We start from the raw sequence: 64,494 nt of genomic DNA on the forward strand, positions 1-64,494 counted from the left end.
ATTGTTCTTGAGATAATGTCAGCTTGTAAACTAATCATAGTCAGACGTTATTGTATGATTTAGCTGTATTATGTCCGACTAAAATGCAAAGAAGCTAATAGCGGCTAGTAGTTGACTAAAGTGGCAGAAGCGCCTTCATATGATAAAATTATATTGGGAAATAAGTACAATTAGGAGGTAGAATAAATAATGTACTTCAAATGTTCTCCTGCTGTAACATTAAAATGCTGCTTATTTTTTAAAGCATCAGTAATAATCTTCCAATCTTATGATGTTATAATAATATAACTCTCAGAAAGGAAACCTGCTGCCCAACAAATACTTTAATTTTAATACTTTAAATACCTTTTTCTTTTAATAACTTTGTACTTAAACTTACTTTAGACTACCTACTAAAACTTAAACTTAAACTAAAACTACACAAAGGTCTACAAAGCCACAATATGATATATATATCAAATATATTTTATAATATATATATATATATATTTTGTTTTTTAATCAAATATAAATATTATATTTTATATATTTTATAAAATATATATATATATAATAATAATTAAATAAATAATAATTCTGTATCATGTGAGGGGTCCTTAGCAGAAACAAATTGATTATGTGTCTACAACAGCCTTCAGTCAGGTGGGACGTCAGTCCTGAGTTCTGGGCTCGGACCTGCAGCCAGTGTGTCACTGAACAAATGTTTTAATGCTTTTTATTGGATTAGTCCGCTCAAAGAGCAGCCGGCTGGTCGATGATCCACTCGGACTGATGGGTAATAGCATTATCCTGCATGGGCCTGTGGATAGGCAGACAGCAGCGGACAGAGCTATCCCACCATTGATCGACTCTCCCCTCCAGGACCACTCTGGCCTCCATCCAGTCTTTCATTTGTTTATGAAATATTGATATTGGCTTTCTATCTCCTCTTGGAGATGAGGAGATTCAGCTTGATGGAAAGCACAGTGTTTAGAGATGCTGGAAAAAGGTTTTGTGAACTGAAAGTAGTTTTGTTTCTTTCGTAAGATGTAATCAGTTAATTATTTTCCAGAATTACATCATGATGGATTTTTGCTTTTTGTGCCATATTTCCTTCTTTATAAGTCTCTTTATAGACCTAAAGTCCCAGCAGAGAAAATGGAAATATCTTTACCTGCAACCTTTTTAAGTTTTCTGGTTAATAGTAAGAATCAGTGATCACTTGCTCTTGTATCTGTGTACAGAAGCTCCAAAGTGAGCGGGAACCTTTTAGCTCTAAATTAATTAACATAAACTTGAAACAGCCCAAAAAGCAATGCAGACTTTCATATTTTTGAACTCATCCCCCTGGCAAAAATACCCCCTTAAATGTAACTCTAGGAATGCTGATGAAGAAGGCCCATAGCAACATTTACAACATGACTGCCTTTAGTTCTGTATGTTGATAGCGCCCTCTGTATGCAAACCACCTCTGGTACCAGTCCCTCTCCAGATCTCACTTTTATTCAGAAAAGCTCTTTAACCTTCCCTCAAACCACAAAACAAGCTAACTGTGGCTACTGCGGCACGAGATGGATGCAGTGGATCTTGTCAATAAGCAGATGCTTTAGTCTTCCCATAATGACAGTCAGGATTGACGGGCTACCACAGCCAAAGCCTTTTATGCAGGGGAAGAGCCTCTCGGATCAATAGTTGTTACCTAGGCAAAGCCCACACAACCACTAATGAATCCAGCGGCTAACAGAACAGGCTGCCGCTGCTCTTTATGTCTACACAGGAGAAACAGCTTGGAAATACTTAACGCTTCTGGTAGTAATGTGGAAATTAGCATCCAAATCCCACCTCCACATTGGATTAAAAGATAAAAAATGAAGAGATTAGTATGAGTTTTATTTAATTAAACCGTAAATGCATCGTAGTAGGTGAACAGGCCTATTGTCACGACAGCAGCCAGTTGTGTTTGTCGTGTTGTGTGGCAACATTTCAGTGGTCTGTTCTCTCGGACTGGTTCTGTGCTGTGATTGAACACTGAGCCGTCGCTGTCTGGCACACCCATCTGTGTGTCTGCTCCGCATTTTCAGTTTTTTCAGCGTAGGATTGGTGGTTAAAGTGTGTTAGTCACCTGTCTGGGATTTCTAATTATAAAAAGGCTTTGTGCCAACAAGGTAGCAGGTGCAGTGCTGCGTGTTACAGTCCATAAATATTTGGACGGTGACGCACTTTCCTTTGTTTTGGTTTCGTACTCCAACATATTTGATTAGAAATAAACAATGATGAGTGTCTAGACCTGAGTTTTAGAATTAAGTTTGTTATTTAAGATGTTTACATCAATGTTAAACTTGTACCGCTTTTAAAAACAGTACAATACAGGAGGCCAATAACACAGTGACGCTTCCTACTCTTCACTAATATGGATGTAAACACCCTCAAATTAAAAGAATCGTTCAACCTTTTGATGACTCTGCTTTCAGAGAGTTAACTGAGAAGTTTGACTCTCCTATGTTAAAGCTGGAGTGCGTTACATTCAAGCCCCTGCCAACCGAGTTCTCACTGGTTTATATTTATATGAAGACAGCGAGCAGCGGGGAAAACTTAGCCTGGTTCCAACCAAATTAAAAAATACACCAATACTGCTAAAGCTCACCAATTAAAGAAATAGTTTTTGGACAATAATACGCTTATTTGCTTTCATGAGAGTTAGATGAAAAGGTTGATACTACTGCATGCTAAATATGAAGTTCTGGTTAGCTTAGCTTAGCATAAAGACAGGAAAAAGAGGCGAACAGAATCCACCTAGCATCACTTCTAACGCTTGTTAATTAGCACATTATATGTCATTTCTTTAATCCTTACAGAACTTGAAGTGCACAAATAACAATTGGCCGTTTAACGAGGGGTTTGAGTTGGAATATTTTTGGATGCGAAATGTCATTTTTCACTTAATGTTTTGTACAAAATGAACAAACTACATACATCATGTTAATAAAGTGAACTTTAGAGGTGCTGGAAGGCAGATTTTTGAGTTTTGGACATGGCCAGGCTATCAAAAATCAAATTTTGGCTTGATTGATTGATTGATTGGTTGATTGATTATATGCAGCAGATATTTTCCACTGCAGACACAGAAACCTCTCGGATGATTCGACACAACACACTTCCTCCTGCACTGTTCTGTATACTACAGATAGCACTTGATGGATTCTGACAGGCTGGATTTACGAGTAGCTAAAGACTCTCCAGATCCACCGAGATATGAAATGATGACCCCCCCCCCCCCCCACACACCGCTCTGCACCTACACCGGGCATCATGACTGATACCATCCTGCTAAGCCAAGCACTTTGCTGCTCGTCTGCAGGATATTAGCTCAGCTAAAGGTTATTCATAGACTATCAAACCAGAGCTGCGGTCAGGAAATGCTGACTTATGTGTAAATATCAATTAAATTAGTCGGAGTGCCTGTTGCTGAGCGTGCACTGCTTCGTTTTAATGGGCATAGACGCTAACAGTGCTGCGTAAATCACATTTGTACAAGAAAAGAGAGGAAGATATTAGATTATGCTTGTTTACACATTCATTTACAATTTGTATTTGGTCATTAATTGTCATAAAGGATAAAGATTATGGTGAACATTGATCACTGCACTGATTTTATTAAGATTATTTGGTTTGAATATGGAAGCTGATGTGGTCTAAGTAATAATACATGACATTGTTGTATTAATAAATGCTCATTTACATCATTGATCGGTACAACACAAAGGATTTAAACTTGCAGTTCATAAAAGTAGTATGTGTGTATGTAGATTTCTCTTTCCTGGGGGAAATCTTTTGATGCAAAGGGAATGAAGTGATTTTACATTTCTGGCAAAAGAAAGTCGCAGTGGTTTGAAATAAGCAAGAAATAAGTGTGTGTGTTTAGTGTGAGCAGGATATCATAATAAACTAAGAAGAATGCCTCACACATAGACAGAAAATCATAAACTCATCATTAAAAAAAAACACAGCAATTATCATTTATCACCAAACGTTACAAAAATAAAATGCACAAATGAATAATCTTGCAGGATGAAATCACTTCTTATCCATTACATAATTGTAGGCACAGCAGCGGTAAGCGGTGAGTTTTTGGGTTCGAGGCGTTTGAATGTGTTTAATACACAAGGCACATTGTTGTGTCTCCAGTGCCAAACTCCAAGCCGCTTGTTTTTCACGCCTGAAAAAGTAACCTCTGTCCCCCCCCCCCCCCCCCCCTCCTCCCCCCCCCCCCCCCTGTCGGAGTTATGTAGGCCAGCCTGCTCAGCAGAGACAAAATGGGAGCACAGCTCAGTAGATGCAGCCTCAGCAAAACCTTCTCTTTAAAGCTGTAGGTGCAGAAGCCATTTCTCATGGGACACTGGATTATTACAGTATGCAGCTGAGATAGACACTTCCCATATTATATACCGTGTTAGTGCAAAATGTCTTATCGTTATAAACAAAGTGGTTAGTAACTCATAGATTATAAACAGTTCATAACATGCAAGCAGTTCAAACAGCTACAACATAATATGAATGTACATAGAACGCCTATAATTTAAATATCTACTTTATACTAATAGTATGCCGCAACACTAATATTTTATTACAAAAGTGCATTTGTGATAAAAAATATTTGAACAAATAATCTGAAATAAAATGTTTCTGATAGGGATGCACTGATCTGACTCTCTCCTGCTGATATGTTTACCTCACTGCATGGAATCTGAGGATCATGAGGATAACTATTGTATAAACAGTGGTGGAAAGTACATTTACTCGAGTACTGTAGTGCAATGTTTCATTTACTTGGGTATTTCCATTTTATTTTACTTATAATTCTACATTTCAGAGGAAATTGTTTTACTTTTTCTCTCCTCCATTGATCTGACAGATTTAGTCACTAGTAACTCTTCATATTAAGATTTCAAATAATAAAAAAGACGACATAATAAGCTTATAAAATACAATGTATTGTTTAAGATTAAAGCAGTGGTTCACAACCTTTTTGGCTGGAAAGCAGCGTCTGTGTCAGTAAGCAGTTCCAGTCAGAACAATTATTACAAATTTCTGTAGCAAAATCTTATATTTTCCTCATTCCTGTCCCAATAAACTTGGGACCCCTCAGATTTATCTTGGGACTCTTGAAAAGGGACTACACTCTTCCATTGGGAACCACTGGACTACACTTCCTAACACAGGAGGGAAATGCTTTGTAACTGTAACACTGTAATTATGTCATATTTGCGAGTCGCAGGGTCCATTTTTAATTTGAATGATAATACTTCTGTACTTTTACTTAAGGAAGGACTTTTACTTATAATGGAGTATTTTTACATTGTTGTATTTTTACTTAAGTAAATTACATTCATTCTTAACTGTAAATGGTATCTCTGAGTTATTATGTATGCAGTTACATAAACTCATCCCAAATGAATGAATGAATGAGCTGAACAGAAAACAATGGGGCTGCCTGCTGCAATAATTCCACTTGTGTGACTAAAGGGAATAATAATTAAAACATTCAGTCTGCAGTCGGATGCAGCTGATAAAGGTGGAGTGACAGTTTTTATTGTGGAGTGGTCGATACCCGATTTCATAATAAGGTCAGTATCAGACACTGACACCCATCAAGTAGGGGTGTCTCAATGTGTCGGTATTAATGATAACTATGATATTTGAAAATAGTAATATTAATATTTTAATGATACAGCTTTGATAATATGTTGTAAACAATAACCACCCTAATCATGTAGTGAAAATCCTCACTTCTGCTGCACAATCCTAAAACGTTACACATGTGTCAGCTTTACTCTGAGTGCACACACACTGCCACATTCTTGTGTCTCTCCCAGTAGTGACAGTCCTCCGGAAAGCTCCACGCAGCTGCAGATTCCTTGTGGCGGCTGACGGCGTGGACAACAAACCCGCACAGCTGCTTCTCCAACACCTCCACCACCGCCGGGGCGTTTCCCTTCCTACCCTGGCCCTCCATCACCTGCAGGATGCAGTCCCGAGGCACCGGCTGGGGTTTGGTGCTGTACGACACCACCAGGTTGATGTTGTTCACCTGCAGCACCTCGAACCAGTTCTTTCCCGCCACGTGGTGAAAATGCTCCCCTGCTCGCCAGTTCCGGTAGGTGCTTCCTGAATGGTTGATGACACGCACTGACCAGCTGACCCAATCATACTTTTTCACCAAGAACTCAAGAAGCTGCTGAGTCGTATCTTGCAGGTTCTCTTCTTCCTTTTCTTGCAGGAGGTGCTTGGCGTCTAACTTTGCTTGTTCCGGGAAGGCAGCGACACAGGACTCGATGGTTGTCTTCATCCTGGACTCTACTTCTTCAATTTTGCTGCTCCACTCTCGGATCTTGTCGTCTTCTTCCTCTTGGCCCTGAGTTAAGGCACAGTGGCCCAGCAGAGCAATCAGACCCAAACAGAAGAGCTCCTTCATCCGGACACAGAAATCTTCCAGGAGACGACGGTTCCTCGCTACATACCTGCAAAACAGAGGAGCCATTCACATGTATGTTACATGGTGCTCCAATCCAGAAAAATACATGACAAAGACATGCACAGAAGTAGAACATGACACCTGCAATCATCACAATTACAATGAAATATAACAATGTACCTTTCGACCAACTCTATAACCGACTCTCCGAAGCTGTTTGTCCCCATCAGAGCATCATACAGCACCAACAGGTTCTTCTCTCCTCCAGTTTTGGCAAAGTGCTCCACAAAAAGTCTGGTCTTCACCTCCCTGAACTGCTGTTTTGCCTCCAAGATGTCCATATACTTCCGAAACTGGTTCCTGACGTTCTCCTCCACTGAGAAGTACTGGGAATCCAGTCTGCCCTTCTTGATCTCGCAGTCGATGTCGTCCAGTTGTGTGGAAAGCACGTCCAGCTTGTTCCTCACCGTCAGGAACTGCTCTTTGACGTAGAAGACCTCTTTGCTGTGGACGTTGTCTAAGGCCAGGCGGAGAACCGGAGCGGCGGCCTCACAGAGGGGGAAGAGCTCGCCCACAGGCGCTGGCCAACACCTCGGCCCCCTTCCCAAACATATCCATCACTGCCTCGATGGCCTCCTTCTTCTGGGCCACCGCCCTCTCCAATGAACTGGTCATAGTCTGAGACACAGAGGGACAGATATAAATAAACCTTGGGGAGGAAGAAGAATGACAAAATGGAAGTATTGTGTTTATTCATGTGTTTATGATCCAGTATGATCCAAGGACAGCTGACTATTATCATCTTATACAGTGACTATTTTTTGACATATAACAGAACCATTAATTGAGGAACAATCGGCAGATTAATCGATAACGAAAAGAATCGTTAGTTGCAGCTGTAGAAAATATTTGCAAAAAAGGACATGACAAAAAGTTAAAGTTGGTCGATCTTTTGTTCATTCAGGAGAAAATCATGAAGGTGAATAATGTCAGGCTCAAATGGAGGATTTAAAACAACATAGTGACATGGTGATTATGTTCAGAAAAACCTCTCCATCCAAAAGATTGCAGGTAATGATGTCATATAAACAAAATGGGAGGCCTGGATGAGAAAATGACACAAATGCCCTTGGGTGTGTATATGACTCAGAGCAGAGCAGAGCAGACCAAGGCCGAACCATGTTTGAAAATCCCCTTTCATCCTCTCTTGCAACCTGACAGACATAAATGGCCTCCTCTCTCTTCAGATGTTTGTCTGGGGATGGACCTCAGATGCTGCGTCACCCAACTTCTCAACGACATCGACATGAATATAGTTTATTCGTATCCGAAAATACTATTTTTGTTTGTATAATGTATTTATACTGAAGAAGGGCAAATAAGCAAACATTTGACAATCAATTGATCAAATAAGTTAATAGCGAAAAACATCCTTTAAATTAATACATTTGTAACGTGTCCAAACTCTAACTGTCATGCGCACCCAAAAACAATGCGCAACGGCAGGTTTCTTTTACGCACAAATCCCCTGAGAGCATCGGACACACCTTACAGCATATATATCTCCTCTGATGGAAGATAAGGACATTCATCACATTCCTATAATAAGAGTCTTGTTGTTCTGTACCTGAATGAAATGTCTCTGCTGCTCCTTCACGCCTGATGAGCAACAACAGCTGCAAATAAGTTTTTTTTTTCCTTCAAGTTTGAGAAAATTCCCACGGTTCTCTCGTCCACTGTGGAGCTGAGGAGGGGTCCAAAAACAGGATCCAGAGAGGAAGAAGAAATGCGCACAATATCTGCAAAGGAGGGAGAGAGAGAGAGAGAGAGAGAGAGAGAGAGAGAGAGAGAGAGAGAGAGAGAGAGAGAGAGAGAGAGAGAGAGAGAGAGAGAGATGTGAAATATGTGGTCGGTTCCATTTTCTTCTCAGTCCTCATGTCACCACGAAAGGAGGATTCAGTCTCTTTTTATCAAAACGCAGCAGAATTTAAATATGTTTTTCTGTTTATCACTTCTAATATATTCGACGGATTTTTCCTGAGAGATCTCTTGCGCACTTGTCAATGTCTCATCGTCACCTTCATGCGCTTCAGCTGCTGTTGCGTGTGAAAGGATCTAAACTTGAGGTAAGACATCGGGGAGCTATTGTTGTGTTTTGTCTTTTTAATGTTTAAATACGATAACTTGATGTAATCATCTGCATCATCTGCACAACAGCATGTTAAATCATAAATGGATGTGATCTACACACACAGCTGTGCTGTGAACTACACCAGACATGTTTGGATTCAGACTCTGTTACATTAATGGAGATGTTAATGTGCAGGGAGAGAATATATGTGAACCACACAGTGTTTATTTATAACTACATATGTGCACCACCTTTCCACTCAGCTTTGTCACAATTCAAATATATCAGTTCAAAACATGCTTTTAGAGTGAACACAAAATGTAGTATTTATTTTTTTAGTGAGATGACTTTATGGTGATCAAATTAAACCTCACATCCCATCATCTGCGCGCACACGACGCGCCCTGTGAAGCTGAACCTCGCCTCACCAAAAAAAAAAAAAAAGAAATCATTACGCAAATCGTTTTTCCTTCAAACCCCAAAGAGCTTCACGGCATGTGTGAAAATGTCTCTTCGTTACATGCGAAATACTTTTACCTATATTAGTGAAACATTGCACATTTATTTTCCTCAGGTGGAAATTAATTTTGCGAAACGAGCTCATGTCACGGAGAGAAAGATGAGCTCCATCACATGATAGACGACGTGCGTCGGTGGCTTTAAAGACACTCATCGTTCAGTCTGCAGGACAGGTACAAACCTTAAACCTCTGTCTCTCTGTAATCTGCATTTCAAACGCCTGCAATGCACAGGTTCCTGTTGCGGTTCTCCAACTCTGAGCTGTTAGTCAAACCTGTTCAGCTGGAAAATGATGCTTGAAAGCCATGCCAGAGGTATTGACCAAGTGCCCATTTTACTTCACCTCAGGTGCTACACCCTAACCCCCCCCACCCCCGCTTTTGATCCTCTAAATGAATTAAATCCATGTTTAATTGCATTCAGTTTGAGCATGCCATGTAGCAGATCTGTCTATGGAAGGACTAGGCTTCAATAGCTCGTCACTTCTGAGACGCAGATGTGATGCTTCAGTGCTGTGGGCCCTCGGGCAGTTCAGTGAAAGGTGTAATGGTGGTGAAGTACTTACGCCCTCTTGCGTTCACATCAGTAAATTGCACCTTTTCATCGCTTCTTAGATCACTGGCCTCCAAATACACTCCTTTGAGGATTATTTTTTTCCAAAAAATAACAAATAAGCTACATTTTGGGAAAATAAAATGATGTGCAAAGACCCTTAAAATATTTTTGATTTTATGATGCAGTTATAAAAAAACATACATATTTTGTATTTGAGTATATACAGTATATTTACTGTGTAAGTTTCATATAAGTGCTGGGACAATCAGAAACTAAATATATATGTTATATATATTGCTTGATTGTTTCATAATCTTATAGATTAGGATGCGTCCAACACAAACATTCTGCTGTAAATCTATGGACTTGGATTTGTTCTGATATTATTGAACACAAATATCCAGAAAATCAAAAATCAAACATCATTTTATGGTACACTATAATTATATATAATCGTTTCCCATTTGATTGAAATATTCAGCACTTTAATTTCCCTCTTCAGGGTTTCTCTATATTTTTGAGTGCTATTCAACATAAAGCTGTATTTTCTAGTGAAAAACTAACAAATTAGTAACACAACATACATTTATATGAACTTTTTCTACACACACTTGTGTTTTTGGCCCTTGCTTTGCATTTCTAAGAAGATTTTTTTGAATTTGATATAGCGAACTATACTATACAAAAGAATATGGACACCCACACATTACTCCTATATGCAATAGTTGACTTGCTGCTGGCGTTGCAGTTCATCCCAGAGGTGATGGATGGGGTTGAGGTCAGACCTCAGTGCAGTCTTAAATAATTGACTTCTCCATATCAGTATTTCTCTTTCATGTTTATTTATAGTGGTACATATACAACCAGGCATCAAAGATTCATAACAAAAAGGCAACATATTCACATATATGGCATTAAAAAAAAAAAAAAAAAAGCCTTAAGAGGTTCATATACTATTCCTCCATATCGACAGCATTTTGACTATATTCATGTCGCGTATACTGAATCTGTTGTAATATTAAGAGATATGGCGCATCGCCACAGAACCATAAACCAGTTTAAGACAGAGTTGTGTTGAAAGGATGAGAGTAGAGAGTAGACCTGTGTAAAATATGAAACAAATATAATATAGAAATGGATAGGTTGTAAAGCCATAATGACAATCAGATATTGTTTTTCACATGTTTAGAAAGAACTATCCTGATGCAGCGATCCAAACCCACCGGTACTATAGATACCGACAGTTTGCCTAAAACAAACATGGACACACATTTACAAAAAGGGCTTTAACCAGAAGTGCAAAACGTGAACTGTAGCGAACAGACTATTCAAAACATAATGCCTTACACAATATTATAAATGATTGAGATAAAACCCTTAAAAGAAAAAAACAAATACAAAAACTATTTGCACATTTAGGCACTGTTGGTCCGATAAGGGAGTATGTGAGAACAGCTGTAACGTTTACCTTTGGAGACTTAACTGTATATATATAAAAAATAAAATAAAAAGCCTCAAATAGGATATGTAATGTTTTATAGGCCGTGCAGCAAAAATAAACCCATTGATAATTTTGTCCATATATTAGAAACATACTTGGTGCACCTCCTGCACGTCAGAGAACATAAGAGTGGAAGGATTCATCCAGTGACATTATAACTCCTGTGATACCACATTTAGAAAGTGAAATATCTCAGTGTTATCAAAAACGGCAAATGTTCACTAAAAGTTAAGGAAAATAAAAGAACTTAGTGTAAAATTACATAAACTGTAGTAGTTGAAAAGCAACAAGTATGCACTGTATCATGAACGCCATGCATGAGGAACATACATTATCTGTGGCACATTTAGTCAATGATCATGTGTAGTACGTTATATTATAGGATCTTATATCTGTAGCTATTCATAGCTCTATAAACTTTGGGATATTTGTTCTTTGTTAGATTTTTTATGTTATCAATAGTAGTAATCACTTGATTCATAACTTAACTTGTCTTATACAAGTCATTTACATCCATGACAAATATAATATAGACTTGTACATTAAGAAACTCACGAGGCCCTCTGGTGGAGTTACATTGTTATGACAGCAGGACAGCTCGTTTCCTGTTCCTCTATATGTTGAGGTTTTAGCTAGGCTAGTTTTCAATTCCAATAAACTGATTCACTTGTAGGGTAATACATGTCATTTAAAAACAAAATTGTATAATGCAGGGGATGCATTACAATATCACCCACTGAATCTGAGTACATTTTATTTTAAAAGTCTGATTTATAGATGCGAGTGAGATTTTGCACAATATATAGCTTACAAAATTAAGCTTTTAGAGTAGAGTTATGATTAATTGTAATGCTCCCAGGGATGATTATGTCAAAGTGCTCTTTATGAACTGACAACACTGCAGTCTTATCCAGATTCATCGCATAACTTAAATAATATATCTGTGAATTTGAGCCAATTGTGGTGCAAACTAAATATTGTGGCATAATTTAGTACTCTTTACCTCATCCTGAATATATGCACGCGCACACACACACCAAATAGAGTTTTGAAAAAAGTGAGGCATATTGTTGCTTATCACCACTGGGCTTTCAAGCAGTGAAAGTAGATGTTTACAAAGTGTTTATACGGAGAGAACAAGCTAAGAGGAAGGAGTTACAGAGAGGATGTGGACATGAGTCCTGACTATGAACGAAGGCAGCTTCTTCTTCATTTGCACCTGCAGAGAGCCTCCTGCATCTTCTCTTGCACATGCTCCATCTTCTCGGACCACTCCTCGCTCAGGCCCTCCTCGTCATCTCCGATGACGGCGGCGTATCCCATGAGGGCGATGAGGCCGATGCAGAACAGGTAGGTGAGGCGTGTGCAGAGTTTCTCCATGGTGCGACGGTCGCCTTGCGAGTGCTTCAGGTAGACTTCCAGAATGGGTCTGCTGAAGAGCTTCGGTTTGCCCACCACGCCGTCGTAGAGCGTGTGCAGGTTCTGGTCTCCCAAGTCATTGGAATAGCTGTCTTCAAAGTCGCCCTTCTTGCGTTCGCGGTGCTCTGGGCGTGCCTCCACCATCTCCATGAACTTCCTGAACTGGTTCTTTAGGTTCTCCTCCACCCGACAATACTGGCCATCCAGCGTTTCTTTCTTGATCTGTACGAGCGTGTTGCGATTCAGCTGAGAGAGCTCGTCCAGCCCCCGGTGGACTGAGCCAAACTCACGCTTCAGAGTGCGGATGTCCTCGTCATCAACGTGGTGCAGCACCACCCGGATCAGGGAACCCGCCACGCCAAAAATGGGGTTGACCACAGCTGCTGCTGAGGAGATGGTGGCCACACACTGGAGGCACTTTGATCAGGCCCTGCTTCAGCTTCGCCTGGTCCTCAATGATGTCCTCGTCCATCATGATGTGCCGGCGGTGCAGATGTTGAGGTCACTGTGTGCAGATGTGGACGTCTGTGATGAAGATGAGAAGAAGGGAAAGATCAGTTTACTACAACCAATGGTTTTAGGATGCTGCAGCCGCATTAATCAAAATGAGACATTCTGTTGGATTACGGTAAATTTAGGATCATTTATAATGTTCTCTATGGGTTATAATTCCTAACTGATTAATTCAAATTCCTTTCAGCCTGAATTTTTCTGACTGCTTTGACAGAGTTAAGAAGTATTTCATGGCAGTTTATTCCACCAAGAGAAGAGTTGTAGCTTCTTACATCAAAGGTCTTCTCTTCAAGAACCTCGTCCTGGTGTTGTTAGTGAGAAGTGGACTCTGGTCCTGATCAGGATGATTCCTGAAACAAAAAAGACAAACAAAGACTGAGACACAAGACGCACATGATTCAAATATATCAAACACAGAAGTTGCACAGATTCCGGTTCTTTCTGAACCAGGAAGTGAATATATTTGCATCCCTTGCTGGTTGCAGTTTTCAGCAGTGAAGGAGTTAACAGCCTCTCTGCTTCTGTATGACGGAGCTTCATTCAGCACTCGAGCCTTTCAGCACCAGGCTGCTCTCTGTGTGTTTGTATGGGCCGAGCTGATAGCTCCTCAGCACCAGAGATAGCAGCATTAGCGAGCTAAATAAGGGAAGGCATGTTGAGATGCTAGCAGCAGCAGCTAATGGGTGGGACAGAGAGCTGCAGCAGTTCAGTGGTAAAACAAATATGCCACGGCCAAGCTGTTGAACTCGTTTATTACATAACCGTAGCTACTGTACAAAATATTACATGATTTCAAGTTAGTTTAGAGGCAGGATTTAGATGTTTTAAGTCAAATCTGTGAGCTGCTGAAGGCTACAGAGGGAGCAGTAAGAGCTCTGTTGACACCTGATACTTGGATTATAGGATTATACGGGGTGTTTTCCCAAAAACATAAGAATAATATGGGACAGTGACATCAGCCACAGACATAAATGTGGTTCGTGGACTCATAACAATGGCAAATGAAGAGTGTTTGTGTGAAGTGCTCTGTTATATTACACCTGCATGCTCTGGTACTACAGACACATACCACTCTGAGATTACAAAACAGTTACAAAGATTATCAAAATACAGCTGATGACCACAAGGCTGTACACATTCAAACCAACCCTGACACACACACTGCAATGAACAGGCTGGTGTGAGTTTCTGTTTTGTTTTTCTCCCCGTTTAAAATACCTGTGTCCACCAGAGGGGGCAGTAATTTACCTATAACAAGAAAAACACCCATAATATCCACCCTCTCATTTCAGCACCATCACTGTGGACTAAAAGAAGTGACGCTCAGGAGCAGGATTTAACCCTCAACATTCACTGCAAATGATGTGTTTAAATGCACAAATTCAACAACAAAAAAAGCAAATGTTTGACTTATTCAAACACTGGTGAAACCTACACTTGTAAAATATTGTAAAATGAGGTGACATCTATATAAGATTCTTCTTTAAAATCCCTTTTGCTAATTTTACACCACATCTTCTCAGTATTTGTGCTGAAAGACATCTCTGCCCATAAATATCCCTTTTTTTTAGCCGTACGATGACTGACGATAGAGGTCTTTGCTTAATATGTTGGACTAGATCGCAACAAAATGATCAACAAATTACATTCATATGTTATATTTCTATTATTGTTTCCTTGTTCTCACAGAGGATGTTCTACAACAGAAAACACTCCATGTTTCAACACAATACTGGCAAACTGCAAGAAGGGATGCAGGTAATGAAAGGGTTAATTAGTTTGTTTTACACACATTAAATTAAAACTAAATCTTAAATTTAATGGTGATATTGTGTCAAAGTACTGGATAATATTATATTAATTTGGGATGAGTTTGTGGAATTTGACAGCTTCCTGCAGCTGCATTTTAATTCATGTTCATTCATGTTAATCAGACAATTAACCCTTTGTGTAAATTAAATTATCTATAAAATGACTATTTACCACCAAATAAATGTCTTAATGAGTGAGCTTGATTATATGTATATATATGTATGCCTTTAAAAACGAAAGAAAATATAAAGACAATTGAAGATTGATGTATAATCATATTGTTTAATATATTAATAAAATATTAATCAAGTCTATAAACGAAACTTAATACAGCTCTTCGTGGGTTAACCAATCACTGAGCTGAAGCAGCATGGCCTTTACAGAAAGTCACAGCACTTCTTAGTAAGAAAGTCTTGGCCTAAAGTTGTGGCTCAGTGACTCAGCTTTAGCATTTCTATGCATTTATGCAGAAACAAGATGTAAGAAAATATAAAGTTTTAGTCTTTGTTGGGAAGAAACATTTGATTACGTGTAAACAAAACAGCTGTCTGTAATCAGGAAGTGCCAGCAGACTGCCGCTCACCTGTTTCCCTGCAGTAGGGGTGGCCATCTTGAATGTTTTCTATGATAGCAGCAATGCTAGGCTAACACATTTACACGTTATATTCTATTAACATTGTTCCTTAAGTACGTAGTTTACGTTTTTCACGACTTATTTGAAGGATTTCCTGTCACTTCTTCATGTAACATGACAGTTTGCCCTTTCTTTACAGATCACAACCGGTGTAGCAGTTGGGACACTTTTCTAAGGAAGTGTACACCCTCGGGGCTACTGCAGTTCCAACAATAACTATATTAATGACACAAAAATGAAGTATCTTCCGGAGTTCTTCTGTTTGTGAGTACTAAAACAAGTGAAACAGACACTCTTCTCACCGCTCAGGCCCAAGCAGCTGCCTCCCTGCTCAGCTATGGCTCCCCCTAGCCGTGCCTCCATGTTTCCTTGTTAATGCACACCATAATGCCCTGACCCTCCCTGATCTATCACACAGCAAATATACCAAAATACACCTGAAAACCTCACTTTCTCTGTCTAAATGTCGAGTATATAGTCTCCATCTGCCTCTCAGCCAACATTGGGCACCATTGGTCTCAGCAGAAGAGAGGATTTCTTACCTTTTGAGAGTGGCAGTGGTTATACCTCCCTCTCCAAAGTCCCAACCTCGACAGCCTCCTTCTTCTTCCCAGCAATCCCTGCAAAAAAAGGACACTTCCATGTATGTTGAATATGTAGGGGTGATCAAATTGGACTAAACTAATTCTAAATAGCCCAGAGAGCCCCTAAAACCCAGAAATGGCACTTGTGGCCCAAAATAGAAATAAGCTTCAAATTTCAATTTTAAATTAGCTTACCAATATCATTAAACAGTAAATCCCACTCCTCAAATACACCATGTCCCACCCCTATGTGTTCAACTTATTATGGTCCATCCAGTAGTCATACAGTTGATACTGAAGAGCAATTGTTAGTTAGTGCGCAGCTGAACTCTCAGGCGCTTTCTGCTGCCTTGTGTGCGTTTGCCGAGTCCCGGAGCACATTTTGGGGACTACAAATAGTCCATTGGTGGTATTTATGAGTCAAGGAGACCCTTTTCTTATGGACTGGACCAAAAAACTGGAAGGAAAATATTTTTATGCGCGTAGAATCCAACAAGGCAAAGAGGATCCAAATGGACATCTCCAAAAGTGCACAGGTGCATCCAAAGGCACCAAGAGCTTGTTAAAGGCTCCAGGAGAAAAAAATAGAAGTTTACCCGGATTAAAAGGTAATTATAATTATTATTATGTTTAAATCTTACCAATGCACTCAAAGATTGTCGAATTTAAAGTCCATTTGAGAGCAAACTGCAACGAGTAAAATGTCCCAAATGGCGCAGCTAGCTCTTTCCACCGTAAAGTAAATACTTTCACGTCTTTAAATACATTAATTACTAACATATATCTGTTTTAATACTGGCAGCACTATAGCACATCTCATAAATTGAAATTATGATCTCTCTGACCAACAGTATCAATCAAATGGACACAAACCTGAGCTACAAATGCGCCCATTCAGTGCGCCCAAGTAGCCATAGCCTGGTCCTTTATCCCGTCCTGTGTAAGCAATAGTTCAGTCCTGTAGCCCACAAATATTATAGGCTTTGTATACGAAAAACCATGCAGACAAATCCAACGTAATCTTGGGCGAGGGAATGACGGTTGAAGCTGTTTTCCCCTAAATAAACCTCTATGCAAATTCTGTTGGCAGCTGCCAGCAAAGCGTTAAATGACGGTGATGTTCCCCTTAAAGCCAAGCTGGTGTCTGTGATGTTTACGTCGTATATAACAACAGCACATTGCCACAAATATGATGGGCGTTTGCCTCCAAGCGTGTCCAGACCTGAGCCTCCAGCAGGTTAAAGACCCCGCATCCCCTCTCTCTCTCTCTCTCTCTCTGAGATACCAAGCCTCAGGCAACAGCTACACAAGAGAAGCCCTGTCCTCCCTGTTTGTAGTGGAAGAAAAAATAGAAATGATAAAGCCTTCGTTGTCTGCTCAGAAGCGACCGTCCACGTCAACGCTCAAACTGTAGTGTTGGTAAAAACAGTGTGTAGCCCATTTATTCAGAAGCCTACCAAAGCACAGCCGGACGCACGCCTGTCCTTATTGTGCATTTGCCGCAGCAGCTGTCAAACAGATCACATTTCAAACTGAAGTCACAGTGTGATGAACAGTCTACTCACAGGTCCTATATGATACTGTACTAACCACACTTGTGCAAGATCAGCTGTGCGTCGGTCGGCGGTCAAAATGCGTAATATGTAGGTTGCAGGGTGACAAACAGCTTCTGTTGCAAGACGGGTTTTTTTTTTTTTTTGCAGGAGGAGCGCTGTGTTGACGGGTTGGAAGCTCCATTGATGATGTCTGGAGGCAGTGAGTATAAACAGCACACAGACACAGAAGTATGGGTACAAACCATCAGAATATTCATCCAAGACTTCCTGTTATTTTCGTTAATACATCGAATTCATCCTTTGTGTGCTTTGGATGAACGTTTCCCTTATTGTAGGTCTATTTATTTGGATAACACACTTTATTTGAGCATGTACTGTATTGCCTAATGTGACACCAAACAAGTCTACCTCATATTGTCTGATTTCATTCTATGTGTGAATATTTTAAAATTATAATAAATAAATAAATAAATGGAAATCGTGTTTGTCTTTTTTGTGCAGAATTTCTAGAACTGAATACAAAGAAAGCTTTATTCACTCATGGGTCAGTAAGTTCATTTCTTAAATGCCAGTATATCCACAACATTACTGTCGATCAGCTGCACATTATTCCTTCTCTGTTGGCTCCAAATGTAGTACCTCCTACTATAGTATGTAATAATAAATGTTATTTTAGTATGCCATAAAAGTAGTCATAGTTTATCAGTCATATTTTAGTATGCCCTTAAAATGCCAATTCATAGTAAGTCAGAGTAAAATATGTCAAAAGAAGTCATAGCAGTGAAACATTATCAAAGTATAGTATGTAAAATAATGCTATAAAAGTCATAGTATAAAGAAAGTCATAGGAAAGTCATTTATGTCAGTCATATGCTATTTAAGTGTCAAGACATTTCACACATCATAAAAAAGGTTTGGATTACAATAGAAAGACAAAACCACAATTGTATTTAAATTATTTTTTATTATTTAACAGAACAAAAAAATACTTTTTATGTCCTGTCAGTAAAAGATTTAATTGATAATTACATATCTATTATTTACACAAATGTTGAGCTCATAATTTGACGATGACCTTGATTGTAGTTGCAAACGTTGGACTCCAGGGGCGCTGTATTGAGACAGTGGTTGTTACATGTTTTACATTACTTTACAATAGCTATATATTGCCTCAGAATAGATTTATTCAATCTTCATTTGCAGTTATCTTTTTCTACAGGCATGCAATGCAGTATACTAAAGAAAAATAATAAAACGGTGATAAATTAGAACCAAAGTGATATAAATGCAGTGTTGTTTTTATGGTTAGTTGCATAATTAAACTATGAAGAAACACAAATTACTGATTTCAAACAATTCAAAACACTAGATTCAAACGATACGGACTATATCAGAAGACCTGAGACAAATCTCAACCTCTGTACAAATCAGCCAAAAAAATCTAACTATAAAATCAACTTTTAAATATGCTGAATAGAAAACCTCACTGACAGCATTACTGTCTATCAGCTGCACAATATTCCTCCACTGTTGGTGTGGGACTCTCCTCTGTTGGGTGGTAGTGTTTCTCCAGACGGCTCCGTGTTCTGGAGCGGGTGTGGGTACTGTGTGGGCTCGATCTGGTGGCGAGCAGTTTTTCGAGCATAGTACCTCCTGGACGCGGCTCTCCACGCCTCCCTCTGCAGAGACTGAGACTCTTCAGGTAACTCAGATATCAACGTCCTCCTTTTCTTATCCTCAAAAGAGATGGGCTGTGAATACCGGGTGTCGTTAATGTAGGGGAATGGGGCGGACCGCGGGGGGGACGGGGCGGACCGCGGGGGGAAAGGGACTGGCCGTGGGGGGAAAGGAGCAGGCCTCAGGGGGAAAGGAGCAGACCGTGGGGAGAAAGGAGTAGACCGTGGGGGGTAAGGAGTAGAACGTGGGGGGAAAGGAGCAGACCGTGGGGGGAAGGGGCCGGAGTGAGTGGGGTTTGCCTGTTGGCGGGCTATTTTTCGGGCATAGTAGCGCCGGGAAGCTTCTCTCCAGGCTGCCCTCTTCTGTCTCTGAGCCTCCTCTGACAGGTCGGACGTTGGCATGCCGTTCTTCTGGTTCCTGAGTTCAAGAGGTCAGAAAGTATTACACAGATGAGTATGTATGCAGTTCACCAATCAAATTTAATTTTAGGGCTTTGTTTTCGTTTAAGTATGCGCAAATACAATAGAGATTTGTGTTTTTCAGAAGGTTAGTCTGCAGTTGTAGTAAACATCACCACTACCTGCTATAACAAATCAGATAGTTGTAAACTGATAACATATTCAAACAGCCTTTTCAACACATGCTGTTGCGCGTAAGTAAAGCAGGTCCCCAAGTGTGGTTCAACCATCAAGCCATGTATCATGTCAGATTTGTCCAAATAGAGTTGTGCAGGAATGAGTCCTAACACTCAGAAATTAGTTAGCATTGACACTTCCGGTTCTCTCGTCTCGAGGTCAATGGTTTGTTTTTTTAATTGGGTTTGTCATTCGATACCTAAAAAGGAGGTCTGTGAAAAATCTCATTTGCCATTTTTTACGGAAGCCCTGAAATCCTATATATCATCATTTCATACAGTTGAAACATTTTCACATTTGTCTACATTTAGTTAATTATCCACAGAAAACACAAGTGCAGGTATTTGGGGTGGATTTCCTCTTAAAGAGGTAGAAACCCAAATGAGGCAACTGTTGACATCAGGCATACTCCGGCTAATTTGTATGAAATAACTCACCTCAGGTCTTCTTCATAAGGATCGCAATGTCCGTCTGAATCTGCGAGAGGATCCTCCCTGAACTTTCTTCTCTCTCTGTTCTCCATTTTGTCTAAAGGGATCGAAGGCATGGACATTTTCTTAGTCATACAACCCCACTGGCAGTGACATCATACAGAGCTGGGGATTGTTTGAAAATGTTCCAAAACAATAAAACATTTTGATAGGCCACTTTGTTGTTTTTTTGTTAAACAAAATAAGCCAAAGTTCTCAAATGCAATAGTGATCAGTTTTGTCTCAGCACAAGGCAGCCACTCAAGTCTTTCCCTATTTAATAATAATTGAATACTTTAAAATGCTGATTTAAAATCAGGAAAGATTAAAGAGTAAGTAATGTGAATATTAGTAAAGTAAATATGTTGATGCCAAATCTTCGATACGTGAGTTTTGAGGTTTGATAGCCTGCCATGGTGTTACAAAACATGCCATTTGTGCAACATAGCACCAGAAAGCAAATCTTCGTAGTGGCCAAACCGTGAAATTACAACTGAGCAACTTTCTTATGAATGAACAGGGCCCTGCTCCAATACTCTATACAGTTCTCTTTATACATCCATGCATAGAACAAGCTTAAATTGAGACACAACTTTGCATAATCAGTGTAATCATGTGTAACAGGAATTAAAAGGTAGGGTACTCTACTTTTAACACTGGGGCTTGCATCGTCCTGAAATGGACTGCCTGTGTTCTCCTGATGCTCCATGAATCTCTCTTCACTCATTTCCCACTTGATTAAAACTGTGTCGATATCACACGGCTCCTCTTTGATGACAAGGCTGCTGGGAGATGTAGGCAGATTCCTGGCTGCCTCGGATACCCCTGAGGACTCGGAGCAGTGGGAGGCGCAGGACTGGTCCAGAACCATTCTGCTGGGGGATGATGGAAGAACCGACTCGTGGCTTTGGGAGGAGACGTGTGAGGGGGGTCTTGCAAAAAGGCCCACTGCGGAGAAAAACAGCCATATTGTTTGTATTTTAAAATATTATTATCTGGAGCAAAACACTTATTAAATAAGGCAGGTGAGGAGGGGTCTGATAATGCTACCACATCCAAAGACCTTTGCTATGAAGCAAAACAGTAGAGCCATATCTTACTGGGCAGGGTTGCCGTGCTTTATATCTCAACAGTCTACAACAAAAGATAAATAACATGATCATTGCAATATGGATGTTTTAGATAAACTGTGATTGTTATTGTTCTTTTCTGCATGGCACATGATATAAAGCAGTTACATTTTTATGTAAACGTTATTGTTTATGATAAGAAATTTAAGTGAAACCATTGTTGAATAAGACTAAATTAACTATATTGTCAAGGGAACAACTAATGAGGAGCCCAATAAACAAGAATTTAAAACACATGCTCTTAGATAAATGACTCCACACAGATAAATGGTTGATCTGATGGCTAACTTTTATAACCCCCAGCCAATAAATAAATATACAAATAGTCCCAGAGTAGTATCAGCATTTTAAATGGACTTCATTTTGTGGAATAAAGTGTAAAATAAAAATAACGCAGTGATGTTTACTCAAGTTATGTTTTACTTTTCTTATATTTTGTACAAAGTCAATTGTAAAACACTTAGGATTAGGTATATAAATTTGACATTTCCCAAATCCCAAAAGTCTATTTGGATTTCTGTTATCAGCAATCCAAATAGACTTTTGGAGTTTGTTCGAGGTCTGACAGTAAGGTAAACCTCTCTGATGTCATTGACCCCAAGCACCATGTTAGATAACATACTGTTGGAAACATAAAGGATTTGTTCAGGTTTGTTTTTTTATTATTTAGTTTCATACCTGTATGGTCAAGTTCTCTTTAGTACCACCTTATGTGCACCACTTACATGTGCAAGCTGAGTATGTGGCAAACCTGAGTGTTACCACTTCAATACTTGTCTACAAATGGGATTAGTAACGACAGAAGAAAACAACAACAATTTAAAAAGGAAGAACATTGATTGATTTTTACCACAAACAGCAAAAACGTCTGTGGTACCTCAACCAGTGAGGAAGTAAACTCTTCCTTCCCCTACGTCTTCTTATATTTATTAAGCTAGAGAGGGTGTTTTATTGCTTTAATATTCTATAAACTCCTGTTTACTTACAAGAGATGCTCATTTCAGACTCCTGCTGCTCTGCTGTCATCTCAGTGTGGATGCAGCTTTGTTCAAACCCGCTCTGCTCTCCCATCTGTGGCTCACCGCAGGTCTGTGATCCCACGAGGCTGTGCTCTTTACCAAAAAGTCCGCAGGTGCATCTATGTCGGCGCAGCACCTGCAGCTCGTGCTCTATCTCTGTCACCCTGTCCTCGAGCCGCAGGATCTCTTTGTCCCTGTCGGCCACCATCCTCTGGTACTCACGAGACCTGGCGCTGTTGACACCATACAGCACGTTTATTATCGAGTCTACCGCCAGCCGGATGGCGTTTTCCACAACAAGAGCTTCTTCGTCGTGCAGTTGCGGGTGCAACGTTTTGTTTTTGACCAAATTCATCTTTAAAATCAATCCAGGTTTGATGTTAGCAAAGCTATGTGGAGAGTGTCAGACTAAGCTAGCTACGAAGCTATCAGACGCTGCGGCTAACTGAGACACCGCGCACACACGGTCCCTAAAAGCAATACAGCGACATTTAAAACACAAATCCAAGGCTTTCACGTGATGTATAACAAGCGCAAACAAAACAGTCGTGTCTTTACTAACGTTGAATCTGAGATGTTTGCTTCCTGTTTCGTGCACTTCTTCGGCAAAAACGCAGTCAGTCAGTGTGGACTCTGCGGCCACAGCGCCACCTGGTGGCTCATATGACTGCTTACACTGACATTACAGGCCCTATTGTGATTGAATGACCATAAAATATTTAAAATATTGACTCATCTCACTGACTTAATTGATTGATTGTATACAATTTTAAAACAATGTACGGTAGTATGATTTGAGAAAGTGCACCATTTTTATTTGTAGATATATAATCTCTTTGATACTTTTACTATTTCCTACTACATGTACTGTAGAAAAAAAGAATAAGAAATAAACCAAATAGATGGGATTAATTGGTAACAGTAACTGCCAGTGCCAACTGGCCTCATCCAGGCAATACTTTTATCTTCATTAAAAGATGAAGGCAAAGTACAAACACAAGCAAATTAAAAATGTTCGGTTATGCATTAGCAAATGCATTTACTGTATAAAGCAGCTGTAAAAATCACGCACATTCATATTACTTTCTGCAGTCAGTATTGCAAATGCGTCAAGTGTAGTGAAGGCAGAAACAGTGTTAAGGTTTGCGACATAAAAAGAGAGATAATTAGGTACATTCAAATAAGATAAGAGATACTATTATTATCACTACTGGTACAATGAAATGTTGCCTGTAGACAATTAATGTTAAAAACAAAAGTATAACACTATAAAATTCAAATAGTTCTTAGATGTTACAGGAAATTCAAGCCATAAAAACACACAAAACCTGCTAAATAAAAAGTGCTCTCTGGAACACAACATATAGTAAGTGTGTAAGTGAGCATGCAAGCATCAAGTCTGATTATGGCCATGTCCTGCAATGCAATATACAGCCATTGTAATCAGTTCATTTCAGTTTCTCCAAACCAACGGACAGGATCATTTCTTATTTTTAGCTCTCATCCTCTTTCAGAGAATCAGATGGAACATTTAGGCTGCTTAATTTGGACAGTAAAACAGGAGCAAAGCCTTCTGCTGTTTTGTTAAGAATGCAGTAATCATTACAGTAACATGGTGGTGGACTGTCATCAGCAGGACTTTTTGGTAAACTGCCTTCTGGGCTTTGGGTCAGATCATCATAGCTGCAGCCAGAGTATGCACGGCTGAAGTTGAATACATCTTCAGGTGGAGAGGCAGCAGCAACTTCTACCTCTCCAATGCCAACCCCCCAGACAGAACAAGGGAGCTGAGTGTAAGCTGTGTCCCCTGGACAGACCATAGTTAAAGGCGGGGAGGCCTCATGTGTCCCGGGTAAAGCAACATAGGAGGTTTGACACTGAGTAAAGGTCAGTTGTGCTGTAGGGTTGTGGAAGTCTGGATTCTCCTCTGGTTCCTTTGTACTGGGTTTCGGCACAACAATCACAGCATCGGTGATCAAGATCTCCTCAGTGTTGTATGCTAACACAAATGTGCCTTTAGGTGAAAGCCATTCCTGCAAATTCAGATAAATGGAGATACATGGCTTATTCTCACTGTAGCACATGTTACACGCAACATACACACATCTTATGTTAAAATGAATTACAACTATACGTTGAATCATTTCAGCTGATTTTTTTTAGCCAGATGGCACTGTTGGTCTGTCAGTGAGTCGGTTGGTTAACCACTTTGGCCCCGACTAAAATATCTCAGCATCTATTGGATGGATTGCCATGATATTTAGTACACATATTCATGCTTCAGGATGAATCCTAAACATTCATTGACTTTTCATCCTGGTCAAAAACTTCGGTTTGTGAAGAAAAACCTGCAAAACGAATGACATGTGTTTGACATTGTGTTTAGTGCTAATTAGCACATGTTAGCATGTTAACACAATAAACTAATATAGTGAACATGGTAAATAATATAACTGCTTAGTATCGCATGTTAGCATTGTCATTGTCAGCATGGTACTGTACCATGCTGTTATTACACATTTTTTATTACATGCTGTTATTACTAGAGCATTGCGCTCCCAGACTGCAGGGTTACTTGTGGTTCCTAGAGTCTCTAAGAGTACAATGGGAGCCAGAGCCTTCAGCTATCAAGCTCCTCTCCAGTGGAACCAGCTTCTAGTTTGTGTTCGGGAGGCAGACACCCTCTCCACATTTAAGAGCAGGCAAAATACTTTCCTTTTTGATAAAGCTTATAGTTAGGGCTGGCTCAGGTTTGCCTTGCATCAGTCCCTAGTTATGCTGCTATAGGCTTAGACTGCCGGGGGACACCTCCCTGCTCTCTTCCTTCTCTTCCTCTCTCCTCCCCTCCCTCTCTTCTCCCTCTCTATCTGTATGCATTTATGTAAATGTATGTTACTAACACAGCATCCGGGGTATTATCCCCAGAGTTTCTGTCTCTCATGTGGCAGGTTGCCACTGATAAAGTTTACGTCAGGATCAGCAATCGCCTGCTGCGCCTGCTGCCCTGGTCCTGCTGGACACCGGGAAGCCTTTTTGACATTATCCTGGATTCATCCAAACTTTCTCTTTTTTCAACACAACATAATTTCTGTCAAATGTTGTATTTGTACTATGTTGTTTATCCTGTACACACGACATCTATTGCACGTCTGTCCGTCCTGGGAGTATATATTCTTGACTAAGACAGTAATTAGTTCGATAGTTCATTTCAGAAATTCTAATGTGTTTTTCTTTTGCACATTGCATCATTGTTGTCTTTGTGTATTTCTGATCATTGTTGTGCAGGGATACTTCCACTGTAGTAAAGTTGAAATGGAAACAACAGACTTCTGGACTACACTTTATAGCTAAAGTAGTAACTGTTGTTAATGTTGTCATTAAAACTGCAGAACAGCAGAGTTGACTCAGTTTCCTAAAATAAGACAATAAGACAGAATGAACGAGAGGACACTGCATTACCACCTCACCTGGAGATTGCCGCCATGTTGTTGAAATAGAGGTTGGAAGAAAGGGGCCGGCGATGGTGTGTGGGACAGAGTCTTTATCTTCATTCTGTCGTACAAATCACGAAAGAACAGATTGATCAAATCCCATTTTACGTTTAAGGCACGCCACCATTGTCCAGAGCAGATTACGTCGATTATGATGATCTTAAATCTTTCCTTTCACCAACATTTCAAAGTGCAGATGAGTTACCTTGCAGCGGGATTGTAGAATACAAACAGCATGACTCCGACAGCCAAACACACTGGGCCCAGAGATTTGAACAAGATGACTAATGTATTATCTTGATCTGATAAAGTTTTAGGAAATAAAACATAATTAGTGAGTCATACTACATAGATGACAGTAGGTATATGGCTGATGAATTATTTAGCATTATTCTACAAAGATGGTGGTAAAGATCTTTGAGTTATTCATACAATATAAAACACTTGTTCTTGATGACACCGAGACACAAATCATTCACAGGCAACAAAAGCTCACACACAGTGCAAGACCATGAATAGAAAGATTAGTACATGTACATACATCATTGGCAGTCAGTGCCGCTAAACCTTTGTACTCTAAATAAAATGCATTATTATTATTATTACTTTTACCTTCTCCTGCTTCATTTTCCCAGCATGTCGATGGACTCCATTGACTCCAAGTTCCTTCGTATTCACGATGATTAGGTTTAGATCTCACTTTGATGCAATATGTAGCACCTGGTTTAAGTTGTGACCTTGGTAACGATGAAGACCTTGTGCGTGAATTAGCATGAAGAGTCTGTGGTAAGATTGAAACAAATTATTCTTTGTTAGATCTCATAATAGCAAAACATGTCTCTAAGTATGGCTATTGATGACCGTGGGTCTTACTTTGCTCTCAGTGCTTTGAGGTGTGTGAAGTAAGAGTTCGAATTCAAGGATACTGTTGAGGTACCGATGAGCTTCATACCCACTTCTCCACGTGATGTTGACGGTCTCTGGTGTTTCTTGGACCTCAGCTTGATGCGGGGGTGTCGGCTGAACTGATCACAAACACATTTATCAAAGCATATCTACACATGAATATCTTTCAAATTCATACAGCACATTTTGCAAAGGCATAAACTAAAGTGTGTTGTTCAGTATCTCTCCCTATTAAAGGTACTGTACTTTGGAAATATCCTAATTTCTTGAAATGTTGTGTAATGTTATGAGTACAATATTATGCAGACACAAACTTCATACATGCATACATATAAGACAACAACACACATGTATATCCCTCAGACAGTTATTCATTACAGTTAACTCATACTTACTTTTCTGTGATGGTACAAAACTCCCATTTACAAGTTGACAGCCGGATTCATGACAAAGGTATATGTCATATTCATCAGAATCCTGAAGATCATCTGAGTCTGTCGTAACTTTACAGACACAGCTGTAAGTGTGATTCATCCCCACAAGTGGACAGGAGGGAATCTCAACCTCTCTAAAGATTCAAAGAACAACAACAGAGCATTATTATGTGTTTGTGTGGCACAAACATCTACACTACATGCGTCTGTAAGACGAATGTAACATTTTCATGCATTCGTATTATTCTGCAAGAAGTGTAATTACCCCCATATATCATTGATTTTCAGGCTGTAAGAACTTGTGGTGGTGTTAGAACTTCCCACAGGATCACCGGTGATGTTGAAGACACAACTAATTGTGTTCCAATATGCACTCACACATGAATATCCATCAACTACAGTATGAAAGTGGGAAGAAATAATTATTGTCATGTACATTTTGACACAATTCATGATATCAGATGCTGTCACATACACGTGTGCAACGCAGCGACATAACACATTGATTCATTCACATCTTTTACTTGTGAGTGTGAAAAGTGAGTGTTTTATTATTAAAAATGCTCTTATTCTGTCTAACTTTATACTAATTTTTATGTTTTGCTGTGAAGCACCTTGGGCTTGTATGAAAGGTGTTATACAAATAAAGTTTTATTTTTATTATTATTATTATTATTATTATTATTATTATTATTATTATTATTATTATTATTATTATTATTATTATTATATATGGTGTTCTTCTGTTGGATTTGATCTTATTTTGACCATTTGTTTTATGCTTTTATGACTATTTTATGGGTACAACCTATAATCTGTTTTACCATTTGTGGCTTTACTATTGTTGTTCTCTTGTTAAGACAAATTGCATCAGTGCGTAAGTATAATGTTACTGCTGTAGCTGGTGGACAGTTAGGTAGTTTAATCCAGTAGTTTCCAAGCACAAGTTAAATCTGAGTAAAAAGGTTAAAGGGACAGAACAAAATAAATAAATAGTGCTACCCAAAAAAGATTTCTATTAAACATTGGATGATTTTACGTCTTTGGGCCGGGAACAGTTATTTTACATGAATGTTAGAAGTTTAGAGGATAAATGTGTCTTTAGTGGAACTGCTAACAACTCACGCAGATGGAGCCTCTGGTTGAATCGTTAACAATGTATAATAGTTTATAAACGTATCCTAGTTTTAATGTAAAATAAGTCATAAGTCACCAGCAACTCCAGCTGGAAGTACGTAAGCACAGTACTTGAGTAAATGTAGTGACTTTCAATATTAGTCACACATGATAGACAGATAACATTATAATGAGATGAAATGGATTACTTGACATTTCTGTAGTTTAACATTTCCCTTAAACCTCCTACTGTGTTTATGACTGGACCAAGTTATGTGGGCGCATTTAATCACACCAAGGAGAGAATTTGATCATGTGAATACTCGCCACAAGATGAGCTATGCCAGAAGCTGCCTTAATAAAGCATTTTGCACATAATAAGTTCAGAGGAAAACATCGGTGTGTCCAGACAAGTGAGCTGTACCTCTGATGCAGCTGGTCACTGCAAGGATGTCGCAGCACCAACACAGGAACAGGAGCTGCAGACACTTCATGTCTCCATGGATGAGAGTATCACACTGTGGATATGAATACAACATTTCTTCTTATACTCTCTTTCTTGAATGTTTTATCAGTATCAGTGAAACAAACCATTTATCATTCCAGTCCAAACCAACATCCACAGGAAGGAATCTTTCAGTACATACATGTGATACAAATATATCAAGTTCCCAAATATAATATCCCTCAAGTTTACATTATTTAAAAAATGACAAGAAATTAAACAGTTGCCATGTGCTCTATGATATGTAGTGAATGGGAAAGTGCCATTACCTCAGCTGCTGTCCTGATGATGTCTCAGACAGTGAATGAGAGATGGAACAGAGGTTTACCTTATCACTGGTTGCATCACAGGAAGTCAAACCATTTTTTACGTCACAGTTTTTTTCAAACCTTTTCGGTGGTTTTTTGGACACATCAAAGTGGCAGTGAAACATGTTTTGTAGCATTGCCACCTGTGATTAATACAACTTTAAATGGGGGTCCTTTCATGTCACTATGGTTTCAAATGTTTTTGTTGTACTGGATTTTAATCATGGTTATGTTGTAATTGAAGGTTTTGATGAATCAACGTGTGATCAAGCCCAAGAGAGCCAGCCGCCCTCTTCTTATTTCCTCATTTGTTTTTTGTGTAGTGCATATGATTCATATAATTTTTTCATACTCCAAGCAACTCAGTGAGCACCAACTCCTTTTTTGGAAGCATCTGTATACACTTCTCCATTAATTTATTTTGTCACCTCCGTATACTGACAACACAGAGAGATGGAAGAACAAAATAAACATCCCAAAAATAATACTTCAGCATAAAAACCCAACTCAACATTTACACCTTAAAGAAAGAGAAAGCAGAGGAAATAAAGAAAAAGCCATGCTCTCTGCACAATAACCACTGGAGCTACATAACTGTGCAAAGAACACACTTGACAGTATAATCATATACTGTATATCACATATATACATCATCATGCAATATAGATACTGTATGTTCATGTACACATAGACATATAAGTACATACAGTACATTGAACTTGATAACTTCATTTCCTAAACTACAAACTTTCTTGCGGAGCACCTCAAGGGTTGATTCTGGGCCCTATTCCTTTCTCAATGTATGTACATGTATCCCATTGGTCAGATAATTAGTAGACAATATATAGTTAGATTTTTACACAAATGATACACAATTATATCTCCATGTCAACCATACTGATTCTTGTTGGATGTCTTTTAACTTTCTCCAGCTTAACAAGGATAAGGCTGAGATAATTACAGCTGGGATTAATGGAGCATTTGACTTCATGCTATCTTCATTAATATAACTCTATATTCTACACTCTAGTTACGTCTCGCTCGAATACTTGGGTAGACTGCTTTCCACTAATTTGACGCAACATACTGTAAATGGAATAAACTTCAAGGACATTGACACCAGACTGGTTACCAGTGGCTGCCCGAATCTGCTTCAAGACACTGGTGCTGAGTCCTAACGGGCTGTGAATGGATCTTCCTACATCCAGGCCATAGCTTTTCAGACATCCCTGTGGAGGTTGGGGGCATTGAACCTGAGTGGGCAATGTTCAAAACCTCTATTGCTGAAGCTGCGGTGATGAGCTGTGGTCTCAAGGTCTTAGGTGCCTCAAGGGGCGGTAACCCTCGAACACCGTGGTGGACCCCGGTGGTCAGGGAAGCCGACCGACTGAAGAAGGAGTCCTTCCGGGTTATGTTATCCGGGAGGACTCCGGAAACAGTTGCAGTGTACTGAAGGACTAGAAGGGCGGCAGCCTCTGCCGTGTCAGAGGCAAAGCAGCGGGTGTAGGAGAAGTTCGGAGAAGCTATGGAGAAGGACTTTCGGTCGGCACCAAGGTGCTTTTGGAAAACCATCCGGCACCTCAGGAGGGGGAAGCGAGGAACCATCCAAGCTGTGTACAGCAAGGATGGGACCCTGCTGACTTTGACTGAGAAGGTTATCGGCCGGTGGAAGGAGCACTTTGAGGAACTCCTGAATCCGACTAACACGCCGAGGCAGAGCTGGAAGCTGATGGGGGATCATCGTCAATTTCCCTGATGGAAGTCACTGAGGTAGTCAAACAACTCCATAGTGGCAAAGCCGCCGGGGTTGAGATCCGTCCAGAAATACTGAAGGCTTTGGGTGTTGAGGGGCTGTCTTGGTTGACACGCCTCATTAACATTGCGTGGAAGTCTGGGATAGTGCCTAGGGGTTGGCAGACCGGGGTGGTGGTTCCCCGATTTAAAAAGGGGGACCAAAGAGTGTGTGCCAACTACAAGGGTATCACACTTCTCAGCCTCCCTGGTAAAGTCTATTCCAAGGTACTGGAAAGGAGGGTTCGGCCGGTAGTTGAACCTCTGATTGAAGAGGAACAATGCGGATTCCGTCCTGGTCGTGGAACAACGGACCAACTCTTCACTCTCGCAAGGATCCTGGAGGGGGGCCTAGGAGTATGCCCAACCGGTCTACATGTGTTTTGTGGATCTGGAGAAGGCGTATGACCGGGTCCCCCGGGTGATACTGTGCGAGGTGCTGCGGGAGTATGGGGTGAGGGGGGTCACTTCTGAGGGCCATCCAATCCCTGTACGCCCAAAGCGAGAGTTGTGTCCGGATACTCGGCAGTAAGTCGGACTCGTTCCCAGTGAATGTTGGCCTCCGCCAGGGCTGCGCTTTATCACCAATCCTGTTTGTGATTTTCATGGATAGGATATCGAGGCGTAGTCGTGGAGGAGAGGGGTTGCAGTTCGGTGACCTGAGGATCTCATCGCTGCTCTTTGCAGATGATGTGGTCCTTATGGCATCATCAGTCTGTGACCTTCAACAGTCACTGGATCGGTTCGCAGCCGAGTGTGAAGCGGTTGGGATGAGGATCAGCACCTCAAAATCTGAGGCCATGGCTCTCAGCAGGAAACCGGTGGATTGCCTACTCCGGGTAGGGAATGAGCCTTTACCCCAAGTGAAGGAGTTCAAGTATCTCGGGGTCTTGTTCGCAAGTGAGGGGACGATGGAGCGAGAGATTGGCCGGAGAATCGGAGAAGCGGGGGCGGTACTACAGTCACTTTACCGCACCGTTGTGACGAAAAGAGAGCTGAGCCAGAAGGTCATGAAGGCTGGGTCATGACCGAAAGAATGAGATCACGGGTACAAGCATCCGAAATAGGTTTTCTCAGACGGGTGGCTGGCGTCTCCCTTAGAGATAGGGTGAGAAGCTCAGCCATCCGTGAGAGACTCGGAGTAGAGCCGCTGCTCCTTTACGTTGAAAGGAGCCAGTTGAGGTGGTTCGGGCATCTAGTAAGGATGCCACCTCGGCGCCTCCCTAGGGAGGTGTTCCAGGCACGTCCAGCTGGGAGGATACCCCGGGGAAGACCCAGGACTCGGTGGAGAGATTGTATCTCCTCACTGGCCTGGGAACGCCTCAGGATCCCCCAGTCGGAGCTGGAAGATGTGGCCCGGAGAAGGGAAGATTGGGGTTCATTACTGGAGCTGCTGCCCCCGCGACCCGATCCCGGATAAGCGGTAGACGATGGATGGATGGATGGATAAACCTGTCCAGAATTGTTTTCTTACCTCTGACAGTTAGTTAATATTTGCCTTGTCTGCATAGTCACTGTATTTACAGAGTACACTCAATGTGAATATCATTTTAATGAAAAGGTCAAACACCGGTTGTGAAAGGTATAGACAGTAACAGAAAGATTGGTGTAGGGTAAAGAAACAAACTTGTATTTCAACAACAATCAACACTCTGAGACCATAAGCTGTCAGGGAAACTCTGGACTTGGAAAGTAAATGAGCCTCACTTCCCCCTCCCATAACACCAACCATTAGGTGGTCTTTCAGTAGGAAATATCTTCTTACACTGTTAGATATTATCAGTTAGATTTTCATCAGAACCTGGGAAATGCTTAGCTTTGAAATCTTAGATATCCTAAAGTTATGTCGTATGTGGCCTAGAATCGGAAAAATAAGCAACATGGGCTCAGAAAAGCAAAATATATTAGCATAGCATATTCATTTTGTCATTTTTAATGTGAACTTTCCCCCAGTAGAAATACTGCACTTCCATAGTGTATGTGCAGTAACTATATACATTGTCTTCATAACATGAAACAATATATTGTCAAAGCTTTTCATTCTGGATTTCCTTCTGATGGATGTGGTCAAGGCCAGAGAAATAACAGATAATACATATTTGCTCTAAGTTTGCTCTTTTTTAACTGACTTTGCAAAAAAACAGGACGGATGGTTACAGTGGTTACTGAGAAAATACATGTGCGAGAGAAGCAGACATTATCAGACATCTTGATAAGGCAGCATGTATGCTGGTGTGACAGTATGAGAATATGAAGCTGTGCGATAAAAAGTGACAAAAAACATCCTCCAGCAGTATAAATCAAAGCGATAGGCATCTACGGAGTCTGGAGTGTTGGAAAATAATTATTCACTTTCTCAGTGCTTTATTATGATCTATTAATAAATTGATACTTGATGAATTAAATTAGCATTCAAATGATGCATTAAAAAAGAAAAAAGATCATTGTATTGGGGAATTTTAATCCCATTTCCCTTGTCTGTCTTTAAATGATCAATAAACAATTGATGGACAGATCTAAATTTTATTCTACACTGAAAAATATAATTGATATGTCTCCATACATGTCATTCTTCTCTCTCCAACCAAATCTCCCGTCTCTTTGAACTGTCATTTTAAAAGCGAAAAACACAATAACACATGTTTGAGAAAAAAAGAACCCGGACTATATACATAGCACAAAATGCAAGAACTAAAACATTTCAAGATGAACAGGATATACAGAATGATATGCTAAGCAGATACTGCCAATTTACTTCTAATCAAAGTATATCTTCTTAAAATGTCAACAATAATGTCTATCTTTTAAATACGTGTCCCACAGCAATAACAACTGTGATTGTGGCAGTACATCAGAAGCAAAGATCACTGTGTTTCGTGGAGTTCGTTCGTGGAGTTGCTGGAGTCTTCTTCGTTAGAGCTACATGTCATCCACTGCTTGACATAGTTAGAATTGGAGCTTTTGTGCTCATGAAATAAATTGGAGTCCATCTGCTCAGTTATTTTTAAGTCTGAGGCTCCAGGGCTGCCGCACTCTCCAAAACCACTGTCTATAGTATCAAAGTCCACGTGAGGATAGCCGTCTTCTGACGGCTCGTTTGAGGCGAACGAGGCGAGTGATACCCTTTCTGGTTCGTTAAGCGGGGCACGTGGCTGAAAGTTTATATTTTCCACCGATAAGTTGTTAGAAATTTGGTTTTCATGTTGTGGTAATATCCCACTTTGCCTAAAAGGTTCCTCTAAATCGTAGCCTGCGTGTTCTCTGTTGTCCTCCACAAATGAAGCATAGTTTTCTCCACCTTGGAAACTTCTGAAGCTGTTTACAGATCTCTGTGACATGACTTCCTGCTCAAACTCTTCTTCTCCAGACAGGGTGACAGTATGGATGGAGACGTGTCCGGCGGAGTGTCCAGTGCCCTGTGAACTGCCACCGTCCTGGAAGAACAGCAGAGAGTTGCTGTGAGGCTGCAGGAGGAAATCACCACCTTGTTTCATCTCGTTGTCTTCGCTGTAACTTTGTTTCTCGTTGTTCCATTGAAGGACTTCGTGCTGCTTCTCACTTATTATCTGAGCATGTGAGTTGATCCTTACGTAATCGCATTCGCTGAATACAGGCTTCACCCACTCCTGCAACAGATAAAAAATTAAGAAGAACATTAATTTGGAATATTGGGCTGAATAAATGTCAACACTGGCCAATACATGTTTATAGGAATAGTTGCTTGTTTGCTTTGTGGCAGAGAGTTCGATGAGACGATAGAAACCACTCTCATATCTGTGCAGAAAATATGAAGCTGGAGCCAGCATTAACTTAGCATAAAGACAGGACACAGGGAGGAACTGTTATCCTCGCTCTATGGCTGATCAAGCATTAGTTATAGCACGCAACTCACACGTGGTAAAACCACAACTTGTAATTTTTACACTTTGGTTTAAGTGTAGATTACCAAGTCAGATAGAATGTGGTGATTAGTGAGATTCAGAGGTGCAGAGAGGCCGATTTTCTTTAGCCTTCGGACAGGCTAGCTGTTTCCCCCTGCTTTAGTCTTGAAATTATCCCTACAGACACGGTTTAACGTATGTAAAGCTTCTCTGCTATGATTATTATTTAGTTTAACATGGGCTTCCACTCGTAAAAAGTCAAATAAAAATCAGAAAAGGTTCTGAAAGTGCATCGACTCTTTCTCCCTCATTGAGAAATGCTGTAATATCTAGTGGGATTCTTTGGTTGATATGGAAGGAAGCTCCAGGATCCTACATCCAAAAACTCTAACCCTAACACTCTACCACGTTTGCAGTAAAAAATGAACTATGCTAATGAAAACTCTTACTCTCTGTACTAAAAAGTCAGCTCTGCGTTTCAGGTTTCTTTGCCGGTGTTGTGATAAGATTGTTTCCCTGTCGAGTTGTGTCAATGTTTGCCTTTTAGACAGCGATTGGCTGTTTCAAATGTGTATGGCACCTAAACAATTTTTATGTTTTGCGTTCAATTAAGAAGTAATACTGTACGTATAAATGTGTTTTTGAATTTGATGGGTTTCAATGAGACTTGTCTTTACATCAACATATGAATTGTACTGAAATGTAAACCTTCTGCAACCACATATAGCCTCCATTCAGCAAGGTGATGGCCAGATAAGCATCAATCAGTTTTCTTATGCAAAGGCCACCACATCCTGAGGTACAGAGCTCATCAGCATGACTACAGCGTACGCAGTCTGTACCTCAAAGGTAAGAGAGCGCAGTTAAACTCGAACAAAGATTTCTAAAAGAGCTGGTTCAGTTTTGTGACGGGGATCTTGAAGATGTGATATGAAGTATAAATACAGCAGATAAAATGTATTCGAAGAACTTCACGCCTGTCACACAGCACTACACACTGCACACATTTAGTTTGCAGTGTCCTCAATGCCTTCTATAAAGTAATGTCATTAGCAATGTGTTTTATATCGCTTGCATTTTAAACAAGTAGAAACAAGTTTTATTTTCGCCTCAGGACTTCAGAAAAAGGTAAAAATAAATATATAAATATATATATACAATATATATACAATATAAATATAATGTGACTTTGTGCCACAGACAGTACCTCATTATATCATACGTTGTTCCATAAGCATACTTTGAATTATATGTTTGTGTGTTTTTATGATTGTTACCTGGCCCCAAGATGGACAAAGTATTTTGAATTTAATTTAATTATAGCACAAAATGTTCCTCATGTAGCCCAGTTAAGCACATTTAGCAAAGTAAAAACAGGAAAGCAGTGCTTAATAAAGAAGAACTGTTTCTTTTTCTCATTTGTACTTCAGTATTTGCTGCAGTAGCGCATTCTGCTGACCCATGTTTGTAACTGCACACAGATCTCAGAATCAAACAGAATTACAATATTTAACTTTGCTTGACAGAACACCCCAACAGATCATTTGATGATATTGTAATGGTGACTATAAGTATTAGTATCAGTAAAACACAACTAAACTCTAAGAGCAATCCTACATAATAGGGCAATGATGATGAAACAGGTATTTATTGTTCTTTTCCCTCAGCTAAAACGATCTGATAAGTTCAGTATAGTAGTAAGTGTACAAGTATACTTATATAAGGTCTTTAAGACCGGGAGAAGATGACCAATAAAAGCTCAATTAAATTATTAAGATAGTATGATACCAGACAAAATCTAAAGCCCACTCCTGCTGATACTGATATTATTCCGATACACTATATAACGCAGAAAAAGATGATCTAGGTTTCTTTTGTGATGTAACTGAGGGAAATGTAACTATTTTGTACATAGTCCTACAGCAATATAGTTTTCTCTCCATCAGCCTTAAAGGAAAACCGACAAAATTACCAATTACTCATTACTAACAAATGCATTTTTGCTAAAGCTGTTGTTAAAAGCGACCCCCGTTTACTTCTATTCATCAAGACTTTTCTCAGTTTTTGATTCTTTGTTCAGCGTGGAGGCATGTGAGGAATACACAGTTTTCTAAAAGACTTCTAGTACCACAGAGTAAGTAACTTATATACAAATGCTCATTTTGTGGGTTACTTTAATGTTAAATTAGCAAACATGAAGAAGTGGAGGTGTATTTCACTGAAAACAACAATCAGTCTATTCATGGGTGTCACAATAATTTACATTAGGGGAAAATATAGAAAGGTGATGGAAAAGATAATCATAAAAACATCAGTAAGCAGATAAAAAAGGTAACCCACATAATTCTCCCTCTGTGCTCCTAGCAAGTGAAAAACAGGCCTTTTCTTTTTTAACCTGACACAATGACACATCAAAGATCTGTACTAGGGGTATTTTCCACTGGGGTGGAACAGGTCGGGCTGTTTGAGACACACATCTACCCACAGACAGATAACGAAAAGCCTCTTGAAGCCCCTGCACACTGAGTCATCCACCTCATGAAGGCCCTAAATGTGAAGCCAAGGGAAAGTCCCATCAAGCGGGGTCCAGATGTCCTGAAAATCCCCTCTTGGGCAGCACCTGCTGGGTAATTTGGAAATTACACACAAAGCCCAGTTTGTTTTGCTTTCTCTTACCTTGAAGTTCCCTCCATAGTTGAGGTCGAGGGGCTTGAAAAACTCATCCGCCTTGGGGATGTGTAAAATCCGCTGGAGTTTTTTCTGCCACCACCTGAAACAAATATAAAATGATTTCAGAAAACATAACCAAAGTAAGAAAATAACACAAAATCTATAATTCAACGGTTCTGTGTCACTTTTGATTTAGTGATTTCCTTTCAGCTGAGTAGAACCAGTGATGCTGATGGCACAGAATGTCTTTATTATTACACAGTACAAAGCTGGTTCAGCCGGATCGACTGATTATCGGCCGATATTCAGCATTTTTACGATTATCAGAATAGTTTTTTCCCCTTCACCACTCTGTAGTCTCACTTATTGACCCTCCCACAGCACTTCTTTTCTTTTTTCTCTTTCTATATACATTCTGTTTATAACTGGTATGTCTGCACAGTTGCAGGTAAAGATTAGGCTACCCTTATATTATACAATTTGCTCGCATCACCTGACGCAGACCTGTCGATGTGCATTCAACCCGCGTTTCACCCATTCATATGAGTCACACTTTGTTTTGTACGTTTTGTGTTTGATTTTCATTTTTACTGGAAATGTATATCTGTTGCAAATATCGGTTATCGGCCTCCTCGATTACTAATATTTGGCATCGGCCCTACAAAACCCCACAATGGTCCATCCCTTGTTTTGAGTGTTGTATCAATATGTCAGAAACATTAGATTGCCAGTTTATTAAGCACAAATAGCTAAAATTAATGCAGTCTAAAACAATGTTGATGTTACATTTAAGGAAGCCAGTCAGTGAACATTTCTCATAAGAAAACTAAAGGATTTTGGGGTCAATCAAAGTGTCCTGAAAAGATGAATGTTAGCCTGATAGAGATCATCTCTGTGGTAAATATCTCAGTATGTATGGTGGCGTGTAATGTTTTTAAAGAAGCTGTTTTAGAGAGCTGTTGATTCATGGTCATTTTAGAGACTGCAGTCCACGGTGCTTTTGAATTGAGAGGTGTTTCTAATATTTTGTCCTCCCTCATTGATATAAAAGCAGTGGACAACATATAGGAAAACACCTCTCAGTATTACACAATACAATTCAGCAGCACCACAAAGTGCAGCCTCCAAAATGACCTTTAAGTCAAATCAATATCTCTCTTAAACACTTTAAACAAAAACTGAACATTATAACCTTCATAAAGGAAGGATTAGTTTTAGCTCAGTGTACCTCCCAAACTGTTGAGTGAATGTATTGAATATCTAAATACCACAGATGTCTGCAAAGCATATTCACACTGCCTATGCTGCTACCACAAATGAGATTACATTTTTTTTCTTGTGCCCTTACTAAGTGAGGTGTTTTCTGCTCTCTGACACTAATGCTATGCATGACTTCCTATGTCTGCTAGCCATTTCGATGCAATGGGTTTCTGCACCTACAGCGCAGCAGTGGTTTCTCTATATGTGGGAGGTGAAGCCAGGAACGTGTCGATCAACGCAGTGTGATGCTTCGCTAACCATTTACTGGAAGACCAAGTGTTGTGACCTTAAGACTAAATTTACTTTCACTTTGCTAAATTCTTTTTCTGTGCAATGAATGCAGATTCTATTATGTGTAAATTCAAATGGATGTTTTACCTTTAACACAATTTGTTTATTATCTTTCTGTAATGTTGTAGTTGGTTCAGTCCAAATATATAAATTGCTACAAGTTTCTCCAAAACCGAGGACAACATGTTTGAAAACAGATACATTTAGCTTTTGAGATTGTGTGGTTAACATTATAAAGAATTCTGTTTTTTGGAAACTATGGAAAAGTGGACCAATGAGAATTGTTAACCAAGAGAAAAGCTGTTATTAAAGTTCCTCTGGTAACTCAGCATCAACAGCACCAAGGCTCAAGGCCCAAATCCCACTGGAGCCACACATGCTTTTAAAAAGGTAATGGGGTAAAATGTTCATACTTAAAGAAAGAAAAGGTAAAAGTACTCACGTTTTTTTTGAATAACCCAGCAACACGAGAAGGACAAGAATGACAGGCATGGAGAAGTACCACCAACGTCCATTAATCCCTTTAAAGGAGACATAACGTATAAAATATGTGCTGACAGAAATGATGGACAAACTTCACACTTTCTGAAATGTCTGAATGAAGGATCGATGCAGAAACACGTATGAAGCGTAAAACACAACAAAATAACACCTGAGACTGGCCTCAACAGTCGGATCTAGCATGAGACAAATATTGATTATCTAATGGCTCCAGGCTGGAAGGCACAACGCTCCTCTACCTTCAATCTCTGCAGAAGTTGCTCTAGTCCTCCATTCTACAGTGGAACTCCACTCGCTCCATGGACCCAAATAGACATTCTTCGGAGACATTTTGGCCTGAACATCCACAGTATAGTTGACATGTGGTTTGAGCTTCTCACAGTCTAACAGAATGTACTTTACTCCCACTAAAATGGAATGAGCTGGATCCTGTAAGAAAGGAGTAAAAAACAGAACAGCTTTTGATGGAGGTCGTCAGCGGAGACAATCTATGATAATATACAGCCTCTTGTTTTAGTTTGTTTTATTTTTGCTCACATTTTACCTTTGACAAGTCTTTGCTCTCTCTTACGCGCACTCTGTATGTGAGAGTGTCTATTTTGTTGACGTGGTCCCAAGTGACGTTGTAGAATCCGGCAGTGTTTGTCACGTGAACATCGACAGGAGGCAGGGCTTTCACTGTGAAAGTCAAGCCCCAGGGGGATCAGGGGGACATAATGAAATTGAAAATGTGTGTATGCCAACAATGCTCTACACCACAAGTGACAGTTGATCATTATTTTTAGCTTTTGCCTTTATCTGATAGGTAAAGCAGGTGGGTGGGAGTTTTCTGCCAAACAGCCAGTATGATTCTTGTCATGTCTGAATTTTCTGAACTTTCCAACAAACCATAAAAATGGTTTAATGAATAGTCATTTATGAGGATAGTTTTAAAGAGGTAGCTGTATTCAACAAGATGGAAAGTGTTTTACAAGTGTCTGAAATATGGGAAATAATTCTCATGCTGGAAGTAGTAAAAGAAATGAACATTTAACTTCTTATTAACCACTTTCACACACATACTGTGATGCCACTAAACATGTCATAAGGGAGGTAATGGCTGTCTGTGACCTTTTGTGAAATTCTGTGTCATTCTCTTATCTGAAATGATGAATATGGAAATATCATATCACACCGTTAATATGAGTTTAACTTACCCACATCACTCAGTGCCCATGGATCACTGGCATACATTAATACTCGATCATCAAGCTCTTGACTGGCTGTCGTATTACACATGGTTTCAACGGCTGCAACTTCATCAAGCTGCTTCGGATACATTACGCACCAGGATTGAGGTGGTTTGACTTCACAGCTGCCATGAACATCAAGTCCTTCATCACTACAACAGAAAAACAGTGTGATATAATCAGTAACGCTTCAATTCACATCATGAATGTCTCTTTAGAGCACAAATACAAATACACTGCAGAGACAAGGTACATGACAGCTGACGACAGGATCAATCAAAATGTCACTAATATCACTAAGAGCACAATATCCAAAATGACCCAACTTGTGGATCCTATATATCAGAGGGGTAAATCAACAGCTGCCTCCCAGACTACCATTAGAATAAACGCTAGTGGTGCTACAATGAAGCCACGTACTGTAAATGCACCAACATATTTATTAGCAGCGACACTAGACAGCTCGTACCTGCACATGACTTTGATAAGGACAGAATATGTCGGCACAGATCCTGAGCAGGAACAGTTCAGTGAAACATCGAAGTCCGTCGAGCAGACGACATCGCACAAAGACGTGACTGCGGCACAAAAGAAAAGCGCGTCCAGTTATTATTGCATTTACTATATTTAACATGCAAGTTCTACAAAAGTCTAACCCTTTAAAATGATGTGTTTACCAAGGCAATCTCACTGAAGTTAAGAAACTATTTCAATTAAAACTCGGCCGAAGACGCAGCATCATTACAAACACACAACAATGTACAAATACTAAGTTCATATTGAATGAAGTAATGTGACAAAAAAATCATATCAATACCAGAAAAAGAAACTGGTTAGATTAGGCTACTTACCACCATGAATAAACAAAGTGAGGGCCCACAGCAACAATACGAACAGAGGTTTAAGAGCCATAGGGACAACCCACTGTTATCAGCCGCTGGTTACAAAGAGGGAAACACAGCTGCTGAAAGTAAATATAGACATACTCGTTAGAAACTGTTTTTGTAGTAAAGAAAATTTTAAATGAACATTAAACACTGAAAGAAAAAAATGCAGCCTTCCTGTTGGTTTTGCTGCTAAATTGGAACAAAGGTTAGCTTATCATCAACGCTCTAAAATCTGTCTACAATAATCAGAATCATTTGTATTAAATGTAATAATTAAATACATTCATAAAAGAGTCTCAATGTTTATTAGTCAGAATTAAAAGTTAATTAAACAAATAACAAATAATCTCTTAAACCAGCTAAACAACCCTAAAAACAAAAACATTTCAACAACATTTTCTGTTCAATACATTTAAAGAATCAACCATCTTACCTTATGTCAATTTAAAATCCTGCCACTTAAACTATCAACAAGGTTTAGTCAGAGTCACTAACGCACTGATGTCTGTGTGAGAACGTTTCATGGAACAATGTTCCGGTTTGTCACTGCAAAGGCATCGTCACGATTGATGGCGTGTTTAAGGATGTGGTATCAGACCCTTTGAGCTGTCTGTGTAGTGACTTTCCCACAACATCCACTCTGCTGCTAATATGAATATGCAATATTTAACCAGAAAACCAAAAAAGGCAACAGGAAACTAACATTGTCTTCTATAAAAATGATTTAGTCATCATATGTGCGTCACCTAAATAAAGAAAATACACATAATAATAAGAGTTTTAAAGCAAAGAAGCGATAAATCAATTTTCTGTTGAGGAAATTACAGAAATATAGAAATAATTGTGTTCTACTGCATTACAAAGGCACCTATTGGCGCAAAATTTACTCAAAGCACAATTAATACATGTTTCAGTACTGAGATGAATCTAAACACTGACACAAGAGATGTTTTTTGATACCTTTCAAAAGACCCCTTATAGGAGTTTTCAGTAGTTTCCACCAGTGTGTCTTATTTGAAGCTAAATGAGTCATACTCTGTGGAGCTGTGGCGCCCCTAAGAGTTTACCTTTCAAAATTAAATGAACTCTAAATGTTATTAACTCCAAGCATTTTGAGCTAGATGTACACGTTCTCCACCAGGAGTTGAAGCATAAGAATCATGATTTATGTGTATATAACATATCATCTAATCTATATTACTGGGCAATAACAGGTTGTTTTTTTTTAACAATGGGTGGGCATCTGTGGTATTCAAATCACCACGTAGGTGTGCAGACATGTCTCACTTAAAGTCATTGCAGCAGTATTAGTCAAAGCCAAATGCCATTCTATCACACAACATTATACAAAGCTTAGCCCCTGTAGTGCTTTGAACCAGGTTAGCACGACCTGAACAATAAATACTTTGTGAAGCTGTTACTGCCATTGGTCTTGAGTAAGACAATGGCCTTAAAACTAGTGTTGATCTCCAGGTGCTGCACTGCGGAGCTGCAACAATTAGCCGAATAATCAATTAGTTGATCAACAGAATTTTAGTCTGTAACTTTGTATCATTTTTCAAAAATGCCAAACATTTGACAACTCCAGCTTCACATTGAGGATGTCACCTTGAGGTCCAGATATTTTCCCCCGTTGGTTAGGAATGGGTCAAATGAAGAGGATATATTTCCCCATGAGAATGAATTAAAGTATATGAAATAGTATGAAACGACCTCAAACCCCATTGTTGTGTCCTCGGAAGGTTAATGCACAAAATGTGCTTATAATGAAATCATGCAACACAAGGACACATTTTTTCTAAATGTTACCTCCGTGTCATTCAGTGTCACTTGTGTGCAACGTCACAAGTCAAATCAATATTAAAGCACAATGGCATCACATAATGACGGACATATTGTTAGCTACAAATAAGGACATGTTTTGGTTACAGCTCCTGGAAAACAAGGAACTTATTGTTGTGTGGGTGATAATCTACCGGTACCTTTGTTCTTGAAATTCTTCAATCACACATGTCCCATTGGCAGGTCACTCTTCTTTAACCACAGGCCTGCAGACATTACTGGCATGTGAGTCCATTGTATTCACTGCGGATAGGGGATCTATGCTGCTGAATCACGATTGCCCCTCATGCATTGTCGACATTGCAGAAATGCCGTCTTTGCACTCTGCAGAGACTGATGGAGGTGTTCCTGTTTCAAGGCACACAGAGAGGATGATGTTTCAGAACAAAGAGAGAACCATGTCTTCATGTGAGGGGGAAGTAGGCCAACAGCCTTTCTGTAAAGACTGGATGTCAGCAGTGAATGATTCCACTTCTGATAAAAGAGGTGGTATTACTCTATTCAGCAGGTTCAAGCACATTACAAACCAGCAATGAAGCCTTAAACACACACTATGTAGGCTAAGTTTCTGCCACTAGGGGTCTCTCAATCAAAAACAATAACAAAAGAAGGACTTTCGTCACATGAAGTACTGTGGGATCTTGGGAGTTGTTGTCTTTAGCACCATTGCCATCATTGCAGTCAGCTCCTTATGGTTAGGATTCCTTCAGTGTTATCGTTCAGGAGGTTTTCACCGGTTCCAAATTACCCCTCTCCAAAAGAAACGGATAACTAGAATCCTATATTTGGTTAAAATATAGTTTAAATGGACCAATATCTGAATAGAGAATAGTAAAAAATGTGGCTTCAAAACCACAACGCGCTGATGCTTGTGCTTATCAAAAATGAAAATGACACTTAAGTATAGACCAGAGGGGCATCCCGTCACAAAATTTAACTTCGTTTATATTTTGCGTTAAAAAAGAAAACGTCCCCCAGGAGAATATAAGAAATGTGTTGAACCCTAATGACTGAAACACACACCTAATTTAGTAACGGGAATATACAGTAACTTACAGTTGAATCACGCAAAGTATTACTCATGTGTACTCACTGGGAAACTCCGTAATGAAGTCTTGCTCGTTTCCTTTTCACACTTCTCTCTTGATCTGAATCAGCTGCTTGTGACTCGATTGTAAATGGATCACATGAACTGTCTGAGATAGTAATACCTTCACTTTTAACAATTGTTATGGCCACTTTTACTGCATTTGAAACAGCAACCTCCTCCTGTGTAGCACTGTACTGATGTGACATCAACGGTTTGTTCTCAACTGACATTTTTAAATAACCGTTGGCTAGCTTACAGTCCGTTATTTGGCTAATAACGGCTAGCTAACTAGCTAACTGTTGGCGTAGCGCACAAACGGGATATGTTGGGAGCTATAAACATTTCTTTTTGACATTTGGCTTTCATTACCAAGAGCCAAATCAAAAGTGAAAGTAAGCCAAGTCTCACCTGCAACGTTTACTAACTAGTCCAGAGAAGTTCTAAACACACAGTGTGTGTTCATGTTAGTTCAACTAAACAATGCTTTGATAATACGTGTAATAGGCTAAGCAGTGAAATTTGAAATATCTTATGCAAAAAGCTCATAAAATACAGTGGTGGAAGAAATACTCAGATAGGCTGTTTCACTTGAGTTAAAGTAGCAATATAACAGTTTAGAAATACTATGTAACAATTCTTACATTCAAATATTTACTTGAGTAAAATTACAAAAGTATAAGCATCAAAATATACTTAAAATACAAAAAGTAAAAGTAGTCTTACTCATTATGCAAAGTGGCCCATTTCAGAATAATGTATACACTATTGTTATTATAATTATTATTGATGCATTAAATATTAGACCTATGGCAGGTGGATTATTGCAGGTGGAGCTAATGTTTTACCTTATTTTCTGCAGGTTAGCTTGTGAATTTCACATCTGCAATAATACATCATAATATATTTAGTAGTTAGTCTATTCATCTGAATCTGTAAGGTCGGTTAACTAAAGTTATCAGATAAATGCAGTGGAGTAAAAAGTAGCTACAGCATCTTCCTCTGAATTGTAGTGGAGTAGAATGATTAGGAAGCCTACCTAAAGTAACTCAAAATTGTGCAGTACTTGCGGAAATGTAGGCCTACTTAGTTACTTTCCTCTACTGATAAAATATGATTTTAAATTTGGCCAAAGTATATGCAGTAAATATCCTTAAATACTTACAGTTTAAGCGCGGATCACACAGGAAGCAGTGTTTTCCTGACTGAAACTCTTGTTGCTCAGACGAAATCGAGGAACTGATCACATACAGAGGATGTAGTTAAAAGTTAACCTTTCTCTCTGGTTACAACAAATTAACCCCTGTAGCCTGCTTAGAGTGTGAATAGAAAAAATGCAATGCAACCAAAACACATATGGTTTAAAGGCACATCTGTGCAATGGGCACTCAGAAAACCTGCACCTGCATTTAGAAATGTGTCCTTACTTATCATCGTCTAATAATAACACTGTGGAATGAACCATATTATTCACAGTTCTACTTTTAGGGGTAATTCTTCTATATTTTACTTTAGTTAAAACGAATGCAGGACTTTTACTTTTAAAGCAAAGGCATTTGTATACTTCTTTAAATTCAAACCAAAAGGTGGCACAAATGTATTGCCTTTTCTTTGTAGTGGGAATTAGTCAAGATGCTCTTGATCCAGGCAATAAACCCAACCCATTCCAGTTGTGCTGCTTGAGAAGCCACTATAACAAGAATGTGTACATGCAATAAAAAGGAAGGGAAATATTTCTCTGTATAAATGAAGAATCATATGCAGTCATAAATTCACTTCACAGTATCTCCAAAACTCATTCTTTCTGACCTTGAATAGGCTTAGGTGTGTGCCACTTTAAGGTATATATCTTTAACAACTATCACTTTGTCAATTGTTCAAATGTATTTTACAAGTGGCGACAAATGTCCTTGATTCATCACTGAAACTAATAAAAAATAAATCACAATTTTCAGATTTGAAATACTACACTTTACATCTTTTAGTTAACTGCCAGTGCACCTACATGTAGGGTTGAATATAAAAAAGGCGTTTAAAAGATTTTTTACCAGAGTTTGTCATTTACTGCATAAGGTATTCTCTTAACTCCAGTAACCACACAAGGAGTATTATTCTAAATAAATATCTGTAGTAATTATCAAAAAGTTTGCATCTTGAATTCACATAACCTTGAGATAAGATCATGTATATATATGTTTATCCTTATTTTATGGATCTTCATATGTCATCTGTATATAAAAGTGTTCTGCAATATAGAAAAAATACAGAATAACATGCAAACCTTTTAACTTTTTAAGGTTGTGTCAGGCTTCACTGCAGAGCATATCAGTGTGGACAGTAGATGACTTGCTCCACTGGAGGGCAGTATAGATAGTTTTGCTTCATGTGAAGCAGAAAACACTTCTGTATTTGGACAGCCTCATGGGTCCAGATAATGTCTGCTCGTAAACAAGTACTCTAGAGTGGAGTTACAAGTTTCTTTGTTTCTTTGCACTGTGCATCTGCACTTTTGACACTGTACCAGTGATTCAATATGTATTTATGTCTATTGATGACCTGCAGTTTTGCTGTACTTGGCACATAAAATAAGCTGTAGAACCCAATGTAGTGCAAAAATGTGCTTTCAATAACAGCACACCGAACACATGACTCATCTTTAGTGAGTAATACAAAAAGTTCTTGGCTACACTTTAGCTATTCTATTCACATATATTTCAACTGACCAACAAAGTCAAAGCTACTTTTTCTCAGTCTGAGTTTATCAAAAAATAATTGTATTAGTGTAATCTGCTATTTTTTCTTTATTATTGAGCCCCACATGTCTCTGCTGTAATGTCTTCTCCATAAAGTTAAATTCATAACATAAACCTCTTGACAAGTCCAGTTGGTGTTTGGGGATTCCCCGGCACATATCAGTCTGTGCTGTGATACCTTGAATATCAAATGTAACAAATGTAATGTAAAAATAAAAACATAAATAACTAGAAGGGCACTCAGAGAGCGCAGGCCTCTGCCAAGGCTGTTTCCATAAGTGAAAGAATAATGCGCGTATCCTCCCCCTGATGCGGATCCGCTGCAAAATGTAATGGATTCTTCCTTGACCTATGTTACACCCTTCTACCAACCGTCATGAAAATCGGGCAAGTAGGTTTTCTATAAGCCAGCTGACAAACAACCATACAAACCAACTGAACTAAAACAATAACCTTCCTTGGTGCAAGAAAATATGTTGACTACCATTTTAAAATTTCCATTGCTTTAAAATGTAAGAAATGTGACAATACATTAAGTGACACAGTAGTCCAGTGGAAGTTATACAATAATCCACAAAGTGTGGCACCTACTTGTTAGCTTCTGTAGAACAATAGAACAGAAAACACATTAATTATTAAGACTGCAAAAGCAGTTACAACATGTTTGCTGTGACCTTTTGCCAGTTTTTTGTCATATCTCAGAGGGTGTTCCCAGGGGGCACAGTGTTGTGTTGGGGGTGGGGGGGCTTTGCTCTTTTTAGTAGAGGTGGCTGAAACAGTTTTCCTCAGGTTGAGAAGGGGTTTTATCCCTCTCGAGAGCTGCAGGCTCTCGTCGAGTTGTTCTGTGAAGTGACCCGCACACTGAAGCAAAGTGGTGGAGGTGTCTTTACTGTGAGGGTGGCGAGGGCGGTGGTGCGGTCACATGTTCAGAGGTGGTGGGGATGGTGGGGGTGAAGAAGTTGTGTGTGTGTGTGTGTGTGTGTGTGTGCTGGGGGGAGGTTGTAGTGGGTAGATATGCAGTCTTGCAGCTGTGCGTGTGCTTGTCCATGTCTGAGTGAATAAGAGGAGGAAGGGGCGAGGGAGGGTGGTGGGGCGATTCAGGTTCAGAAGTGTTGAAGCATAAAATCTCTCTCTCTTTTTCTCTTTCTCTGTCTCTCTGTCTATCTCCCCCCTCTGTTGCTGGGCCAGACGCAAAGCAACAGCAATTTGTGCGATTTCACAGCTCACCGGATCCCTAAAACTCTGACAGCCTTGCGCTGAGGTGGGGGGTAATGAGGGTGGGGGGGGGGGAAGAGATGGAAAGAATGAGGAATAGCGCAGAGATGGAGGGATGGAGCGGCGGAGGCAATGAATGTAGAAGTGACAGTGGAAATTGAAGATGGACAGATTGGAGAATGAGCAGGAGAGATGGGGAGCAGATGTTTCAAAGAACAGACAGAGTCTCAACAACATCAATTAAAAATCATGTAACAGGTGATCTCAAACTAAATACCGGTCAACAGGTTATTAAACATTATTAATAAGTGTACAATGAAACTACAGATACCTATAGCAAAACATGCTACAGGTGTTAAGATAACTCTCACTGTTTAAACAGACTTAAAGGCACTCAGAGAACGCAAACCACCCAAAAGGCCGTTTCCATAAATGAAAAATAATGCATGTATCCACCTTGTGATTCTGATCTTCTCCAAAATTAAATTGGTTATACTTGGCCTGAGCTTCACCCTTCCATCAAGTAAATCGGGCCAGTAGTTTTTCCGTAATCCTGCTGACAAACAAGCATTGCAGAAACATGTAGCAAAAGGCCGCAGGTCAGATTAGAACCCCAGCCATTATGGTAAGAATTCAGCCTTAGTACATGGGCCGCCCACTCTACCAGAAAGGTTGTTTCAAAATGGCAAAGCAACAGATACTTCCAGAATTTTCTAACCATGAAAAAAAAATATATATATTTTGTTATATATTATAAAGTATTCTATTAATGGCACAATATTTATTAAAAAAAAACATTTATAAGTTAAAAACATTATTATTATTATTTTTAATGGGATGCTTTGCTCTGTGACTTCAATATAATGGTTATATATGAGAGGCTCAAACTCATGCTAAGTATAAGAGTGATAATACCACCCTGATAATCCGGAAATGTCCGTCTGCTTTGTGTTGTGGTTGTTTTTGCCTTGGTGTCATCTATTATCTCGTATGTGCAACCCTGTTTTGTTGTATGGGAACGTAATTTTTAGGAGACCAGGCTGTTAATTGGAGACAACTCAGTATGTGTTATTACTTACTTGACTAAAATAATAAAGTTACAGAAAGATTAGCTGGCAAATTAGACAATCATCTATAAGAAACAGACTGGAACTTGACAGCCTGGTGGTCAGACTGCATTGCCATTTTGTTTTTACTTTACTTTAATCCAGGGGTCTGAAACAAGTCTAAGATATTGACTTTTAAGAAACCCAATATTGGTTTACAGTCCTCATCAACAACTTTATGTGTCGTCTCTGATGTGGAAACTTCTTTTACGACCAATCTCATCTTCTTGGGAAAAACATAAAGCCTAAACCCACCATAGAAGGCACTAATACAGAAAAATAATTAGCTAAACAGGTAATCTCATGTTTGGATTATTCTCAGAAGATCTTTGAGGGTCTTTACTGATTGAATGTAATCTTGTGTTGTGCTTCCAAGAGTGATTTAATCCATTCATTATCCATCGTGCCCCTCTTAGCCTTAAATGAAGCTCCAATTGGGTGGCCATTACTTTGACCAAGACATGACTTATAGCCCTAAAAAAGGGTCACAACCTTAAAGGACCACCACCAACCTCAGAGGACCTCTTAGCAATCTCCATATAAAGTGTTTATTTCCTATTTTGATTTAGATGTGTCATTCAAAATCTCACGCTCAGTGTCGTTGCCGGTGCCTCTTGACCTTGGTTTCTTATTTGAAAACCCACTACAACCAAAGGGCGGCTGAGTAGTGACAGGCTAATTTCCATGCTAAGGTCATTCAGAAATCTGACCATGCTCGGTGTCAAATGATAGCCGATACAGGAGGGAGCCCTCTCAGGGCCAGAGGGAAGATAGAAGGACCAAGAAAGAGAAAGAAAGATGTTCTGCAGAGGAGATGAGATACCAGAGATACCAATTCAAAGAGCGGGTGAGTGCTCTTGTGATAAGAAATGTCACCTGAGTGCTTTGTTTTGGTTGTGGGGTCAAGAGAGGGTTCGAGGAGAGGAGGTATTTGAGTGTGTGTTGGTGATCGGTGGGTGTGTGGAGGGGGATCAGGACATCTGCGCAGGCTTTGAAGAGGTCAGCCACGGGACAGGAACCATTCTTAATCCCCCCAGCTGGGCCTGCGAGAGAGGATTTGGACCTGTGCTCGCTCTCAGCCCATACCCACAACAGTAGCTAATTGAGCTCCAGTGCTCTGATCGCAGCACTTCCATGCAAAGCCTGCATGCTTTCACAGGGCTTTGGAGTCTGACCAGGAAATCCCTTTTACTGTCTACCTGCTATTATCGACAATACCTGGCATGGGATTATCCACATCCTCTAACACGTTTGCATGTGTATGCCTTTTGTTAGATAGTTTGATAGATAGACTACGGTATATGCAATGGTGGAAAGTAGCTAAGTGCATTTACTCAAGTACTGTACTTATAATTTTAAGGTACTAAGATACTTGAGTAGTTTCATTTTATGGTACTTGATACTTCTGCTCCACTACATTTCAGAGGGAAATATTGTACTTTTTGATCCACTACATATATTTTAAAGCTTTAGTTACTAGTTACTTTTGTTACAACTGGATTTAAAGCTAAATCTGAGTAGGCCTACTTCTTCCACCACTGAGTGAATGCAAGAACGAAATCAGCACAGCAGATCATTAAAGGTACTAATATCAGCGCCTATGTTAAAGTAAATGCCGTCATCATCTTAAATGATAACATGACTAAGAGTTCCTTTTTTATTGGTGTGGGGGTTAGCCCTCCCGCCTATACATAAACAATGCCCTCTTTGATAACTCGTGAACCGTATCTCGTAGACACTTGTGGGAGGTGTGTGAACACATGCACCTACGTTGTCACAGCTATTGTAAAGTTGCACTTTGTGAAGCACATATATACTTTTAATTATATACCGTAAAAGGCTTTCGTCAGGTTTCTAATGCTAGTTTTTTTCATGAACATAAATTATATTTTTGACATGATAAGATGCAAAGAGGCTACTGGCCTTGAGCTCATGCTGCACTCAACATCTTTTTCGCTGATCAGTGCCCCTCCCCTTGCAAAATGACATTACCATACAGGCTGAGGGGGGTCAAGTGAAGGTTCTGGCCCTGATCAGCCAACTGGAAAACTCACAGTTTCAGAGGTCACGGATAAGCCGCCCTATTGGATGATTGGTCAGACAAATCAAATTAGCATCCCCTGGTGATCCCCTCTTAAACTGCCACCCATGAAGAATTAGATGAGGTGGCTGCACATTTAATTTGATTCATCCTTGTGGTATTTGATCTGTGGATATGTAGAGATATTAACAATTAAACATACATTGTATCTCAGATATCACCCAGGTGCAAATGCTCTGGTGTGTCCAGCTATACAGTATGTGAAGTTCTGGTGTGCTTTTACACTTTTGTCATTATGTGGAACATGAATATTTATTTGAGTGTCAGAATAAGTTTACGTAGCCACACCACGCAACAAAGCAAGAATGAAAAAAATGAATTGCGTAATAATTATGCAACCAGTCAACATCATGAGCAGCAATGTGTTCATGACAAGGTGACTAAGTCCTTCCAAAATAACATCAGAGGGAAATGTTGTGGACAAGTTTTTAGATCTGATTGTGACAACTTTCAACTAGTTCATTCACAGTTGAGAAAGATCTTAAACCAGCATCTTAAACCCGAAGGCCACCAGGACTGGAGGCATAATATAAACTTTAGAAGGCCAGATAAAGACATGCAACTTAGGTAAATTACTTTCCACGGTAATTAGTCTGTCGTTATGTGTCAGCCCTATGATAGACTAGATAACTGTCCCCCCACAATATCCTACAAATTATGTCCATATTGGACAAATACACACCTCACGGTCTACGTCCAATGCCAATGTTCAGTACCGAAGCTAGACGTAATGTGTGGTCACTCGGAAAGTAAGGGTGTGGAGGTTGGGGTGATGGATGGATTGGTAGCACATCTGACTTTCCCAAGACTGGAGTTCATGTCCCGTCAGATACGCATTTAACATTTAAAATCCACAATCTTTCCCTAACCTTAACCATTCTGTGGTTAGTCTGGCGATAGGGTTGCATCTCTTGCACCTCATTTAGATAAATGCATGCAAACAATGGGTGTAAGCACCAAGTCATAGGTAACTGATGTTGGCACTCGACCCACTATCTCTGTGTCTTCATTTTTATCCCCTTCCACAACTTTGACCTTGCACAACACCAGCATTTGGTAAGCAATGATTTATCTGCCAAATAAATGTGTTGGCTCCATTGGAATGTGTTTAAGGTGTGGGGTCACTTACTAGGTCAAAAATGGCAGCTCATAAATTGAAGCTGATGCGTGACTTTAAAAGGTAAGCGAGAGAATGGTGATATTGAGGGAAAAGGTTTCAGAATGAAAAATTAGATGATAAAAAAAAAAAAGTAAAACAATCTAGAGAAAGATATGGTGCAATTTTGAGATGCATAAAAGCAAGACACATAAGGTGCCATCATTGGACACCTTACCTTGAGTGAGATGCAGCGCTAAGATGGTATATCACTCATTTTGACAGTGTGAGGTTAGAGGGCTCATTTAAGAAGTGAAGGCCAGTGTCCCTCTCAGTGACGCGAGATCATGAAGCTTTGGTTGCTGCCTGGAAAATCTACTTACCTGCCTCTTCTTCTTGTTGGAGCTAGTGTGTGCTATCTATTGTGACATTGAGTGTCACTGAGTGGAATGATGAGTGACTGCCATCTCTGAACAGACTACTTTGCAAAAGCGTGTTTGTGGCACTTTGTTTGGAACTAAAATGCATCATTTCAGTCCAGTTCTCAATAATATGTTTCACAAAACAGGCCGGTGTTTTAGCAGAAACATTTCTCGGCTGTCACTACTGTAGATCCACTTTCTATTTGCAAAAGGCAATGTTGGAGTATCAAAATCATGAAAGGAATTCCTATATTTACCCCACTATTGATGACATTCTCTCATTCCCATAGTAAGCTACACTTAAATTCCTTTCACACATGCACTGCAACCCAGAACTTATCTAGACATTACCCCGAGGCGTATGTGAGAACGCAAATGTCCGATCAGTTAGACCAGACATTAAGCGGACTTTATCCTACAAAGTCCGATTGAGCCAATGTGTGAATGGAGCGACAGGCGTGTTAATGACGTTCCCATGCAACTGGCATGAAGCCAGAAGAATACAAACATCCAAGAGTGAAGAAGAGGGGTCATTTACACAAAGACAACTACGTAAATGTGTGACTGGAGAGACAACAAGACTTCTGTCGGAAAGGGCCAACGCCCAAATCATTGGAACGGCAAGAGACTCGGTTGTTCATGACGAAATTTCGAACTGGCTACGTGACCGTGTGGTTTTGCGACAAGTTCTGCATCTTACACGCTCTAACCAGGCGCCACCACTGCCTAAACCAAACAGAGTATTTTTAGCAGGTGAGAAGGCATCTGACACGGACAATCTCTTGTTGTGTGCTTCAAGAGTTCATATGAGAAAACGGCTTCAGTGTAATCTGGTTAGTGATACTGTTTATATGTTTATATACCTCTATAAGTGTTATTAACTCAATATGCAATATGTTTAAATGCTGGTCAGAGCCCCAATGTTATAGGATAACTTTACAGAGTTATGAGATCCTGTCTCATAGTATTGTAAACCGCTCTGCAGTGTTTTGACATTTGAGAAGCCTTAAAATTCGCAAATCTGGGTTATCTGGATCACATTTCCGATCTCGAAGCAACACAAAACCACCAACAAAGGCCCAAGTATTGTTTTAACCTCTTGATTTACCCTCAGATATCCGTTTTCCCAAATATATAATAACGGGTTAATGCTTGGTCTACATGACATGTAGCACCAAGTCACATGTTGCTGGTCCCTGTCTGCTGAGCTTTACAAAAAGGATGAGATTGCTACTTTTACAATTAAGAAGTGCAATGGGATCAATACATTATTTGATGATTCTCTGAGCTTGCATTTCACTCATTTTCAATTTTGCATGCGTTGCAAGTAACAATTACTACTAAAGCACTCCCTTCAAACACCTGCAAGAGCTGCTTTGTCAAGGTAAGCACATAACTGCATAAGATATGAGCGAACACATGAAGACAGCCTAGACACATACATTTTACTTTGTGTGTACATTTTAATTACACATACTTCCCATTAATCTACAGTTTAGGATTTTTAATTGATCAATTATTGTGACATAAAAGACAAAGCTTTTAGCGTACATGAGGCTTGTTGGCGAGAGTTCAGCCTCAGTCTGTCTGCAGTCGGCCCTTTGTTGGGTCTAATTTGCCACCTGCAGTCAGGCCACGACTGAGGTGGTTAATACCGGTGCCAGGGGTCTATTCACAGGAGATCTGAGGGAGTGCAAGTGACCAGTCCTCAGAGCAGATGTTTAGAGCCCGCCATTAGCAACGCCTCATCACTAATTAGGGAGGGGCTGTGCTAACAAGAGCCCCGGTGAAGGTTTGACTAAGGAGGGGGAACTGTAAAACAATTGTAATCATTTAAAAATAATTAGGGGAATTTATGACTGTAGTTGTACATAAATACATACATGCACTCACTTGTGCCTTATGCTAATCCAACAAAGCAATATACACGGAGGCTCTAATAAATGGAAGGAAGCCCAAGGAAAGAAAACAAAGCTAATGCATTCCTTTGTTGTCTTTGGGTTGAGTCATGGGTGCAGTGACTGGTGGGGATTTGAACTGTACACGACCCGAGGGTCAATCTCTGTGTTTGTTTGTGTTGGAATATGACTGACTTTGGTCTGATGATGCATTTGCCCTGTGGACCGTTCGCAATGAGGAAATCAAAAGCGGGAGAGCGCGAGAGAAAGAGAGGACCAGATGGGAGACTGAGATGGATTGGCCGGGCTAACAGGCAGATGTTTATGGGCCATTATTTACAAGCTCTTTAATCTGGGCTATTTCCTCGCCCTTGGCAATGGATAGGTCTGTGGGTCATGCTGCCTGAACCCCTCCACTAGTGGTCATCCATCTCCCTCTCTAAAAGACAGGGAGGGCGAGAGAGCGGGAAGTATGGGTGGGGACGGGGGGGGGCAGTTGTGAAAAATGTAAAGATTGCTCTTTTTTGATGTGTCGTTTGGATGTTTTAAAAGAAAATCTGAATATGAAACTATGGATCATGTTTTTATTCACAGGTAATCAGACAACCATTGGCAACATTTTGCCACTACAACACCTAAAACCTTTAGTTTTACACAACATAAGATGACTGCTGCAGTTCAGCTTATGTCACAATGTGATATGTCACAACAAAAGGAATAACGCTTTAAGGAAGATGAGATTCAGAAAAAGAAGCAATGAAATAAAAAAGGAAAGAGGAAGATGAGAAAAGGACAGGTGACGGGATGACAGAGAAAGTGGTATGCATGATGAAAAGAAGAAGGATATCGCAGGAGAGGAAGGAAGTGCCACAGCCCGATGAGATGTTGCTTCATTAATAAGAAGCAGTTATTTCCCTTTCATCCTTTCCCCAGTATTCAGAGCCTTTCCCTCACTGTGCATACATTCAATTAGAGGAGTCTGAGTGATGCTGCGACCGTTAGACCAACAGCGCGTCTCTACTCTATCTCCAGCAGGCAGACTTGCGCCTAATTTTCCCATCTGCTCGATGAATATTAGCCCAATTGCCATCTATATCGATTTGTGCTAAGGTTAAAAGCTTACAAGACCTTGGCTTGAATATTGGTTGCCTGGCAACTGCTCCATTCGACCCCCTTAACCCCACCTTGTTCCAGCCTACACAGACAGCTTCATGTGGGATGAGGATGACGCTGGAGGTGATGGGGGTGGGCGGGTCTGGCCTAGCCAGATAGCAGAAGCCCGGACCTTGATTTCCAGCCCCATCAGTGATTAAAAGCTCCCCCTTCTGCCTGACATTGTGACCTTAACCCCCGGACCTCCGTGCTCCAGGGTCACTTAACCTTGAACCCAATTACAAGATAAGGTTACTTAAGTGTGACCCGCACCGTGCTCCTCACTCAGTTAATAGGACAGGCTCTGGGAGAAAAGGGCCAGCGTGGCTGATACGCCTCTAGGTTAATTCGCTGGGTTGACAAAGGTCGCAGGCAGCGGCCATAAAGAACGGGATTGCACTTCGATTTCTCATGCAAAGTGAGACTCAGCAATACGATATCGCGGTGGGAGCCAAAGAGCAGAGGCAGCAGAGCTTGTGTTCTGATAAGATGGTTTCATCGCCAGGTGCCATTGCTGAGCCCATAGTTTGGTCCAACTATGCAAAAAGGTGCCTTTGCATAGAGTCACTCATTGTAATAGCTTCCCATATATCCCTATGGATAAACTACTTCAATGTTTTGCATGTGTGTGCTGTTTGAAAAGTTCATCCTCAAAATTTAAATGACATGAAGTGAATTTCTTTTTAATTCCATCAACCCCTTAACCTATACTCCACACTAACTTGTCCATTGTTTAAAATGTACCATACTTGTATTTTATTGGAATCAAGCCTTTAATTCCCTAGTTTCAAATGGGGAAGTTATTTTAATTGCACTTTATTAGAATTTTCTTATACAGAACATAACATTGGGCAATAGTTCAGAAAACACATCATGACAATATATGCATCCTAACTGAATTTATAATATCAGCAAGTCATAGCAGTCATGAAGCCCAAGGGAAAAACTAAAAAGACAAATCAACTACTTGCAGAAACAAAAAGAAAATGATGTTTTGTATTATGTGAATGTTGTTTATGAATAAGCAAATTATGCAAAAATAAAACAATGATAAAAAACTAAATCAAACCATTATCAGCTGAAAGATGATGATTACATATTGTACATTAGCTAGTATATGCATGTTGTGTTTCTCATGGGATATATCATGGTTGGGAATAAACAGTAAAGCCTCTTATACTGTGTATTATCTCTTCATATTCAAACCAATAATGCAACATATTGAGAGTCAAGGCGTCTCTGCTTAACTAAGCCAATAACGTGTGACTGGTTTGTTTTGTACTGTGTCACGTCCTGGCTGTATCATGTGGTAAACTCTTACACTGCCTCTAACCCCTTCAATCTGGCATTATCCATCTTGGATCAAAGCCAATGGGCCGGCTTAACAAGCCGGGCCACATCAGAGCAGACAGGCATGGGGGTGAAGGCTGGAGGGGTGAGCACAGCAAGCAAACATAGACTGTATATCATGGCAAAGCCCGCTGTGACATTGGCTGTGATTTGGTGAAGCCGAAACAACAACAGTTCACTTTAGTACTTACTGTAGCAGTTGCTTATTGAGTTGTTCTTCCACTGGGGAGTTTCCTCTTCAAACACAAAGCTGGTGATAAAAGTCACCCAAGAGCAACGTAGTCGAGATCATTCTGTCCAAAAAAAAGAAACAGACCAGATGACTCGTAAAAAACATCAGGAAATTGATACTTAATCTCCAAAAGCTATATCTTCAAATGAAGTTCATAAATGTATTTGATACACAGGCTAAAACATCTGGTCAATTAAAGTGATTGAACAATTTATCTTAGATATTTTAGAACTTAATCCTTAATAAAGCCGTAGCTTCATTTTGTGATTTGTTCTTAGCTAGTAGCATTTGGCCGAACTGTCAGGTCAGACAGGAAACAGCTGCTAAGAAATAATAATGCCGGTCATTGTAATTAGTTATACAGTGCATTTGCCAGACAGATTGTATAAACACAGAATACCTCAATATTTGTTAGAAACATGAAGACCGGTACTTTTCAGGGCTATTCAGGGTAAAGTCAGCCTTAGATTTATAACATTACTTCTGCTACTACTAATAATGCAATGCAATGCAAAGTGAAAAAGAATATAATTAGTGTGTTTGACAGCATGCAACTCAATGGAATTTAATGTTTCACAGCATTTGAATTTGATTTGGTTTTAATCTTGTCAGTGAGGTCAGGTCGGCCACTTTGCGTGGCACTGCCCACAAATAAGGCTCTCAAATCGAGTCCCAACACTCTCTGCACCACTTTGTTTGAGGTCAGCTGCTGAAATAGGTCATCGTTTTCCTGTAATGAGAGACAAAGGGGTTTCTGATTAAATTTTTGCAGCCATAACGGTCATCAGGCTCACGGCACACGCTAGTCAAGCAGAAAAGGACTGTATGTCCTCATCAAAATTCCAATCATAACACCAAAACAAAAGCTTTCAGGTTCATTTATATGATGTGGATAAATGACCTGAAAAAAAAAAGGATTAGAGTTGATTCAAGCCAACAAATCAAAACCTTTGGCTTTCAGTGACGAGCCTTATGTAGTGAAAAAAGGGCAAATCAGAGGAGAAACATATAAAGATATATACGCTCAATTTAAGAGGACTATTCATGCAACAGGCAGTGGAGTACTGTCTGCACTAACACCTGCACATATTTCACTTTGCTTCTTCTTGCAGATCCATATTTCCCATATATGTATATGTTTGATTATGTTTATGTAAATGAATATATACATACGTATGTATATTCAAAACATATGTATGACATGCACCATTAAATATCACATTAAAACAAATATTCATCATCACAGAAAATAAAGTTGTTTTCTTTCCGTTTTCGTTTTGATCTAAACTATGATAGTATTATGAATGTTAGAATAAAGAGTACACAACTTAAAACTTAATCAAATGTCTTGTTTTTGTAATTTGCCATCTGATTGCCTCACAGCCAGGGTCAAACAGAAGGCAAAAGATCAGCTGAGAGAAACAGAGAGGGGAAGAATTTCAGTAAAATAGAGAGCTGTATGTAAAGAAAGGGAGAGTGTGTGTGGGTGGGTGTGTGGGGGGTTGGTATTAGAGACTAAGAGCAGAGAGAGAGGGAGAATGAAGCCGCTCTATCAGTGGCCCGTTGACCGCCAGTTGAACCTCTCTATGAACTGAAAATGAACTCTAAACTTGAGGATCTTCGGTCACAGATCTCCCCGGGAGCTAAGCACTACAGGATGATGCTCACACTTACACTTACACACAGAACATGAACTGCACACACACTTTACCAACGTGTTACACACAGATAATTCCATAATCACTGTGGTCTAAACAAATCCACTTAGTACTGGTGTGAAATCTTCACATACACACACACACACACACACACACCCTCTGTTCACCTTAGCCTTTGCCCAACGTACCTTTATAGCGGGCACATGCTAATCCACAGAGCTTTGCAATCATGTAGAAAAGTAACAACCTATAGGTGTGGCATGTACACACAACGACACAAAAATACACGTACTCACGCTTTTGTGCATATAACAAAACACTGCACCAGACATGTCAGAGGTTGTGGTAGCTCTTTAACTACCCCCACTGTGGCACACCCAGAAGGGCACAGCAGAATGCACTGTGGGGTCACGGATCGGTCACCACAACACATAATGATCCTGGTTCTGTCTTGTGCTCAGCTGACAGACAGACAGAGAGAAGAAGGGGCGGGGGGGGGGGGTGATGATGGTTGAGGTTAGAGCAAAAATAAACAACAAGGGCATTTATAGTTTTTTCCAGCCTGTTAGTAAAATTCATATTGATCTTGATTGCTTTGAGACTGCGGTAGAAGATGTAACCCCATGTGTAAAGGAAGGATTAAAACATTTTGTGACGAGATCTTTCAGAGGTGCACCCTCGTCGACTCTCAGGTCAGGTTTAGGAGCGGCTCAAGATGTCAACATTAGGACAACTTACTATTATTTTCATCATTGGTTAATCTGCTGATCATTTTCTTGATTAATCGTTTGGTCTATAAAATGTCAGAAGAAGTAAAACAAAAGTTCATCCCAGTGTCTGAAGGTCCTTAAATGTCTTGTTTTGTCAGTCCAGAACCCAAAGAGTTTCAATTTAATATGATACAATACAGAGAAAAGCAGGAAAGCAGGAAAACATTTTCTCCCATGTTTGCATGAAAAACTACTTTTACCATTAAGAGGTTATCAAAACAGTTGATTATTTTTTTGTCGACCAATCTACACTGTCCTCTCAATCCTCGGTTTTTATTCTTAAATTCTACGTAAATTCTGGTGAGCTGTCATCCTAAATCTGATTGATTGCTGCTAAAATGATGCATGCGAGTTAAGACTCGTGAAAAAGATGAATGATGGGGCAGTTTATAATGAGAATAAATGTGATGGTGCCGTTGATCACAGACGATGCAGGATGTCTAATTAAAATGTAATGGGTCTGCACTAATACTACATCTGCCTTTCCACAATATACAGATGGAAGTTCTATATGTGCACCTCCCATACAGTTTATACAGTACTGTTGAAATGCATTAAAAAATAATCCGTAAACATCAATATTTTAAAAGAAAGAAATTCCCTCTAAATGTGTGCTCTCCCCCTTTTGTTTGACAGACGTCACACACGAAGCAAAAGAAATATTTCATGGTAACAGAAACATATTAAACAGCTCCTGTTGTGGGACAAAACTACCCCCTCACCTTCCTCTTTGAGCTGGAGAGTAACCTGAGTTTTACATTCAGCTGGTTGGCCAAATAAAGACTTTCCTCTAATGACTTATTCATATCCCACAGGTACAATGTGAGGTAGAGGAGTGCCAGGAGTGGAAGTCTGTATTTCTACAAATGGACCATGAAAGGAAATGGTAAGTCGGATGTCAGTGTTAAAGAATTTTAAACCTTTATCCCGAGAGCAGCTTTTCCGAGTAGGCATTCTCATTTTTATTTTACCACCATACCTCAGAGTTATACTTTTACGCACGTTCACTCCAGGGAGCTGCTCAGTACATCCACAGTCTCCGACTGCGGGCTGCTGAGCAGCTCCAGCCAGGCAGCTGGGGGTCAAGGGCATCTCGACGTGGTTGTTGAGGGGCAGACCGGCATCTAAGTTATACAAACATTTCTCAGAGTTACTCTGGAGGCAGAAATAATGTCCTTGGTTGAGTTAAACCATCAAGTGCAGAAGCAAGGTAAGTTTATTTAGAGCAACTTTCAACAGCAAATGTAAAAAGGCATAAAGACATAAATGAAACACGAGGGGATGAAGAGATATATAAATAGGGTTCAAATGGGTAAAATAAAGATAAAAATTGAAAGAAAAAAGAAGCGGAGAAATTGAATTAAGATGATTGAATTAGGAGAATCAAATGTAATGTGAAATATGAATGAAACTATTCATTCATATTTCTCACTACATTCGATTCTGTGGCAGACAGAAAAGGTTTAACCTTTGGAGCAGACCACAAGTTTACTGGGAGTTTGTTCCAGATATGTGGAGCATAGAGAGCAAGAACAGCCGTTTGTTAGTCAGTCAGTTTAATTTGTGCAAACATCTGTGTGAGTTCTCTATCGACGCAGTGATAGTGAGTTCAAAGCATCCTTTCAAATTGTAACGTGTCAGTGCTCGGTTCAGTTTCTCACTTACTAAACAATAGTCCCCGGGGACGATCTCTGTATGTCCCAAAGACATTTTCTATCGTCCCCGGGAAACGGGACGCCATTAGTCTCAAGCCCTGATCCTCGGTTCCTGCGGTAATGTAGAAAAACGAGCACCGCCACGTTTTCAGAATTTCGGCATTGACTTGGTAGCAAAGTATCGGTTCTTGTGACATCTATATTCGTTTTGTGTTATTCTAAAAGTTGTGGCTGAAATGACATTACGTTCCCCCTGGTGGCTTGAAATTAGTAGGCAAACTATTTCCTATTTATTTTAGCATCATCATTGAATATATTAGATATTATTTGGGCAGGAAACTTTATGGACTGTTGAATGGCAGTCTACATCACATGTCTTAGCTGACAAATTGCATCAGCTGATTAAAGGCTGGCCTGTCAAAGCTCAAACAAACAATGTGTGAATTCAGTTTTAAGCTGTTTGAAGCTTTTCTAAAAATAATGAAGGGATTTGGACACTGTAGCAGCACTGCAGTGAAAACAAGGCAGTCAATAACTGACTATAGAAAGTATTTAACATATTAATAAAAATATAAACACATGTCCAAATCCATCTAGTTTCAGTTTCTTAACCTAGTTAATACAAATGATATTGTTAAGAGACCACAGTGATCCACAAATAGACAAAACATTTTGAAGGTTTCATAAAGTAAAAGACAGCATTAGGAAAAGGAAAATAAATTGAAATTGAACAAAATTATATTGTTTCTAAAATACACAAGATAAAGAAAATATAAAATACAAAGTAAATCACTATAAATACTTTACAGTGTGGTTACAGCAATCAGTTGCCCCTTATTCAATAAAGGAAATAATAGTGCAGGAGAACACATGAGTAAATATGCTCCTCTGAAAAAAGAATTAAAATGCCATATTGTATATTCACAAATGGATTTGTGAAAGTGTGCTCAAAGTGAAGAGAGGCTTTCATACATATTTTTAAACACTGTTTCTAAGCTTATTATAGGAGGTTGTTGAGAGGTCAGTCTGATCTAACTCTGAATCATACCCTTTAATGACACTGCTGTTTGTGTAGAGACTGACATGTTACATGCATTACTTAATATCATAAACAATACATATTTGCATTTCTGACAACTGCTGTGGGTTATTAAGACTGCCGTCTGTGATAAAACAAAAAAAAGATTTCCGATCGATTGTTGTTTCATAACTCTGCATCAGCACTGCTCTCCTGTAAGGTCACAGGGTGTGTCAGCCAGAGGTCACGGGGAATCTGTGTGTTCGTGTGTGTGTGTGTGTGTGTGTGTGTCACACATGGACCACATGCTGGTGTCCAGCCTGGAGGGCATCACGGAGCTCTGCCAGAACAAGTCGCGCTACTTGTGCTACCACACACATTGTATGTGAAAAGGTCACAGAGCTGTCCCTGGAGGAATGGCTGGGAGACCCTGTGTTGTTCATAGACTGACACTGTCTCCCACTTCCAGAATATACACTAACACTATGACGTCTTTAAGTTTGTATAAATGTATGTGATGTAATACTTTGTTTATGCCTCCAAAAAATAGAGAAAAGTCTGAAATATTAATCTTATTTTGTTAAGCTGATTTATTAAAATATTAGAAATATTTCCTGTCATGTCACATTATGTATGAAGTTCTGTCTTGTCTTATTTCACTAAAAAATAAATAAAATAAATGTTAGAAATAACTGACTTATGTATATCCTGTCATGTCTCATTTCAATCAATAATAGCAATTAAAATGTTAGAAATAACTATAAATAACTACTAAAATGTTAGTATAACTACAAATACAAAAACATACACGTTTGTTTTGTGAGCTGTCTTTTATTTGATTACTGCACTGTACTGACATTTCTTTTCACTTTTTTTGTAGTAATATCCATGGTGAGTTGCACTTTGTCCATGGACATGTGTCATACATCAGTTATTCCCAGCCCCTTTGGCTTGTGACCTCTTGAAATTAAACAAAATCTACTTGTGACTCCTCACTGGCTATCGGCTGGGACAATTTCATAATGTGGTTTCATTTTTATTTTTAGGGCCCTAAAGGGGATACATTTCCCCACTAAAAATAATCTAATTTTGTTAAGCAGACATATTTCTTCTGGTCCTTTCCCTGGTGATTATCTCACGACCCCTCAGATTTATCCTGCGATCCTTGTGGAGATCCTGACACATATATCCCGCTTAAACATCAAGCAGCTCTAATATACGTACATGCTTGTATCTACATATTTTATATATACTACTTAGTTT

The 64,494-nt window shown here is 39.7% G+C and overlaps 4 protein-coding genes and 1 long non-coding RNA gene across 13 annotated transcripts; 1 reads left to right on the forward strand and 4 right to left on the reverse strand.

Annotated features, from left to right (window-relative positions):
- Positions 1 to 4,588: 4,588 nt before the first annotated feature.
- LOC115020791 (protein rapunzel-like) lies at positions 4,589 to 8,246 on the reverse strand. The gene is given in 4 exon segments (XM_029450743.1): positions 4,589 to 6,497; positions 6,632 to 7,026; positions 7,028 to 7,129; positions 8,079 to 8,246. Coding segments are annotated over 3 exon segments (1,185 nt in total). The 5' UTR covers positions 7,127 to 7,129; positions 8,079 to 8,246; the 3' UTR covers positions 4,589 to 5,806.
- Positions 8,247 to 8,348: 102 nt separating this feature from the next.
- LOC115021178 (uncharacterized) lies at positions 8,349 to 18,138 on the forward strand. Its single transcript, XR_003833705.1, has 4 exons — positions 8,349 to 8,577; positions 14,779 to 14,847; positions 15,675 to 15,799; positions 17,823 to 18,138. It is a non-coding gene; the product is annotated as an uncharacterized LOC115021178 (long non-coding RNA).
- On the reverse strand, positions 10,476 to 16,017 carry rpz (rapunzel). The gene is given in 4 exon segments (XM_029451390.1): positions 10,476 to 12,990; positions 12,992 to 13,101; positions 13,362 to 13,439; positions 15,838 to 16,017. Coding segments are annotated over 2 exon segments (684 nt in total). The 5' UTR covers positions 13,052 to 13,101; positions 13,362 to 13,439; positions 15,838 to 16,017; the 3' UTR covers positions 10,476 to 12,366.
- A 481-nt stretch (positions 18,139 to 18,619) lies between the features above and the next one.
- On the reverse strand, positions 18,620 to 23,282 carry LOC115020783 (serine/threonine-protein kinase BUR1-like). Of its 2 annotated transcripts, XM_029450728.1 has the most exons (5): positions 23,169 to 23,282; positions 22,574 to 22,839; positions 21,106 to 21,405; positions 20,425 to 20,515; positions 18,620 to 19,769 (listed from the first exon to the last, which is right to left on the reverse strand). In XM_029450728.1, exons 2-5 carry the CDS (start codon positions 22,812 to 22,814, stop codon positions 19,181 to 19,183), a joined length of 1,221 nt encoding a protein of 406 aa, XP_029306588.1. In that variant the 5' UTR covers positions 22,815 to 22,839; positions 23,169 to 23,282; the 3' UTR covers positions 18,620 to 19,180. The 2 variants fall into 2 exon arrangements, with proteins under 2 accessions (XP_029306588.1, XP_029306587.1); XM_029450727.1 differs by having other exon boundaries at positions 22,574 to 23,261.
- A 9,408-nt stretch (positions 23,283 to 32,690) lies between these two features.
- On the reverse strand, positions 32,691 to 45,983 carry il21r.1 (interleukin 21 receptor, tandem duplicate 1). Of its 8 annotated transcripts, none has more exons than XM_029451776.1 (10): positions 45,971 to 45,983; positions 43,859 to 44,066; positions 41,841 to 41,953; positions 41,459 to 41,567; positions 40,957 to 41,141; positions 40,305 to 40,438; positions 40,000 to 40,189; positions 39,702 to 39,780; positions 37,715 to 37,808; positions 32,691 to 34,783 (listed from the first exon to the last, which is right to left on the reverse strand). In XM_029451776.1, exons 3-10 carry the CDS (start codon positions 41,899 to 41,901, stop codon positions 34,022 to 34,024), a joined length of 1,614 nt encoding a protein of 537 aa, XP_029307636.1. In that variant the 5' UTR covers positions 41,902 to 41,953; positions 43,859 to 44,066; positions 45,971 to 45,983; the 3' UTR covers positions 32,691 to 34,021. The 8 variants fall into 8 exon arrangements, with proteins under 8 accessions (XP_029307636.1, XP_029307640.1, XP_029307638.1 ...); XM_029451780.1 differs by lacking the exon at positions 45,971 to 45,983 and adding an exon at positions 45,217 to 45,310 and having other exon boundaries at positions 41,841 to 41,926; XM_029451778.1 differs by lacking the exon at positions 45,971 to 45,983 and adding an exon at positions 45,217 to 45,310 and having other exon boundaries at positions 41,841 to 41,950.
- Positions 45,984 to 64,494: the final 18,511 nt, after the last annotated feature.

This window comes from Cottoperca gobio, chromosome 16, assembly GCF_900634415.1.
Source record: "Cottoperca gobio chromosome 16, fCotGob3.1, whole genome shotgun sequence".
In the NCBI taxonomy this organism is placed as follows: Eukaryota; Metazoa; Chordata; class Actinopteri; order Perciformes; family Bovichtidae; genus Cottoperca; species Cottoperca gobio.

Coding starts and splice junctions, on each gene's coding strand:
- LOC115020783 (XM_029450727.1), bottom strand. CDS start 22,961: ATGAATTTGGTCAAAAACAAAACGTTGCACCCGCAACTGCACGACGAA. Junction 21,406..22,573: donor GTCTGAAATGAGCATCTCTT/GTAAGTAAACAG, acceptor TTTTCTCCGCAG/TGGGCCTTTTTGCAAGACCC. Junction 19,770..20,424: donor CCTTATGAAGAAGACCTGAG/GTGAGTTATTTC, acceptor TCTTGAACTCAG/GAACCAGAAGAACGGCATGC.
- il21r.1 (XM_029451776.1), bottom strand. CDS start 41,901: ATGGCTCTTAAACCTCTGTTCGTATTGTTGCTGTGGGCCCTCACTTTG. Junction 41,568..41,840: donor CACTTTGTTTATTCATGGTG/GTAAGTAGCCTA, acceptor TTTGTGCCGCAG/TCACGTCTTTGTGCGATGTC. Junction 40,439..40,956: donor ATGGGCACTGAGTGATGTGG/GTAAGTTAAACT, acceptor TGACTTTCACAG/TGAAAGCCCTGCCTCCTGTC.